Below are 60,948 nucleotides of genomic sequence, written 5' to 3'. Positions count from 1 at the left end.
GCTATGTTTCTCAAGACAACAGACCAATGCTCTGTCTCTTTGCTTTATTTGTTTGATAATTAAATTATCTTTATTTTATATGTGTTTAGGAGCTATTGTCTGCTTAGGAGTCACTTCTAGGTAGTACTGTGAAAATCATGTGGAGTCAGAAATGGAATCTATACCTGAATACATACATGCATGCATGGCATGTGCTGATTTACATTCAGCTCTCTCTCTTGGCCCTCCTCTTCCTTTTATTTTATTTTGTTGATTGATTTGTGTTTTGTGGGCCATGTCTGGTGGTGTTCATAGGCTGCTCCTGGCTCTACTCAGAAGTGGGTTAGGGAAACTATACGAGATATCAGGAATGAAACCTGAGTCCATTGCATTAAAGATAAGTAACTTACCTACTATACTGTTTCTCTCTCTCAACTGCCTCTTTCGTTAGGCTTCCTGCTACAAACAAGTTCCTTTTTCATAGTTACTAGTGCACAATTTTTATATTCCTGTGCTTTGTGTAGAGGTTGAAGAAATAGGATAGTGGATAGGGAACCTTGCATGCAGCAAACCGGGTTTAATCTGGCATCCTAAGCCCTGCCAGAAATGATTGCTGAGTGCAAACAAACAAAACATCAAACCAAAAAACCAAACTCCCTAAAATTCTGTGCTTTGTGTAGATGACCTAGATTAAATGATTTTCAATTATGTTGTTGATGTTCTGTCCTGTGTTCTCAGAGCCACCAAGCAACTAGCCATGATGTATGTGTCTTTAGGGGAAAATGCATCTACTGATATACTTTCTTCCATTTTCAATAATATTGACTTCATGTTCCAAATCAGTGATACCAAATCACAGTATATTCTAAGCAAGGCGTTTTAAATGGAAGCACACATAAAAGAAGCTTATGTGTGGGTTGGTTAATGAAACATTCAAAATCAGAGTTTCAAAGGAATATAACCTTATATTTCCTCAGTGCAGGTAAGTGTTTGCTAATACAAGGATAATGGTGATTTCAGAAATTATCATGAATATTCAGAGTAACATTTATCCACTGTAGATATAGATTTTATTTTTTAGTTTTTGGGTTACACCCAGCAGTGCTCAGGGATTACTCCTGGCTCTACGCTCAGAAATGCTCCTGGCAGGCATCATATGGGACGCGGGGATTTGAACCACCATCATGCATGCAAGGCAAATGCCTTACCTTCATACTATCTCTCCGGCTTCAGATATAGATTCTTGATTCCAGTCTCCAAACAATTCCTAGTGACAAACTACATGGAACAGGGTTCTCCTTGACCTATTAATGTATTTCTTTAGGTTTGCAGTCAAGAGTTACAGAAATCTATTCTGATTCAGTTTTTCCCCTATATAAAATAGATAATATACTTGTGGCAATAGTCATAGAACTATAGAATAACAGTAGCCGCCAGACCTTTATATCTCTAAGCCCTGCTCTTTTTTTTATGAAAAAGCAATTTTGGGTGCAGAGAATGGACGGATAGTAATGGTCTGCAATGCTCTTCATCTTGCTGCCTTAAATTTAATAAAAATGAAAGGAGAGGATAATAATAGCAATGCATGAAACCCTATCTAAAAAATCAACACAGTACAAATCAATTCTGTATCATCAGTGTTGAGTGCACTTTTATGACGGCTATAAAAAATTGGTTTCTCAGATGATTTAGAACCCTATCATTGCGGGCTCAGGTCCGAACTGATGGATTGTGTCAGACGGTGGAGAAATCTGTTGACAAGACTGCCCTATCACCTTATGTCTATGTGAAGGAAAACACTGCATTTCTGAGGAGTTATTAGATAGATACCTTGTAGCTATAGTAGCACATGGAGGGTGGGATATGAACAAAGCTTACTCTTTGTTGACCAGAGTTCAGTGGACTAGCATGAGCATCTAACAAGTTCTTCCTGGTCAAGAGAGAGGATACAGGAACTAAAGTGATGGCTAAAGCACTTCCATGTGACTAACACCAGATAATCATCAGCACTACATAAACCCTGAACACAGCTGGTATAGTCCATATATTCCTTTTCTCTCCCAGAGTTTTTACTGATCTTTAGAAGTTATTTGATTGTTTTTGGGACACTTGTAGTAGTACTAAGAACTTACTCCTATAAGGAGCACTCCTGTTGCTGCTTAAAGGACCAACCATGTGGAGTGTTGGGGTTTGAATTCACATAGGCCACATGCAAGGAAAGTGCTTGCATAGTACCCATATGCAGTCAAGCCCCTGACATTTTTATTTTGTTTTGGCATACAATTTTACATTGCATTCTGAAAATGATTCTTAATATTTCATGTGTCTTAAAATCAATGCATTAAATTTTATGATATATTATATATGCTATAATGAGTGATAATTATCTTTGGTGTTGAGAGAAGGAGACTACAGTCTGAAGAGCACCCTAAGATTCTGGAATTCTTACCCACTGTCACACTAGTCAGACATCAAGATGCTGTGCTGGTTGATCTTGTCAGTCTGACTCAAGCTCAGAACTGCTTTTCTGCCTAATCAATAACATTTCTCTCAGATCTTGACAATTTACTATATAAAATTGAAGAGGGAAGAAGCAGGTCTTTTAATCAGAGTTCTGTCACTCAAAGATGTGCACTCCGGGGCTTGAAGGCATTGTATTGTTTCTTTTGTGTGTATATATTCTTAGCAGACTCAGAAATTCGTGGTGCTTTTATGGTCAAACAAATAAATAGCAATATGCTTCATTGACATTTACATATCATGGGTTTTCCCTATAGCACAAAATATTTTTCATATGCCACTAGAGTTATAAAGAAAAGCTCACATTTTGGACATGAAAGTTCTTTTTTATCCCTTGTAAAAAAAAATCTCTCAATAAATGCCTTTGTCTATTTTGTGTATATTATTGATTGCTTCCTTTGCATAAATCCTATAATTACTGGACCTGAGGAAATTTTCCTCATTCTTTCTGAGGTTTCCTGGCCCCATAACAATGGTAGAAGTATTGACTACAGGTTTACTCTCTGGGGTAAATAGAGCTTTGATAGAACTCTCTCTCTCTCTCTCTCTCTCTCTCTCTCTCTCTCTCTTTCTCTCTCCCTCCTCTCCCTCTCCTCCTCTCTGTTTTTGAGTCATATCCAGCAGCCCTCAGGTGTAACTCCTGGCTATGTACTCAGAGATCACTCCTGGCAGGCTCAGGAGGATTATATAGGATGCCAACCCAGGTCAGCTGATTGCAGGCAAATGCCTTACCCTCTGTTCTATTTCTTGGACCCTCAATACTCTTTTTAACCACTTCTGTTTCTATTTCCTGGAGAACCTATAGCTAAAAAATGTTTTTTAAAAAATTAACTCTGGGGTTGGGAGAGATTGTATAGGGTGCTTTCCTTACACATTGTTGAGTGGGGTTTTATACCCAGCAACCCAGATGAACACCACCAGGAGTAATTCCTGATGACAGAGCCAAGAATAAGCCCTATTCATCTCTGGGTGTCACTCTCCACACCCCGAAATATTTAACTCTGTAAATCATGAGTGTTTATAAATAAGCTGAAAGATTGATTTTTCAAAAAAAAAATGATAGTGTTGAACAAAAAAAAAACTTGGAATATTTTTCATTTATTTTATATTTTTAATATCTTTATTTAAACACCTTGATTACAAACATGATTGTGGTTAGGTTTCAGTCATATAAAGAACATCCCTCTTAACCAGCGCAACATTCCCACAACCAATGTCCCAAATCTCCCTCCACCTCACCCCACACCCACCTGTACTCGAGACAGGCTTTCAACTTCCCTCATTCATTCACATGGAAGGTCCAGCTCACAATATGAAGCTCATCACAAAGAGTGGTGAGTGCAGTTAGAGAAATAACTACACCGAGAACTATCAAAACTTGGGAATTTTTAAAACAAGAATATATACACTTTTGAGATTTTGTTTTTGGAAATTTTCTCAAAGTCAAAAAATTTAAGCCCAAAAGGAGACCACAGGTTCTGTTTATGTCCTCACTGCATTTATTTATTGTCTTGTCTTAACATTCTTTGTAATTTGAGGAACCCTGATTTACAGTACTGTTAACGATTGGGTTTCAGGCATACAATATTTCGGTTTTACATCCTCCACCAGTCTCCATCCTCCCCCACAATGTCTCAGTGTTTCCTCCATTCTACTCCTCTTTCTTTGACCACATTTAAAGAAAGGGGGGGGTGCACTTGCCTTGTAGTACAATGAATTACTGTTTTTCTCATAATTCTGCGCAAAATCCTGAACAAATATTAAGAGGGAGAAGAGATTGTTTTTCCCTCTGTATGTTTCAAATGAGTCTGTCACAAATATCTGACTGTGATTTTGGGCTTAAAAGTCTCCCCATGGCCTAAAGAATAATAAAAATGATTAGGATTGGTGGGAAATCAGAAGAGGTTCTTGACATTATCTAATTTTCTTCCCAAAAATGTCCTTTCTCAGTATTTGCCAGACAGGGAAGATAAGACTCTCTGAAGACTAGGATTTCCCCCCCCCCCCAATCTGACATTTTGTAATGTTTCTGTCTTTTTTCACTATAATATGCTGCCTGGGTGGCCGGAGAGATAGCATGGAGGTAGGGCATTTGCCTTGCATGCAGAAGGTCAGTGGTTTGAATCCCGGCATCCCATCTGGTCCCCTGAGCCTGCCAGGAGCGATATTTGAGCATAGAGCCAGGAGTAACCCCTGAGCGCTGCTGAGTGTGACCCAGAAACCAAAAAAAAAAAAAAAAACAAAGAACAAAAAACAAAAAACAAAATATGCTGCCTGGGGGGAAGGTAGATGTTTTGATTATGTTTTATTATTATTTCTTATTACAAATAAAGTAATTTTTCTGCATACCTTCCCTAATGACTGTCATAAATGTCTCCCCACCCCCCATTAGTATCATTAGAGACGCATCTTGTGTGAAAGCCTCACAATTGCTGGAAATAGAATATGGACTGGATTGTCCTTGATGCTTTGGGGCAAAGGTGGAAATGAGCAGCATGGTGGGTTGTGAAAGTAAGGAAGAAAAATTGTGAAATATTGTGGAGTATCTCACCCAAATAGTGGGCTCAGTGATCTGGAGGGCTGATATTTTTTTTTTCCTCCAACATTCTCCCAGAGTCAAGTGCTTTGTTTCCTGTGGTCACGTATTCAGAAACATTCCTATGTAGCTCCCTGACATTCAAATATCCTAAAGTGATCTATAATTTCAAACTGAGATTGGACATATTTTATGTATGTTTATTATAGAATCAAATATTTATAAGTTAGTTGATTACCAATTGCATCAATCAATAAATAAGTCACTTAAAAGATTTACAAAATGTGTTTTAGGTTATGCATTATTTTCTGATCTGCCTGCCAATAGAGAATTGAATAGCTGCTCAACAAATGACACCAGACTCATTGGAATAGAAGTTTCAAAGGAATGATAATGATAGAACAATGAGTTCTTCACTTAGGTAGTAAATAAATGCCAAACAATGGTAGAGACAATAGGTGCCAAGGGACATCAGAGACAATGGAGAGGGCTCTGGGAGCTGTGATCAAGAGTCAGTTATGGACAGATTTGGACTACCAGGGTCACAGTTGAGGTTACTCCTCTATCCCTCTTCCTGTAACTTTGAAAATGTCAAACTGGATTGAACAGGTATTATTATCAGGTTCTCAGAACCCTTGGATTTGAGAGGCTAGACCACCCCACTAGTTACTACATCAAGATTGGCACGAGTGAGGGTCAGGAACAAGGAACTTCTGGATGACTCAGTAAAGGAAGAAGAGAGTGAATGTTGTTCACCAGAGTTAAGTTCCCTCTACTGTCTCCTCCCAAGAGGAGGCCCACAGGAACTGGAAGGTGCTGAGTCCTGAAGCAGGCTCTCCAAAGTATCATCTCTCTATGGGACAAGAAAAAATGTGTCAGTCAGAGATATGCAATGTGTTGCTTTTTGTCCCTACATTTTTGGGCACTGAGGGTTTGAGATTCTGGTCCTAACGGAGACTGCCAGTGAGTTGTTTGACCTCTGGACTCTTGCTTGCTATCATTAGGCAATTGGAGTTCAATGTGTTCAGGACTCAGTAGCTGAGAAGATTCTTCACTCAATTACTTTTTAGAACTGATCTGCCAAGGAGCAAGGATGTTGTCAGGAGACACAGAGATGAAGGCAGTGAAGAACCTGTGGGACTATCATCACCTGGGTACCTCCAGAAGCACCTGAATTCCAGGATCCTTATTTGCTTGTTTCCACTATCCTCCCTGGAAGGCATTTTAGAAAAGCTTTTCCTATGATTCTGCAGACAGATGGTGTTGTGAACAGTTGAGTAAATCTCTGTTCTTATTCCATTTCCTGTTCATGATAATTCTAGAATAAGTGTAGGAGGTTGACAATAAGTACTATTGTTTATAAACAGGAATTGAGATAACCCTACACTTTAGATCACAAGAAGTGATCCAAGTGTTTAATTTAACTGGGAAGCTATGGAGAACATATATATACATGGCAAATAAAAGCAGAAAAAGGTCTGGAAATTTTCGTTTTCCTCTACCAAATGGGTTTGATTTTTTTAAATATTTCTTCTCAGAATTGTACTTAAGAAAATATCTATTTTTTTTATTGTGATAAACTCAACTTCCATCTCTCTTTTCAGAAATGTATCCACGTTCTATTTTTTCAGACACTGACTTCTAAATTTAAAAGATAGCTCTATTTTTTCCACTTTTAAATTTTGGGACACTTATGGCAAGACTCAGAGCTTACATTTGGTTCTGAACTCAGTGATCACTATTGCTGGGTTTAGGGGATCATATGGGATGTTGGGAATTGAACCAAGATTGGCTGCATGCAGAGAAAGTACTTTTTAGATGTTCTATATCTTTGGCCTCTAAAATAACTTTATTGAGATTGCATCTCACTTGTGAGAGAGATTTCCATATGTATGTAAACATTCATTTATTTTAATTGATTTTTACTGAGACCATTGTGAATTACAAGTTCTTCATTGTTGTATTTCAGGCATATAGTGACAGTGAATTAGGACCATTCCCACTATCTGTGTTGACCTCCTTTCAACAAAGTTCCCAGCATGTATCCCATACCTCCACCCTTAGCTCTCTGGCCTACCAGAGTGTAACAGGTCCATTTTAAGTTTAGATGGTTATAGTTTGGGTATCTTGATTCTATTGCCATTGACTTTGGCTTGGGTATTTAATCTGACCTTTCTGTTTCTCCACCATTGTATCTGAGACCACTTGGTCCTTGGGCCCCTTCAACATTTTTTCTCTTTTCTCAAATTCGTAGAAAGACACAGAAATATGAGGTAAAACAAAGTAATTAATGTTCCAAGATTTTATGAAAAAGGTGATGTCCCTATCTAGAAGACACAAATAGAATAAAAAATATAAGGGTGTGTGTGTGTGTCTTTTTCTTTTTTTATGCAAAGGCACAGCAAACATTGGGGAAATTAGAAAGGGAATACCCTTGGCCTAAAAAAACAGGGTATCTCTACCCATGAAGCATACTATCATAAGACTGACTATAGGCTCCAGACATACTAATTGTCAAACCCCAAGGTCTTTCTTCAGGGTCCCAGAAAAAATTCTACTCAATTGTGTTTGTTGCAGTCAGGCTTCTATAATTAGAGATCTTTGTCTTTGCACAAATCCTATGTGGAAGCTGGGGTGTCACAGAGCATCTTCTGATTTCATCTTACTGTTAGGTGACGAGGCAGGGAGACCTGCCCTTAAAGCAAGTTCTTGTTGTTTCCTGGCCATCATTGTCATATGAATCTACCCTGGAGCAAATAGGTGCCATGGAGGCATTAAGGCCTCCCGCAGTGGAAGTTTGATTCCTGGTGCTGGTGCAGACAACTGTGTTGGTTCCAAAGATGGGATCCAAGGTTTGGGCTTGGATGGTTGATATCCAATCAATTGAGGCCTAAGTAGAGTCACTATAATAAATGTTCAGGGTGAAAGATTCCCCTGCACTATAAAATTTGTGAGTTTCTATCCCTATTAAATAAGAATTTCTTTCTATATGTAAGATATCCCCATTTTAATGTGCCTATGCAAAAAGGAACAATGCCTCATGATACTACTGGTGCATATGGGAGTGAAAAAGAACTAAATAATCTCTATAATCTGGTTCTAATCTGAATTCAAATCCCAAGAGAGATTTTTCTACTAAAATTTTCTACTAAGCAGGTCCAAAAAGGAATGGGAAAAGCTACTTGTACATAAGAAATTATACACTAAGAATTATAATTATTAAGGAAATGAGTCTACAGAAATATACAAAAAATGTAGAGATCCTCTTTAAGTCTTTTGAGATAGTCTGGGAGGGAGGGATAAAATCCAGAACACAGTTCCATCCTGCAGCATGGTCTTGTGGAGTCTGAGAAATGGTTCCTAGAAGTCAGGGATCAGGTAGTGTCCTTGAACTGAGGGTCTCTCTGAATCCAAACTCAGTAGCAAGCAACAGTCTAAAGTGAGGGCAAGTGGGAGAAAAGGGGTTCTATAGGATTAATCAACAGGAGTGGTGGCAGCAGCTTCTTCTCAGACCGAGACAAGGCAGGCTGGAAGGTTGTCCTTTTGCTTTGGGAACCAGCTGGCAGCTTGCTGGGGTGGGGGAAGTTTCCAGTTCCTGTGGGGTTAAGAATTGAGGGTTAAGAGGATTAAATAGGGAGAGGGATAACAGATCAGGGTTGAGAGGATGAGAGATTAAAAGAGGATTTTTAAGGTGGTAAGCAGGGAAGGGGGAAAAGGAGAGGTTATATGTAACAGAGACTATATACAACATAGACAGGCATTATGTACAATACAGATTGGGAAGACATAGAGGTGTCCACCACATACATACTCAGACCCACGCACATAGACAGACATTGGAGATCAACTTTTAAGTTGCAGTTAACTGACCCTTGTGGAATGAGTCAGAGTGCTTAAAACAATATGAGGCTGGAAAATCATGGGGAAGGTATTCCAGTTTCTAGGCAAATCATCATTGGTGAGGGTAATCTTTGCTAAATAAAAGCTTTTGGGGTTAGATTGTGCATAAAGCATTCTTAGAACAATCATAATTTTCATGTTTAAAGTACTAAGCAATATGGAAGTGAGCACTATAAAAGGAGTCTACCGGGGCCGGAGAGGTAGCATGGAGGTAAGGCGTTTGCCTTTCATGCAGAAGGTCATTGGTTCGAATCCCGGCGTCCCATATGGTCCCCCGTGCCTGCCAGGAGCAATTTCTGAGCATGAAGCCAGGAGTAACCCCTGAGCACTGCCGGGTGTGACCCCCCCCCAAAAAAAAAAAAAAAAAAAAGGAGTCTACCCCATGAAGTATTGTCTACCAGGTCTCAAACATCCAGATTCCTTTCCTGAAAGCAAACTGACAACATGGGCATTATGATATAATAGCTTGAATAAACTAGTTTGAATTGAAAAAAATAAATTGCAAAAAACATACTCAATGAACGGGAACTGTAAAAGAAAACCTATGGTGTGCAGTTGCATATTTCAGTGGTGTCTGTGGACATAAATATTAGATTGTAATAGCAGATGTTATCAAATGGAAAATGGATAAATTAGAGTATTTTGTCAAAACATTACTATGTTGACAGCTGTATTTGAAGTCTAATATGACATAGCATTGAAACTAAATGTAAAATGTGAAACCTATATTTCTAAGAACCACTGTGGACAAAGAAATTAAGGAGTTATTATAGACATATTAAAATTAAGACACTAAAACATTTTAATAGTGAACACTCTAGTGGAGTCCATGGCTTCCAGATGCATTCTGCACCTCTTTCTGTGAACAAAAACATTAAGACATTATTATAGAACTTTATAATGAACAGTTGATTAAACACCTGTTCTGTCTAAACAGATGTATCGGTTGCTGCAGTTTTCTTTGAAGTAAAAAAGAGAATTAAGGCTTTTATATTTCTCCTCTTTCTCTGAATTTGTTTCCTTCTCATTATACCTGGCTCCTATGGTGTTAGAGATACCAATGTGTTTCTTCGTACATACGTTCTAAATACCATATCTAAGTTACATCATTCTGTATTTATCCTTATTCTTCTGGCTTACTTCATTTAACAAAATATCTTCTAGTTCCATCATATTGCTGTAAATTGCATGATTGTATCATTTTGTACCGCTATATAGTATTGCATTGTGTATATGTACCACATCTTCATGATCCACTCATCTGTTGTTGGACATATAGGTTGATTCCAAGTTTTAGCTATTGTCATGAGTACTTCAATGAATATTGGTGTGCATACATTCTTTTGGATGGATGTTTTCTGACCTTGGGATAGATACCCCAGAGAGAAATTGCTGGGTTATATGGCAGCTCAATTTTGAGTTTACTGAGAAGCTTATATATTGGTAAACATTCATTTCACATGAAGATTCTATATTTTCCTTTTCTCTTTTAAAAGAGAGTTGATTTTAGCCCTTTACTTCTTCTTCAACTATACTCTAATTTCTGGATTCTTGGCTTGTAAATAAGATTGATCTAGAGTAAGAAAATTGAAATAGAGACCCCCTGAAACTCTTAATCTTCAGAGCAAAAATAGTATGCTTTATAGGTGAATGAAACATGTGGCACAGTCCTTAAGGATTATTATTTTGTTGCTCATCATAAATAAAAGTTCCAAATATATTTAAGATATACTAGAAGTTATAGAAGATAGCAAGCAAGGTAAAGTATTTTTCCTAGAACAGGTTGAGATCTCAAAAATATGGCATGCAGTCATTGGTAAAAAAAAAAACATTTGTTTGTTACCCAATTGGAAAAGGAGACCATAAACAATTTTTCATTCAAATGGAAGAGATAAGAATAATACATTAATAGTGTATGCTCAGGGCAATATTAATCCTCTTTATGTCTGTCATAATATAGTCAGAAGAACTCGGCTCTACTCTCCCATCCAGTCAGAGTATTATTAGTCTATGCATGCTCTCAAAACTTGTATGTGGAAAAAGATACTGTGCAGGTATGATGAAGCTAAAATTCAAGAAATGAGGAGTGGACAAAGAGATAGTACAGCAGGAAAGGTGTTTGCCTTACATGTGTCCAATCTGAGTGCAATCTCTAGCACCACATATGATCCCCCCCAGCCTTGCCAGGATTGATCCCTAGTGCAGTCAGGAATAAGCCCTTAGCACCACAGATTGTAACCCTCAAACAAGTAAAAAATATTGTGAAATTGGAAAAATCAGTCTTAATTTTCTGTGAGTTGAGCGCAATGCAAGCATCCTATTATAAGGGTAACAAGAAGAAAGAAAAGTCAAATAAAAAAAGGAAATAAAATAATAGAAGCAGATGGGATGGGGGAAGGGGTGTAAAGGGAAATGGTTGACAACACTATGCTAGAAGCTCTGAAGAGATGGTTGGGCCACGAGGCAAAGAATGGGGACAATTTCTTGAAGTTGCAAAAAACAAAGAAATGTATTTTCTACTAGAGGCCCCAGAAGTACCACATTTTTGAACACCTTGATTTTGGGATTCCTGCGTTCCAGTATTATCATATTTGTATAGTTTTTAGCTACTAAATCTGTGGGCAACTTTTAGAGCAATTATAGATAACTAGTAAAAATTTCTAGGACAGCATCACAGAGATGCTGACACATATGATGTGGTGTCAGAGGTTGGTGAAATTAATAGCTTCAGGACATGGCCAGGGTCCAAGGCCCTCAAAGAAATTTTTTTGTGAAAACTTCGTGTGGTTTTGCTTTCATTTTCAAGCTAATCACCTCATGGTGAAATGTCACTATTTTCGTGCTAAGAATATTACATATTGTTATTCAGCCAAGAAAGGAGACTATCTTTGTGCTATTTTTTTCTGAGGAACTTACATATAACATTAGAATACTTTTTGACCTCATGTGCACAAATTTTTTTTTTGTACTGACTTTCAAGTCAGAACAGTGAAAAGTAATTACTGCAAGGAGTTATTTGGATGATGACATCTGATATTGAAGAAATTAGTCCTTGGAGTCTCTAAACTCCTAGGTCAAGACTGATATGGATGAGAAGTCAGTTTGCAGCAAGTCTGCCTCCACTGGAATATTCCTGGAGAATATGTATAGTTAATGAAATTCAGAAATGCTGTTAACGAAGCTACTTGCACGGTGTATCACAAGATTCCAAACAAATGCAATTCAGTCTAAATGCAGGAATATCAGTAAAAAATGTCCATTACCTTAAAGGCCTGCAGACCTCTCTTGAAAGCCCTGAATGCAGACATCTTTCTCAAATGACCAAAATGGACTTATTTGCCTATAACAAAAGCTTTTGCAGAGTGATTTCTGCTTTAAAAATAGATTTCAACGACCTATTCCTCTCTTTAGCATATTCAGGCCATTATATCCCATTTTGTACAGAAGTCCTGCTGAGCAGGAGAATGATGTCACTACTCTTTGGCAGTGGGTCGTGTATGCAGAACTTTGGTTGGAAATCTTCAGGACGGGAGCCGCATCTCCATCAAGGTTTCCTCTTAAGCTTAGCAGTTCTGTCACTGACAGGCCCAATGGAGAGGAATCAAATACTGAGAAAAAAGCTCAGAGTTCATGGTAAACTTTTGAAGCTTTTCTTCAAAGAAAAGAAACTCTAAGTGCTACATTTCAAACAGTAGATGGATGATATAATATTTCTTCTGGGAAAGAACTTCAGGGCATGTTCAGCCTTATTGACTGCATCCATCCTCTGTAGCCACTGAACAGTGACAAGAGGGTCGAATTCATTCAGGCAGAAGTCTGGTGCTGGGAGCAGGGAATTGTGCCATGAGCGAGAGACCCAGTTTCTAAATAGAACCTGAAATAACTCCCTCTGCTGGGACTAGGGATGAGAATGAGTTCTCTATTTTAGCTTCACCTTGGCAAAGATCAAGTGTTGCATCATCTATTGCAACTGCTATTGTGTCTGAAATTGTACTTCTATTTCTCGAGTACTTACTGGATGTTCTGTAGCAGGTGCTTATATAATTGAGCTCATGAAATCTTCACGTGTCAAAGGCTATCATTATATTTCCATTTTATGGTTAGGGGAACTGATGCTTAAAACTACTCTCTAATTTTGCCTATAATCACGGGATATGTTGGAATTAGAGCTCAGTGCTGTCTGATTTCAAGGCCTGTGCACGTCCTTGTTCAAGATCAATGATGACTATGATTGGTCTTATCCAGTCCTCACCTGCATGAATGATTTTCAACCTTGCTTGAACATTATAATCACTGGGGGAAAGCTTACTGACGCCAAGTTCCATGCCAGGAATACTGATATAATTTGTCTAGAGTAAATGGGTTTGAATTTACTTTCTGATTTATTGTACTTTGCAACCAGATTGAGAAATTCTGCTTGACATACAGTTTTAAGGACTAGAGAATGATGGGTGGGAGGGCTGACACAGTTTTCAATTTTGCAGCTTCAGTTTTCTAATATGTGGCCTTTTCTGGAACGGAAATTTAAAGGCATTCTTTTTTTTTTTTTTTTTTTGGGTCACACCCGGCAACGCTCAGGGGTTACTCCTGGCTCCATGCTCAGAAATCGCTCCTGGCAAGCACCGGGGACCATATGGGATGCCGGGATTCGAACCACTGTCCTTCTCCATGCAAGGCAAATGCCTTACCTCCATGCTATTTCTCCAGCCCCTTAAAGGAATTCTTTTTTTTTTTTTTTTTTTTTTTTTTTTTTGGTTTTTGGGCCACACCCGGTAACGCTCAGGGGTTACTCCTGGCTATGCGCTCAGAAGTTGCTCCTGGCTTGGGGGACCATATGGGACGCCGGGAGATCGAACCTCGGTCCATCCTAGGCTAGCGCTGGCAAGGCAGACACCTTACCTCTATCGCCACCATGCCAGCCCCTAAAAGAATTTTTAAAATGTTAAATTCTTGGTTTTGGCTGAGCTTCACTGTAGCTATCCATCCATATATTGAGCACTCAACTAGAGGAAGGAGAAGGACTATTGGAATATAGGAGATATTTGATGCTTGGTGAGTTTCTGTTTTGAGAGGAAGTTGTTTCAATGTATGGTGATGGTATAGCATGTCCTCATAGGACAATATAGATCAGACCATGATTAAAGATAATGACAGAAAAAGAAAGGTCACAATTTTGGTGGGCAATAAAAATCTACATTACAGTTGAAATGATACAGTTCGAAAGGGAGTAATTACTTCTTGGATGCCCACTAGTGGCCAAAGAATTTTCTGCTCCTAAATTATGCATTTACTCTCACTGCTCTTGGACATTGAATGTTTGTAATAGAGAATGGGAGTTCCTGGACAAAAATGGCAATTCAAATAAGGATTTCTAGGGTGGCTGTTGGAACATTGTATGAATGAAACTCAACTATCAATAACTTTTTAACTCTATCTCTAAGTGATTTAATTAAAAAAATTGGAATTCTAGTTTGTGATGTCTTGATGTTTTTGTGAGTAAAAATTTTTTTCTTACTTAGGAAAATGTTTTTGCTTCATGGGAAGCATTGAACATGATCTTTCAGACACAAAAGCAGTTGCAAAAGATTATCTTTCGATCAGAAGTGAGTTCTTGGTCTAAAGTATTTCTATGTGAATTGAGACTTCTCAGGCAAAAGGGAAAGGAAGGAGAATGGATCTGTGGTTGGGAATTAATGCTTCGTATGAATAAATAGCATTTTGACTGATAATTATTACTTCCTAAACAGGAGAGCTGTTTCCATTTTTTGAAATGCTTTTGACAAATTTGGGTGTATCTATGGTCTTTATAAAACAGTATTTAGCAGACGGCAGAATAAATTTATTTAATCATTACTAAGGATAAACTTTTAACTGGTGCTCAGATTCAGACATTTTATTTTTATTTTTTTATTTTTATTTTTTATTTTTTTGGTTTTTCAGGCCACGCCGTTTGATGCTCAGAGGTTACTCCTGGCTAAGCGCTCAGAAATTGCCCCTGGCTTGGGGGGGGGGGGATGGCATATGGGACGCCGGAGGATCGAACCGTGGTCGCGATCTTTCCTTGGCTAGCGCTTGCAAGGCAGACACCTTACCTTTAGCGCCACCTCACCGGCCCCAGATTCAGACATTTTAAATGTAAGAATTTTAGGTGATTTCAGGAAGAGAAAAAAAAGAAAACATTTCCTGATTGTAAAACAGGTGACACCTTTTTTAAATAATCTGGAAAGGAACAAACTTATTCTCTACAAGCTCAGGATTGGTTTTTCTTTTGGGGGACACACCCAGCAGTGCTCAGGAGTAATTTTAGGCTCTGCACCAAGAAATACTCCTGGCAAGCCCTATGGAATATGGCCCATATCCCAGCCATATGGGATACTGGTGATAAAACCTCTGGTCGGCTGTGTGAAAGGCCCCGAGAACTGTGTTTTAAGTAAAACACTTCAGGGTAGTTTTAATCATGTCAGATATTAAATATATACATAAAAGAATGAATTAACTCAGAATTTCTTTCTTGTAGAAAGTTAATTGCAAGCAGATTTTGGCAATCATGAAATATTTTGACTATTTTATGGTTCTGATAAAGGCAGAGATCACAAAAAAAAAACAAAAGCTACATGCTTTTTATTTATTACTTTATGAGAATTAAAGACTATTCTCTGACTGTATACGTTTCTAAATTGCAGCTTGAATGAATACATATTTCCCTACCTCAATACTTAAGAATGAAATAATGTTGTAGGCAGCAGAACTTCTCTGTCTCTTAAGAAAAAAATATAGTTGAACATTATTGCTAAAAGTAACTATATAAATCACAAGGATATATATTTATTTATTTATTTATTTATTTAAACATCTTTTCTTTGGGGAGGAGGTCACACCCGGCAGCGCTCAGAGCTTCCTCTTGGCTCTACACTCAAAAATCGCTCTTGGCAGGCTCAGGGAATCCATATGGGATGCCGGGATTTGAACCAACGACCTTCTGCATGAAAGGCAAATGCCTTACCTCCATGCTATCTCTTTGGCCCCTATTTAAACATCCTGATTACAAATATGATTGTGATTAGGTTTCAGTCATGTAAAGAACACCCCCATCACCAGTGCAACATTCCCACCACCAATGTCCCAAATCTCCCTCCATTCCACCCCACCCCCACCTGTACTCTAGACAGGCTTTCCAGTTCCCTCATTCATTCATATGATTATGGTAGTTCTCAGTGTAGTTGTTTCTATAACTGCACTCACCACTCTTTGTGGTGAGGTTCATGAAGTGAGCTGGAAGTTCTAGCCCTCCTCTCATTGTCTCTAAGGATTGTTACAAAAATGACTTTTATTTTTCTTAAAACCCATAGATGAGTGAGACTATTCTGCATCTCTCTCTCCCTCTGACTTATTTCACTCAGCATGATAGACTCCATGTACATCCATGTATAGGAAAATTTCATGACTTAATCTCTTCTGACGGCTGCATAATATTCCATTGTATATATGTACCACAGTTTCTTTAGCCATTAGTCTGTTGAAGAGCATCTTGGTTGTTTCCAGAGCCTGGCTATTGTGAATAGTACTGCAATTAATATAGGTGTGAGGAAGGGGTTTTTGTATTGTATTCGTGTGTTCCTAGGGTATATCCCTAGGAGTGGAATAGCTGGGTCAAATGGAAGCTCAATCACCAGGATATTTCATTATCTTTTAATTTCTATGAATATTGTCTTTTATAACCATACAATAGGTATGACTGTATTTTGCTTTATATTTTGGTGACAATAAAGATCATGTTCAATGTTTGTGCATTCTAGGAATTTGAGAAGTTCATAAGATTTATAGAGGATATTTCTGGATAATAAATTAGAATTTGGATCAAGGAGTAATATAGACTTTGCAATGTACCACACTCTTGCTGTAAAACAGCTCTGTCTGGTTATTCTATTCTACATTCCAAGTTTAGGGATTAGAAATAGCCCAAGGTGGGGGCCGGAGAGATAGCATGGAGGTAGAGCTTTTGCCTTGCATGCAGAAGGATGGTGGTTCAAATCCCAGCATTCCACATGGTCCCCTGAGCCTGCCAGGAGCAATTTTTGAGCATAGAGCCAGGAGTAACACCTGAGCACTGCCAGGTGTGATCCAAAAACAAAACAAAACAAAACAAAAACAAACAAACAAAAGCCCAAGGCAATGGGAGGAGACAAATTAGAGAGTTAGAAAAACTGTACATATCATTTCAGACTTCTTTTTTTAAATCTAATTATATTTGTTAAAGAAAGTTTTCTGAAGACCTTACTGATGATAAAAAAGATGTTTGCTGAGGGCCTTTAATTTTCTCTTATAGAAATATGATTGTACCATTGCTGTGGTATTGGTGACTTGCAATTTTATTCTGGGGATGCTTTCATCTTCCTTCCTCTTTTTTTCTCTTATTTTTAATAGATAAAGAACACTGTACACTAGGGAAATATCTTGTCCATCTGTTGGTTGATGACTCATCAACTTAACCAGGAGAAAATTGAAGCTAGAAGAAAAGAGAAGTTTAAAATTTCATTTGCGGGGCCAGAGAGATAGCATGGAGGTAAGGCGTTTGCCTTTCATGCAGAAGGTCATCAGTTCTAATCCCGCCATCCCATATGGTCCCCCGTGCTTGCCAGGAGCAATTTCTGAGCATGGAGCCAGGAGTAATCCCTGAGCACTGCTGAGTGAGATCCAAAAATCACAAAAAAATAAAATTAAAAAAATAAAATTTCATTTGCACATTGCACCGCAGAGACTGGCACACATCACGAAGAACAAGAACAATCAGCTCTGGCAGGGATGTGGAGAGAATGAAACTCTTATTCACTGCTGGTGTGAATGCTGTCTAGCCCAGACTTTCTATAAAACAACATGGAGATTCCTAAAAAAAAAAAAATGGAAATTGGGCTCCCATATCATCCAGATATACCACTCCTAGGGATAGACCCTAGGAACACAAAAATGCAATTCAAAAATCCCTTCCTCACACTAATATTCATTGCAGCGCTGTTTACAATAGTCAGACTCTGGAAACAACCAAGATGCCCTTCAGCAGATGAATGGCTAAAGAAATGGTGATACACATACACAATGGAATATTATGCAGCCATCAGGAGAGATGAAGTCATGAAATTTTCCTATACATGGATGTACACAGAGTCTATCAAGCTGAGTGAAATAAGTCAGAGGGAGAGAGATAGCTACAGAATAGTCTTGCTTATGAAAAATTAAAGACATTATTATAATAATGCCCAGAGACATTAGAGATGAGGGCTAGAAGGACTGGAACAAAATATGAAGTTCACTACAAAGTGGTGAGTGCAGTTAGGGAAATAACCACACTAACAACTAGAATGACAATCTTAATGAGTGAGAGAAGTAGAATGTCTCAAATATAGGCAGGGGTGGGGAAGGAGAATGGGATGGACTTTGGTGGTGGGAATGTGGCACTGGTGAAGGGAGGTATTCTGTTTATGACTGAAACCCATCTACAATCATGCTTGTAATCATGATGCCTAAATAAAGATTTTATAAAAGTAAAAGGGGGGCAGAGTGATAGCATAGTGGTAGGGTGCTTGCCTTGCATGTGGCTCACCCAGGACGAATCTCGGTTTGATCTCCAGTGTCCCATATGGTCCCCCGAGCCAGGAGTGATTTCTGAGCACATTGCCAGGTGTAACTCCTGAGCATCACTGGGTGTGGCCAAAAATAAAACAAAACAAACAAACAAACAAAAGAAATGAGTTTGCTTAGTGTGTGCATGTGGTGGGGGTGATGGGTAATCTGGACACAGTGATGGTGGCACCCTGCTTGTGGATATGGTAAAGTACCACTGTACTCCTGAAACAATAGTAATGGTATTATAAATCATAGTGCCTGAATTTTTAAATGATTACCAATAAAATAAAAAAATTAAAAATAAAAAGTAACTACTTTATTTAAACACTGTGGTTACAAAATTGTTCATGAAAGAGTTTCAGTTATACAATGTACACTGCCCTTCACCAGTGCACATTTACATCACCAATGTCCCCAGTTTTCCTTGCATCTTCTCCTCTGGCTGCCTCTTTGGCAGGCTTTTTATTCTCTTTGTCTCTTTATTTACTTTTAGACACTGGTTTGCACTATTATTAGTGAAGGGGTGTTGAAAAACATATTAATTTTTGAGTCCTGGATGGAGGTGGATGATGGTGAGACGGAGGGATGGTGATAGGCCTTTCTCTGCTTGCCTGGGCCATGTGCCTGCAACCCCCTTCCAGCTAGTGGGTCTCAGGGTGGTGGTGAAAAAATGATCCACAGGCAGTCAGGTTTCAGGAGACATCATCTTTATTAAGGCCATAGCCATCACGTGTGGCTCCTAAACTTTTAAACCTTTTAAGCCTGCTCCATAAACAGCCCTGCATTTAAACCTGTCTCTTCTCTTTCAATCCTGCTTCTCCTTGCCTCTTGCTGAACAAAGGGACACCATGAATATCATTTTATCTTCATTCAGCACCCAGTTCTTGTCCAGAGTAATCAGTTCCAGGATGAGATAGCATATCTAAATAGACCCATCACTACTGAGGAAATTAAAAGTGTAATCAGAAGTCTTCCCAGAAACAAAAGCCCAGGCCCAGATGGATTCACTAACAAATTCTTTCAAACCTTTCTAGAGGAACTACTCCCAATTTTTTTCAGATTCTTTTGTGAAATTAATAAATCAGGAACACTCCCAAATAGTTTTTAGGAAGCTGACATCACACTGATACCAAAACCACACTGATACCAAAGCCAGACAGAGATGTTGCAAGAAGAGAAAACAACAGACCAATATCTCCGATGAACACATATGCAAAGATCCTCAACAAAATTCTGGCAAATAGGATCCAATGCCTCATCAAGAAGGTCATACACCACGACTAAGTAGGATTCATTCCAGGAATGAAAGGATGGTTTAACATACATAAATCAATCAACATAATACACCATATCAATCAAAAAATCATATGGTCATATCAATAGATGCAGAGAAAGCATTTGATAGGTCCAAACCCATTCTTGATAAAAACTCTCATCAATATGCAAATTGAAGGAACTTTTCTCAATATAGTCAAGGCCATCTACCACAAGACAATGGCAAATATTCCCAATGTGATAAAATAAAAGCCTTTCCTCTAAAACCTGGTACAAGACAAGACTGCCCTCTCTCACCACTCATATTCACCATAGTTCTGGAAGCTCTTGCTATAGCGATTAGGCAAGAAAAAGATATCAAAGGCATCCATATAGGAAAGAAAGAAGTCAAGCTCTCACTTTTTTGCAGATGACATGATACTATATTTAGAAAACCCTAAAGACTCCACCAAAAAGTTTCTAAAAAACAATAGATTTATATACCAATAATGATAGAGAAGAAATGGATATTAGAAAAACAACCCATTCACATTAGTGTCACACAAAAACAAATATTTTGGAATCAACTTAACTAAAGACATGAAGGACCTATACAAAGAAAAGTACAAAATCTTGCTTCAAGAAATAAAAGCGGACACAAGGAAATGGAGATTCATACCCTGCTCATGGATTGGCCCAAGATTAACATAATTAAAATGGCAATACTCCCCAAAGCATTGTGCAGATTTAATGCAATGTCTCTAAGGATATCCATGACATTCTTAAAAAAAAAGTGGATCAAATACTCCTGAAATTCATCTGGAAAAATAGACACCCACGAATAGCTAAACAACCCTTGGGAATAGGAGTACAGAAGGCATCACGTTCCCAAACTTTAAATTGTATCACAAAGCTATAGTCATTAAAACAGCATAGTACTGGAATAAAGACAGACCCTCAGATCAGTGGAATAGACTTGAGTATTCAGAGAATATACCCCAGGTACACAATCAATTAATTTTTGATAAAGGGGCAAGAAATGAAAAATGGAGCAAGAAAAGCCTCTTCAACAGGTGGTGTTGGAGCAACTGGTCAGCTGCTTGCAAAACAGTGAACTCAGACCTCCATCTAAAAACCATACATAAAGGTCAAATACAAATGGATTAAAGACCTTGATACCAGACCTGAAACCATAAGGTATATTGAACAACACGTAGGTAAAACCCTCCATAACATTGAGACTAAAGGCATCTTTAAGGCAGAAACAGTGCTCCCATACAAGTGGAAATAGATATAAACAGATGGGACTATATTAAGCTGAGAAGCTTCTGCACCAGAGCCCAGAGTTGGTCTTATGCCAGAAAACTTCAGGTGTAAGGTCTCCTTGTATTTAGGCCAAGGCTTCCCCCCCAACCCCCTTTTTATGGGCCTATACAAACAACAACAAATGCCTGTCTCAAATTCAGGCAGGGAATGGGAATGAGGGAGGTGGCATTGGTGGTGGGAATATTGCACTGGTGAAGGGGGTGTTCTGTTGACTGAAACCCAACTACAATCATGTTTGTAATCATGGTGCTTAAATAAAGAACTTATATTTAAAAAAAAAGAAAAGAAAAAGTTGCCTCCCTAGTTGAAGTTGCCCTCCAGAACAGGCAGGGACTGGACTTACTCTCCCTGAAGGAAGGAGGGCTGTATATGACTCTTTGGAACCAATATTATTTCTACATTGTTTCTATGCTAACAAGTCAGGGATATTCTGTGAGACAATGCAGCAGGCTAAGACTAGTTTGGAGAGCTGGAAAGGTGACAGAAAGATTCTGCCACCTGGAAAACATCTCTGATTAAGATCCTTCTACTAAGATCCCAGTATGTGTCCATAGTAGGGACAAGGACTAGGAATCTCAATGAGAGTCAAATATTTGACTTAGGTCCATTAGAACAGGAGGGAATGTGGAGTCCTGGGTTCTAAACAAGGAGAGACGCCATTTTGTAAAGGCCACATGACAGACTTAGATTCTGAACAGGGAGGGATGCCATTTTGTAAGGACCACATGGTGTAAACTACATGCTAGGTTTCCTCAAGTCTATTTCCATTAATACCTCCCGGAAATACCTGGCCATACCAAGTAGCCTATCAGGGAAGGACATAAGGGAGCAATAGGAAGGTACCCTTACAATAGCCAATCATTTTAAATATCATCAAAAACTAGAACCTCCCTAAATCCCTTCTTTATATAATTCTCTTCATGATCTTGGGTAGGGTTCATCTTTTTGTAGAGATGACCCTGACTGGTCAGTTTTCGGGTTGTTGGCAGATGGATTAAAGTTTTGTCAGCTTAAAAAAATTACTACTGGCAGTACTCTGGGTAGTCTATATGAAAGCACGAGTTGAATCCAGAAAATGCAAGGCAAAGTCCTTTCCTACTGTACTATCTCTCTAAACTATCTACTCAGCTTTTATTTACTTTAATTCTTTTGGTGGTTACACCCTGTAATACTTAGATAACTCCTGGATCTGTACTCAGGTATAATTCTTGGAAATGCTTGGGGGACCTTATGGGATGCCAAGGGGATCACACCTGGGTTGGCCATATGCAAGGGAAGTGACCTACCTGCTATACTCTCTTTCTCTAGCTCCTTTCCTTTCTTCCTTCCTTCCTTCCTTCCTTCCTTCCTTCCTTCCTTCCTTCCTTCCTTCCTTCCTTCCTTCCTTCCTTCCTTCCTTCCTTCCTTCCTTCCTTCCTTCCTCCTTCCTTCCTTTCTTTCTTCCTTTCTTTCTTTCTTTCTTTCTTTCTTTCTTTCTTTCTTTCTTTCTTTCTTTCTTTCTTTCTTTCTTTCTTTCTTTCTTTCTTTCTTTCTTTCTTTCTTTCTTTCTTTCTTTCTTTCTTTCTTCTTTCTTTCTCTCTTTCTCTCTCCCTCCCTCCCTTTCTCTCTTTCTTCCTTTCTCTCTTTCTTCCTTTCTCTCTTTCTTTCTTTCTTTCTTTCTTTCTTTCTTTCTTTCTTTCTTTCTTTCTTTCTTTCTTTCTTTCTTTCTTTCTTTCTTTCTTTCTTTCTTTCTTTCTTCCTTTCTTTCTTTCTTTCTTTCTTTCTTTCTTTCTTTCTTTCTTTCTTTCTTTCTTTCTTTCTTTCTTTCTTTCTTTCTTTCTTTCTTTCTTTCTTTCTTTCTTTCTTTCTTCCTTCCTTCCTTCCTTCCTTCCTTCCTTTCTTTCTTTCTTTCTTTCTTTCTTTCCTTCTTTCTTTCTTTCTTTCTTTCTTTCTTTCTTTCTTTCTTTCTTTCTTTCTTTCTCTCTCTCTTTCTTTCTTTCTCTCTCTCTTTCTTTCTCTCTCTCTCTCTTTCTTTCTCTCTCTCTCTTTCTTTCTCTCTTTCTTTCTTTCTTTCTGTCTTTCTTTCTTTCTTTGTTTCTTTCTTCTGTCTGTGTTTCTTTATTTATGTCTTTCTTTCTTTCTTTCTTTCTTTCTTTCTTTCTTTCTTTCTTTCTTTCTTTCTTTCTTTCTTTCTTTCTTTCTTTCTTTCTTTCTTTCTTTCTTCTTTCTTCTTTCTTTCTTTCTTCCTTTCTTTCCTTTCTTCCTTTCTTCCTTTCCTTCCTTCCTTCCTTCCTTCCTTCCTTCCTTCCTTCCTTCCTTCCTTCCTTCCTTCCTTCCTTCCTTCCTTCCTTCCTTCCTTCCTTCCTACCTTCATTCCTTCCTTCCTTCATTCCTTCCTTCCTTCTTTCTTTCTTTCTTTCTTTCTTTCTTTCTTTCTTTCTTTCTTTCTTTCTTTCTTTCTTTCTTTCTTTCTTTCTTTCTTTCTTTCTTTCTTTCTTTCTTTCTTTCTTTCTTTCTTTCTTTTCTTAATATATTTGTTTTAGAATAAGATTGCAGTAAACCAGGAAGAAATTATGTTCTCTTAACTAGAAGTTCAGGAGCTGAGGGAGTTTGGATTTCCAGTTTCTAAGAAATATAAGAAATAATCATCTGAACATTCTCCCCTGCCTCAATAAGGTTTAGTGGCTTTGCTGTTAGCCAACCATCATTACTATGAGCCCTTGGTGGATGCTCTGGTAGTCAGCTTCCTGTGTGTTTACATCTTTATGAAGCGGGATACTAAAAACCAAATGAGTTGGTATTAGTGAAATGTGAGCAACAATGAACTTTAAAGATAATACCCATTGCTTCTTTTGCTATTGAGTAAAAACTTTAAAAAAGTTTTGTTATCATTTTATCTGGAAAGCCAATTCTAATGTGAATTGCAACAATTCTCTATGGCACAGCTTGGAGACAGAAAATTTATATATACTTCCATGGAATGAATTCCTTTTAATTGTTTTTAAGCAGCAAAAAAAGACCACAATAGGCACTGCACACATATCTAGGTTGAAATTCAACACAAAATAAAGTAATTGCTTCCATTTCTGGGCTAAGATAATTGACAAGTCCTGTTTGACCACTAATGAAGCTATTGATCCAATGTTGAGTATTTCGTGTGTCATATGAAACACGTTGTTAGAGCTCTTCTCTACAGAAGGAGACACTGTCTTTTGTGTTCTTATCACTCGGGTTTTAACTCTTCCTTAACTTTCTCCACCTCACATATTCTATTCTGTAATGGTGCTTAACTGATTTGTGGTTGGATTTGGTGAGTATTCCAAAGAATCTGAAGTTTTGGAATATGCAGGAGTATCCTGGGGTAACAGGAAACTGACAGTTTTTATCTTGTCTCTGAAGAAAGAAGAATAAAGAGAAGTTAAATAGACTTTTTAGTGAGCATTTATACAAAACATTTACTCTTTTTCCTAGTCACCCAAATATTGCCCAAGTGTTAAAAGCTAATTTAAAATAAATCATAATGTTTTGGGTCAGTTGTTCAACAAAATATGCAATAATGTACATTAAAGTTGATCTTTTAATTAAGCCTAGTGAATCGTGCTGATGAAACGAAAATTTAAAATGATTGAGGGAAGCTCTGTATATCTGGGGAATATGAGTTTGATGAATAATGTCATCCTGTCTCAGATCTTTTCACATCAAAGCCCTTCAGTTGAAATGAAGCAGACATGTGAGGCAATTATTTTATAATCCAGATTGGTCTTTAGGAACTGAATATCCTTCACGCCTGCCCAATAAAAGAGGAGAGGAATGAGTGCAGCAAGGCATCAAGAAGGATTATAGCTCTTCATCTCTCACACCTCTTGTAATATTACTGTGATTTTCTCCATAGACCAGGGTAAAACTGTTGGCAATAGTAAAAGTCTAAAGAATGGCGTTTAAATGGCATCATTTTGCTGGCTGACACCTAGGGGACTGTCGGGGAATAAACCTGATCCCTGCTTTCATGGAAGGTCAGTGGGTCTATACATGGGATCAGTGAAATAGGAACCATGCTACTTGTAAGCGCTTTATCTATCTAACTCACAACTTCACACAATGGAAAGAATCACTATTATGACCCCTTTAATCTAAAGAAAAAAATGACACAAACAATAACTCTTCTGTGGTTACTTAGTTTATAAATGATATAGCTGGGATTTTACTTATTGAATTTCAGCAGCTGCCTGCTTAACCACTTTGCTAAAAAAAAAAAAAAAGAAAGAAAGAAAATGTATATTAATATATCTGGCTTCTCCTAATGGTAAAATGAATAAAATAGCAGTTTTAATTTTCTAATTTAATCTGGAATTCATATTTTTTTAGCAAATGAATGTTTTTATCAGTGTTACGTCCATTACAACCTGTCCTCCACATATAGTTTATGCAGTTATAATAGAATTACACATATTTGATCATATCTTGCTTTTTTCCGATTATTTGTACAGTACATTTTCCACATTATCAAAAGCTTTGCAGGGCATGCCTTGGGAAAGATATTCTTTTTGGTATAAAATAATTAAAGATTATTATAGAAAATTTATGAAAATAGAAGGATAAAAAGAAAGTAAAACCATTCATCTTTCACCACCCAGAAATGATTCCTCTTGATATTCTGCTGTATTCCATTTTAAAGTTTTCCATGTACTTCCTCCCATGAAGTCTTAATCATGAAGTAGATATTTTTATGTTTTTATTTTGCCTTTATTAAGTTTAAAAATGTATTCATTTTGGTTTGGGAGCCTTACAAAATAGTGTTTGCGTAATGACTGACTTGATGCTAAGTTCATATATATTTTTTTTGTTTTTTTGGGGGCCACACCTGGCATTGCTCAGGGGTTACTCCTGGCTGTCTGCTCAGAAATAGCTCCTGGCAGGCATGGGGGACCATATGGGACACCGGGATTCGAACCAACCACCTTTAGTCTTGGATTGGCTGCTTGCAAGGCAAACGCCATTGTGCTATCTCTCTGGGCCCAGAAGTTCATATTTTTAACAGCTCAAGATTACTGTTTTTTTTTATTTTTACTTAAAATAATTTTATTGTTTTTAAGTTGAGGCATCATGATTTATAATATTATTTATAAGGTTCTATGGAAAAAAAGTTCTAGTACCACATCCTCCACTAGTGTCTACCCTCCTTCACCCTGTCTCACTCTTCCCCACCCTTCCTATTCCCTAGTTTTCCTTTAGCATAGGAGAATAAGATTGTACTTTTGGGGCTGGAGTGGTAGCACAGTGGTAAGGCATTTGCCTTGCTCACGAGTGACCCAGGACAGACCCGGGTTCAATCTCTGGCATCCCATATGCCTCCCAAGCCAGGAACAATTTCTGAGTGCAGAGCCAGGGGTAACCACTGAGCATTGTGGTCCAAAAACAGAATCAAAACAAAAGTTTGTACTTATATATAAAAATTAAGAAAAAATCAAAATTTTCTCTTAGTTTGTAGAAAGCAATTGTTCTGAGAGATGTTGAACTTGGCTTTATATCTGTAAAATAAATTCTGGGGTAAATAAGGGACAAGTTCACAACATATTGACGCTGATGTTTGATTAAGTCAAACACCAGGTCAAAGATTTAAAAAAAATTCAGTACATACCTGTAAAATTCTTTGAAAGCTATTATTTGCCCTAATATTAGAGGAAAAGAATGTAGGAATATGGGGCTGGCGAGGTGGTGCTAGAGGTAAGGTGTCTGCCTTGCAAGCGCTAGCCAAGGAAAGTTTGCGACCGTGGTTCGATCCTCCGGTGTCCCATATGTCCCCCCCAAGCCAGGGGCTAAGCTGAGCGCTTAGCCAGAAGTAACCCCTGAGCATCAAACGGGTGTGGCCCGAAAAACCAAAAAAAAAAAAAAAAAAAAAGAATGTAGTAATATGTCATTTTACTAGCTAATTCCTGTGAAACTTGGATTAAAAAAAAAGACTATGAAAATTAAATACACTTTTACTCACTAAGCACCAGCTCTCTGTTATCTATTGGACTTAAGCCAACCCAGCTGTTAATTTTAAATTTGTACTGACACTTTAGCTTTCACACATTCTTATAATCTTGGCTCAGAGTTTCACATTAAAGTATATTTAAAATTAGAAATGGATTGTGGTCTAAATATTTCATTTGTTGGCAGTTTGGTCATTGGAAAACATTTCGTTTTTGAAAAATAACACAGTTTAAACATAGGCTAGGTTTCCAAATTGTCACAGGAAAATATAAATTACAAAGGAATATTAATAAGGTTATTTTCTCATTAACATTATAGATCTACAAAACCATCACACAAAAATAAGAGCTATTCTTTGAAGTTGTTATCTATTTATTTATTTTAGGCATCATGGTTTACAAAACTGTTAATGGCAGGTTTCCTATAAAAGCATTCCCTCACCCTAGCCTCCACCAGTGTCTGCTTTCCTTCATAGTCGAGAGTTTTCTCCTTACCCTCTCACCTCAATTGCTTCCCTCTCATCTATCCCCTATGGTAAATTTCTTTCTAAAGACTAGTTCTGTTTCAATATTATTTGGATTTTTGTTATTCCCCTACCATGTTTCTTTATGTCCTCCCATGAGAGAGAACATTCTGGGTCAGCCTTTCTACTTCTGATTAACTTCACTCTCCATGATGCTCTCCAGATCTATCTAGGTAGCAGAAAATTGCACAATTTTATATTTCTAACAGCTAGATAGCATTCCATTGTGTAGGTGCCCCGATTTCTATATCCAGTCATCCATTCTTGGACACTTGAGCTATTTCCAGATTACACATTTTGATTATTGTGATAAGTGCTGCATTGAATATAAGAGCGTGGATGTCTTCTCTAAGTAGAATTTTGATACCATTAGAAATTGCTGGATCTACATGACTGTAAATATAATCATGTTTGTAATCACAGTGTTTAAATAAAGATTAAAAAATAAGCAATTTTGTAAATAAATTTTTCTAAAATCTAAAAATAAATAAAATAAAATATATAGATTAAAATCTAGAATAGAGTATATTAGTTAATATTTACATCAATTTATTCATAGTATATGTATATGTATTGTATGACTATAGTTAGTTGTAGTTAATTTTGCTAAAGTTAATTGAGTGTAAAAGTATCTACAGAACTAATAGTTTTTGTATAATATTAAACTGATGACATCTTATATACAAAAATATTAATCTAATTCTTAAATGGTAGATGTATCTGATATGTTTAATAGTATACATGAGAATAAAAATGTAAAAAAGTGATAACAGGTATATGAAAAATATCTTAAATATTAATTTTTCTTTATATTATTTTTCAATTATGTATTAAAAGCTTCAGCTGCTAAAGAAAAAAAAAGAAATTGCTGGATCATTGGGGCTGGAGCGGTGGCGCAAGACTGACCTATGACAGAGTGTGGTTCCATCCCCCAGAATCCCATATGGTCCCCAAACCAGGCGCAATTTCTGAGCACATAGCCAGTAATAATCACTGAGCATCTAAACAAACAAAAACTAACCAACCAACCAAACAAACAAACAAAAAGAAATTGCTGGTTCATATCAAAGTTCAAGTTCTAGTTTTCTGAGAAGTGTTCATTTTATTTTCCACAAAGGTTGGACCAGTTGACTTTCCTACCAGCTATGAATGAGCTTTCCTTTTCCCCTACATCCAAGGCAACACTAGTCATTTTTTTTCTTTTTTAAAAAAAATTTTATTGAGACCAATATGAATTACAAGTCTTTCACAGCTATATTTAAGGAACTTAGTGACAGTGAATTAGGGCAATTCCCACCACCAGTGTTGACTTACCTCTGCCACTGTTTCCAGCGTGCACCCTATACTTCCACACTTAGCCTCCTGAACAGGTTCCTTTTGTGTATAACTTGTAGTTTGGCTCTCTAGATTTTGTTGTTGTTAACTTTGGGTTGGGTATGTAGATCTGATTATTTTTATTCCACTCAATACTCATGAGACCACTTTGCCTCTGGTACCATCCACATTTATTATCATTTTTTTTGAGGAAGCCATAGAAACATCAGTCTCATTAGCGTGAAATGATGTCTCGTTGTTTTGGTGTGAATTTTCCTGATGGTAAAGACCATTTTTTTCTTATACCCTTTGTCCATCTGCTCATCTCTCCCCCCATTTTATTATAGGGTTGTTTGTTTCTATCTTATGAGGTTCTACCAGTGATTTATGTATTAGGATATCAATTTTTAATCAGATGAGTGGTGGACAAATATTCTTTCCTAGTCTGTATCATTTTATATTGGTCATCATTTCTTGAGCTGCAGAAACTCTTTATTATCCTTTTTTTTTTAAACTCTTTGTTTCCATTTGCTTGGCCTATGGTAATTAATCATTGATGATATCTCTAGGTTTATATTAAGAAATGTCTAGCTAGATTTTTTTCAATATAATCTAGGTACTCAATATATAAGTTTCTTTAATCCATTTCTATTTGTCTTTTGTGCATGGTGTAAGAAGACTTATTCTAACATATGCATCTGTAGAATTTCAAAATTAGTAGATTTAAGCCTGAAAAGTCTCCTTCAAAATCGAAGTAAAGATTAGTTAAGTAGTGGGATTATAAATGTTTTTCTTCTTTAGATCTTTTACTTTGTTTATTGCATTTATAACTTGTAATTTGAAATGATTTTTGAAATGGCCATTTGGTACTTTCATATAATTGGATATATAATCATATGTACATAGAGCTATATGCCCTTTGCTTAAAAGTGATATACACGTAAAATGTGTGTACATAATTTATATTAACTTTTATTTTATTTTCCTTCTCTCTTTTTGTTGCTGACTTGTTGTTCGGACAACTTGGGGCTGCACACACACTCACCTGATGTTGTACTCTTTTGTTTACTTTTGTTTTTGTGTCACACTCAGCTTTAATCAAGACTTGCTCCTGGTTCTGTATTCAAGGATTACTCCTGGCAGAGGTTGGGGAAATATATGTAAGTTCTGGGAATGGAACCTGGCCCAGTTTCATGCAAGACACATGCCCTCCCCTCTATACTATCTTTATGACCCTAGAGTTTTATTCCTTAGTAAATTGATTACACATGTGCTTGCACTTCTAAACATGGGTATAGCACATATTTTTAGTTGTTTTATTTTTCGGGAGGCACAACTGAGGTGTTCAGAACCTACTACTTGGTCAGTTGTTCCAGAGGTTCCTTCTGGTGGCTCCTATGGGACTCTGTGGTATTGGACATCTAACAGCTGCATGTACCTTGACCCCAGTACTGTCTAGCCACCCATATGGTCCTATGTGTTATAAGTATATTTTAGAATTTAGAATTTTAGAATAGAATTTAGAATAAAATATAGAATTTTAGAATAGAATTTAGAATTTTAGAATAAAATATAGAATTTTAGAATAGAATTTAGAATTTTAGAATATAATTGAGAATTTTAGAAATTTAGAATTTAGAACTTTAGAATAGAATTAGAATTTTAGAATTTAAAATTTAGAATTTTAGAATAGAATTTAGAATTTAAAAATTAAAATTTTAGAATAGAATGGAGAATTTTAGAAATTTAGAATTTTAGAATTTAGAACTTAGAATTTTAGAATTCTAGAATAGAATTTAGAATTTTATAATTTAGAATTTTAGAATAGAATTTAGAATTCTAGGAATTTATAATTTAAAATTTAGAATTTTAGTATTTTAGAACAGAATTTAGAATTTTAGAATAGAATCAAAAATTTTAGAAATTTAGAATTTTAGAAGTATAGAATTTTAGAAATTTAGAATTTAAGAAATTAGAAATTTATAATTTTATTTATTTATTTATTTATTTATTTTATGAAATCTTTATTTAAGCATCATGATTACAAAGCATGATTGTAGTTGGGGTTCAGTCATAAACAGAACACAGAACACCCCCCTTCACCAGTGCAACATTCTCACCACCAATGAATGCCCCATCTCTCCTTCCCAACACTTGCCTGTATTTGAGACAGGCATTCTACTTCTCTCACTTATTAAGATTGTCATGATAGTTGTTAGTGTAGTTATTTCCCTAACTGCACCACTATTCTTTGTGGTGAGCTTCATATTTTGAGGTGGTCTTCTGGCCCTCATCTCTAAGGATTATTACAATAATGTCCTTAATTTTCCTTAAAACCCATAGATGAGTGAGACTATTCTGTGTCTATCTCTCTCTGACTTATTTCACTCAGCATAATATTTTCCATGTATATTCACATATAGGAAAATTTCATGACTTCATCTCTCCTGATGCTGCATAATATTCTTTTGTGTATATGTACCACAGTTTCTTTAGCCATTCATCTGTTGAAGGGTATCTTGGTTATTTCCAGAGTTTGGCTATTGTAAATAGCACTGCAATAAATAAAGGTGTGAGGAAGGGATTTTTGAATTTTTTTGTGTTATAATTTTTATTTATTATTATTTTCTTTTAAAATTTGGGGTATACCTGGGCTTACTCCTAGATATGTGTTCAGGTATTAGTACTTGTGGTGCTCAAGGGAACATATTTAATGCCAGAGATCAAACTTTGGTCATGTGCAAGACAAGCCCATTACCTGAGAGTCACACTGAGTGTGGCCCCAAACCAAACCAAACCAAACCAAACCAAACCAAACCAAACCAAACCAAACCAACAAACCAAATCCATATGGAAAGGATGAAAAATGGGCTCATGATTACCCTTAAGAGGAGCTAGAGAGAGGGGCAGGAGTGGTGCAAGCGGTAAGGCACCTGCCTTGCCCTCGCTAGCCTAGGACGGATCACTGTTTGATCCCCAGGCGTTCTATATGGTCCTCCAAGCCAGGAGCGATTTCTGAGCACATAGCTAGGAATAACCCCTGAGTGTCACCGGGTGTGGGCCCCAAAACAAAACAAACAAAACAAAAAAGAGGAGCTAGAGAGAAAGGAACTTTCTCTTCATTAATAACTATTTTTACCCACAATTATAATTTTACTAATCCTCATATATAAACTATATATATAGTCATATGTTGCAAGTCAGCCCTTGAAGAGGTTGACTGATGGAGGGATGGAGGATGAGGCCTTTCTCTTCCAGTTCGGAGCACGCGTCTGCCACCCTGTCTAGCCAAAGGTTCTGAGGTGAAACGGCGGGTAAACAGCTCGCAGTCAGGCTTGTGGAAATATTAGCTTTATTCGGTGGACAAGACTGAAGTCCAAAGACTCAGCCTCAGTTCTAGCCAAAAGCCTCTTGCCTTCCACAGACCCTTGTTTTTATTCCCCAGAATCATGTACCACCCAATGGTGGGATCAGATACCAACCAATGGTGAAAGCAGAATCAGGTACTACCCTAGGGTGGGAACAGAATGCCAGGTCACACCCTAGGGTAGGGCACAATCACTAATGAGGTTAGGGTCAGTAACATACTAATCCCCTAAAATATTTACATACACAACAGTCACATATATATATATATATATATATATATATATATATAGTTCAATATATATAAAGAAAATGTCAACATTCTCGCATATAGTTTGTTATTTAAATGTTGTTATGTAAATAACATTAATTAATGTTAATTAATGCAAACATTAATGTTACTTGTTATTTAAATTGTTTATTTGAATCATTTATTTGAATTGTTTATTTAAATTGTAATTTCTGAAGACTTTCATATTTCCCCCTTCACATTCCTTTGTTTTCTTTGTTGGAATCCTTGTTCACAAACATATCACTTTGGATCAGTATGGCAATGCTGTCAGAATTGCTCTGGGGAAGGTAGATTCAGAATTTCAACTTGAGGTAGAATGCTTGCCACCTCGCTCTCCTCACTACTTTCAATTTCTGCTGAAATTCGAGTTTGGTATGCCTGGTCTTTTTTTCTTCTTGTTTTTACCTTATCCTTTTTTTCTTGCCTGATTTGATCTAGCTACCCTTCAGGACTCAAATTATTCTCTGTCCCTATAATAGAACTTCCTACAAAGAAACTGCAGTTTCTATGCCCTGTAAAATTGAAATAGAATGAATGTAACCTTTGTAGCCCACAATTTGAGGGAAGTGCACCATTCTTTCTAATAATTATGAGAATTACTTCAGTCTCTTGCTTTGATTTCTAGATTTTATTTTTTGTCATTGCTGAATCATTGCGCTTTGATAAGCCAACCATGAAACCTAGGCTCTTTTTACTTGTTTTTACTCCTTCTATTCACATAAAACAAATGTGCTGAAACTTACTGAAGAATTATATCTAAAAGGATGGAAATTAGAAATAGTGTATGGGGTTGGGAAAGGTAACATTTGAACAAAACAGGAATAATATTTCTCTAAAATATTCCTTGGGATCTCTACAACAGTAGCTACTAACAACTACTTTTTAGGCTATTGGCCCACAATTACAGTAATTTTATTTTATTTTCTATTCGGCAATGAAGGGTGCATCCAGTGGTGTTTGGCAGTGCTGTGTATAATATGTGCTTTCTCCCTCATTCTATCTCTCTGGCTCATAACAGCTTTCTTAAAGACCCCAACCTGTATCTCAAATGTTTTCAGTATCTCCTATTCTCAGACTACTCACAACTTCCACACCAATTCATGTGTTTCGTAGAACAAGTTAATTTTCTCTGTCTCTTGGTACTTTTGGAGTCCTTTTCTATAAGTAAAGACTAAAGAAGTTTTCCACTTATTAGAAACATCTGCTAAGGAGTACCATTGGATTGCAAATTAATTTGTTCCTTGGTCTCTGCTTATGGACATAAATGAGATGGAAACATTTTATATACAAATATGCTAAATAAATAGATCCAAAAGCTCATTGTTTTTGTTTTCTCCACTAGATAAGACCTTGCTTTTCTATAAGAATGTCTTGGTATCATCAGAAAGTGTGCCTATAATCAGATTATGATATAGTGTACTTACCTGTGCTCAGATGAGGGTCTTTGGCTAGTTAAATAATCTGCTACAAACATATTTTCTTCTTTTTCTTGTTTCTTAATTGAAGAACATACCAGGGATTTCACTGTTCCTTGAGATCCTAGAGTTCCATACTTTAGATACCTTTTTACAGTTTCCCAGGGATCATTTTTGGCAAATGAATGAGTTGATGAGGAAATACAATAGCGTCTAACAATCATGACATTGTCTGGAGAGGAGACAAAAAATGCAGGCTTAGATATTCTACCTTTAATGCATATAGCCACAAATAGAAAAATATTGTAATGACATTTTCTTGAAACAGACTAAAAAAATAGCATCTATGATATATATTCATTGATCTGCTTCATAAATATTGAGTGTTAACTGGATGCCTGGCACTTTTTAAAGAGTTTGGGTTCTTTAAGGTCTTGCCTGCACTAAGCTTATGTTCTTGTGTGGTAATTAGGCTATAGACAAGGAATAAATGATTGAACTTAGCTTTAAGTTAGAGGATCTTCAATAAGGTTGATGAGAGTGAGGGCACAGAGATGAATGAGGAATTTGGGAACTTCATGCTAGGGTGGTTAGGATCTTTCTGAGAACTTAGTATTTGAAAGATATTAATATGATTAGAAAAAATAAAAGAAGACTTTAAAATTAAATAACAATCTCAATAAATGAAATGTTTTCTCCTAATCTGTTTCCAAAAATACTAAAGTTGCACATTCCTGATCCTTTGGATGAATGAAGAGACAGCTGCTAACTGGCCTATTATTGTGTGTATTGACTTTAGTTGACATGGTCTTGATGATGAGGTATTGAAAGGTAGGTAGATAGAAAAAAAAGGTACACTGAAAGAAAAAATATATTTAGATGGTAGAAAAATGGGGTATTAGAGAGAGTTGTAATGATACATGAGTCTATTTTTGGGGGGTTTCCCAATGAATTTCTGTTTTTACATGCTTTCCACTGAGCTTTTTTCTTAGGTAAATCATGAGTCTTCACGTCTTAGTACCTAAAGCACCTTGATGGAAAGATTTTAGTTTTATGAATTCCTGGCTTGTCTGAAATACAGCTCTAAACTACACATAAACTTTGTGACTTGGGACTTAACCTCATCCAAGGCACTGTATTACAACCCAGATGGCTGACAACTCTGATCTCACACGTTGGCTTTCATTTCCTGGTGGACTCAATGAATGCTTGTTGTATATGAATTCTTTCTCATCACAGCCTTGTCACTAACATTCTTAAAAGATTAAGAAAGCCTATGCTCTTTTTAGGTCTTGGTGAAGAGAGATTTCTTTCTATAAACAGAGAGAGTTTTTTCTTTTTCTTTTTGTTTGCTTTTGAGCCATAACTGGTGGTGCGCAATGGTTATACTCCTGGCTCTGCACTAGGAATCAACTCTTGGTGGACTCAGGAGACCATATGGAGTGCCAGGAATTGAACCCAGGTCAGCGTACATTCACGATGCCCTACTCACTGTACTATTGCTCCAGCCTGAAATTTTTGTTTATCTGAGTTTGTAGCCTACATCTTTAGATGGCAGAGAACGAATTTTGAATCACACAATGTGGGTTGTCTTAGATTTTTATAGTTCATAATAATTGAAGACTCAGTTTTAGGTAGCATTCAGAAGGGAGTAGTAATAAGAGTTTAAGTTAAATTCTGTCAGACATGATTAATTATAAACATTATTCACAAATAATCTCTTTAAGTACTTACTATATCCATAATATATAGTCATCACAATTGTCTTATAGTAGATTATGCAGATTGAAAACAAAAATTTCTGTTTAAAAGCCTTCTGAAATAGCTTCTTTATAGGAATGGTTGGAAAACAGGTAGAGCAAATTATGAGTATAGAAAAATTAAATTTGTTCTTATTTGGGACCTGGTCCAGCTTGAGTGATTAACTTTATCTCCCAGATAACAAATAGTTTATATCTTTTAGTTTCTTTCTTCTTTCTTTTTGTTTCCCTGCTTAAACTTATATTCAGTGATTCATTAATTAATTTTCTTGCACAGAAAGTAAAATTTTTAAGTTTTAGGTTTTCATTGTTATCACGAAGGTGTCAATCCTTCCATCACTGCCTATTCATTCTGCCCACTTTTCCCTCTTATTAGCAAACAAGAAGGGGTATTCAACTCAGCAGCAAAGGGTCTTTAGTTCAATTGCTGCCAATTGAACAGAAATAGTTTTTCTTCTAGCAAAAAAAATAAGTAAATTGAAGGCAGTTAAAGTTTAACAGTGTTTGTGTTTCCTATAAATAATAATTTCTTCTTATTTTCTTCTTATTTCTCATTACTATTATTTTCAGGAGAGAGAGAGAGAGAGAGAGAGAGAGAGAGAGAGAGAGAGAGAGAGAGAGAGAGAGAGAGAGAGAGAGAGAGAGAGAGAGAGAGAAATAGTATAGTGGTTGTGGCACTTTCCCTCCACATGACCACACCTGGCTTCATCCCTACCACCACATGCTAAGAGTCACGAATGAGTACAGAGCCACACAGAGTCAGTTTCGAGCACTGCCAGATGTGGCTTAAAAATCTAAAGAAAAAAAAAAAAAAGAAATTCTCAGTTCAGGGCTTATTTCTTGCTCTGTGCTAAATTTACTCCTGATGGGCTCAGGGGACCATATGTGGTGCCAGAGATTCCTGCTGAGTTTATCTGCATGCAAGGCCAATAAATGCTTTAAGTATATGCTTTAAGTATATGCATACTTTTCCTTTGGCCCAAGTCTAATTTCTTTTTTCTTCCTTGCAGCAAAGAATCTCTTCTCTATGTGTACCAGGCTGAGGCACATAGGGAAGGAGGTGTAAGTGCAGCATGTCTTAAAATAATGTTTGGGTCTCTCATTACCAAATACATCAACATTAACATAGTTGTTTCCAAAAGATTTATCCAACTAAAGTTCATCTGAGCAGTGGTCTATATTCTTATTATAAACATGTCTCTATATCATCATGCATCTGTATCTGAACCACAACAAAGCTTTGTGTTCTCAGGTAAGTCAGCAGGTTTTTCTACACACACAAAAAGATCTTGTTCTTGGATCTTTTTCTACTGGAGAAATCCTTGCTTTCTCTCGTTATTTTTCACATTTTCTCTCATTTTTCTAATAAAAATAATTTTACTTCTCTAAACTACATTTTCTATATTTTTTACTTACTGTACATATCCAGAACAAACAGAACTTTTATTTCTAAGTGACTTGCTTCCATATATTTAGCTGTTCATTTTCTTAAGGTGATATTTCACTTCTGATTTAATATTATTCCTTCAAAAATAGGTTTACATTAAGTTAAGAAAGATTTGGACCAATTTCTTAATCCTCTAGGTCTAGGTTGAATATTTAGCTGTGATGTAAGAGATGGTTTATAAATATTACCTGAGTAGAAAATTGTATGAATCAATGTAGAAAATTTTTGATTGATGCTAGCAATATAATATTTAAGCTTTTAATAAAATCTTACAATTAAGGCAAATAATACTTTTCTGAAACGATGATATTGAACACTGCTACCATGTATTAATGTTGAGTCTGACTTGCATTATTTCTTTTAATTCTCTTGATAACATTAAGATATTCCATCAGTATAACTATTTTGCATATGAAGAATGACAATAAAAGCATGTTATTTTATAGAATCACAACAAGGTATCTAATCCAATCTATATATTTTTCATGAGGACATAACTATCAAGATTTGATGTGACTCCCAGCATTGACTAACTTTTACAAAACAGTTGACCCCATCTCTCCTTTCATGTTCAGGACAATATTTTCAGCATTGACTAACTTTTACAAAACAATTGATCCCATCTCTCCTTTCATGTTCAGGACAATATTTTTTATACATACCTCTTAGTTTCAAAGTGAAATATTATACAATATATAGCAAATAAAAATAAACATTTTAAAACCAACTCAGCAAGGCCTCCAGCAAAAATTCTTTTTCTTTTTTGTGTTTATTTGTGCAAATGGCAGGAATTTCCAAAATTTCATCAAGTTTTTTTTTACCGATTATTTTCAGATAAAATATTAATATTTTTTCTTTCTTTTCTTTTTTTTTTATTTTGGTTTTTGGCCTACACAGTTGGCACTCAGATCTCACTCCTAATTCAGTGCTTAGAAATCACTCTTGCAGACTTGGGGGACCATATGGAATACTAAGCAATGAACTTGGGTTAGGCACATTCAAGACAATCACTTGTTCTATTACTCCTGCCCCTAAATGTTAATATAAAAAAATTGATTGCCTTACTTAAGCATTGTGGTTATAAAATTGTTCATCATTAGGTTTCAGTCATACAAAGTATCCCATCCTTCACAGTGCAGCCTTCCAGCCACCAAATACCTCTTTTTTCTCCCATCCCATCCCGCCCCGTCTGTCTCTAGGGCAGGCAATTTGCTTCTCTCTCCCTTTCCCTTTTGACACTGGGGTCTATACTATTGCTAATAGAGGGGTGTCTTACATGTCATGTCACTTTCCCCCTATTCTCCTTTCTGCACTGAGTTTTTGTCCAGAGCAATCAGTTACAACTATCATTGTCCTAATAGATAATTTTCTACTCAAACTGCACTCACTGCTTTTTGGGAAGAGCTTCCTACCCTGGATTGGACATCTTGACCCTTAATTCTATTGTCTTTGATATTGTTACCGTACTATCTCTTGTTTTTCATATATCCCCAAAATGTCTATCTCTTTCCTTTGGCAAATTTCACTCAGCATATTAATCTCCATGTCCATCCATGTATAAGCACACTTCATGACTTTATTTTCTTTACAGCTGTGTAGTATTTTATTGTGTAAATATACCACAGTATCTTTAGCCACTCATCTGTCAACACCACCAAAATAAGATGTTCAAGGAGTGTGATATAAACTGTATGTTTAATTATTATTACTAATATAAATTCTTCTAAACTTGATAATATGCAGGTAGGTACTGAGAGTTTCAAATAATACTCTGCTCTTTGAATATATTAATATTTTAGAAATGCACATGATACCCAACTTACTTGGTTTATTGTTTTTATTCTGGACCACAACTAGTGATGCTCAGAGATTACTTCTGGATTTGTGATCAGGGATCACACTTGGTGGGCCTCAGGGGTGTAGTGTGGGGAAAAAACTGGGTCAGCTTCTGCAAGGAAAGTACTTTACTCAATGTATCTGAGCAGCACCTCAGTTTAAATTTCTTTCTTTTAAAAAATAATTAACTTTTTATTGAATTACTATGGATCAGAAAGCTACAAAGTTGTGATTGGATTTCAGGTGTACAAATATTCCAACATCAATTCTTTCACTAGTGGCTACCATCCTCCAACAATGTCCTCAGTTTCCCTCTCATCTTTCAACCTGACTCTGTGACAGGCATATTAGGTTAAACATCACAGAAAATAAATTCAGAGTGTAGTTTATCTTTGTAACAAGTTGTTGCTTCCTAATTTTTTTTGGGGGGGGCATTTTGTCCTCTGGGACATTTGAAATGTCTGAAGACATTTGCGATGGTCATGGCAGGAAGGAATGGGGAGGTACTGCTGTTGTCTCTTAGAGGTCAGAAAATTTCATTCACTGTGAGAATATTATATGATCTAATCTCCATAGAAAGCAGGATGGAAGATTCTCAGTAAAGTCAATTGAGCTGCCATATGTCCCAGAAGTCACACTTTTGGGGATCTATCCCTAAAACAGAAAAACACTCAATTCAAAAGGTTTTATTTATTGCAGAACTCAGCACAAGTAAAATTAGAAATTAACTTAGATGTCAAACAACAGGAATAAATCATAAAGATTTAGTTTATATACATACTGAACTACTACAGAGCTCTAATGAACAATGAAATTATGCAATTTTATGCAACATGGATGGGATAGGAAGATATCATGTTAATTAAAGTAAGCCAGAAGGATACTTAATACTGGATAATATTACATATATGTGGTAATTAAATAATTTGGTGAATGAATGCAATGACTTAAAGGGGAAATATCTCAATTATCCTTGGCCCTATATGGAGGAAAAAGAAAGAAATAGAGTGGAAGATAGTGAAAGAAAGACAGATGAGAACTAATGGGGGTTAGGAGTCAAGGAGTCACAATTAAATTGGTAGAAATGACAGACTTTAACAAAACTCAAACCATAGAGTCAAACACACACACAAACATATATACTCACACACTAAAATCATGAGACCCAACAAACTTAATAGGGTGCTTGCCAATCTCAGCAAGATTTGGGATAAGTCCCCATTATACTGAAGCCATGCCAGTTGTACCCACCACCCAAAGCCTCTACCTCACCACTAGCCCAGTTTCACCACTTAACCACTGCTCTTTGCAAAAATGTCAAACCAACCAACACTTCAGGTATGCAAGTTTTTGGGCTGACATCACCAGAATTTTTTTTGAATGACTGTTGGCACTTTCCCCTCACCATTTCATACTTTCAGAAGCCCTTGCAACTAAAACTATGCCCCACAAAAGCTACAATATTGGACATAAAGCTTGACCTTACTGACTACTCAGCCACATATGAAGGTAGGGTGTTGACTTGCTTGGGACTGACCCTAGTTTGAGCCCTGACATCTTATATGGTACACTGAACCTGCTGGCAGTGATTTCTGAGAGCAAGAGTAAACCCTGAGTACTGCCAGATGTGACCAAATCCCCCAACTTTTTTTTAAAGGTATCTGTCAAGGTAGTTAGTTGACTGGTGTGTGTGTGTGTGTGTGTGTGTGTGTGTGTGTGTGTGTGTGTGTGTGTGTATGGAGGGAACTTGGTAACATTGATGGAGAGAAGTTGACACTGGTAGTGAGATTGTTGCTGAAACCATTGTATGTCTAAAACACAACTATGAATAGCTTGTAAATTGTGCAGCTTTAATAATTTTTTTTCAAAATGAGAAAAATAAGTGAAAATAAAAAAAGAAAGACCAACACAAAAGACCAACTCAAAGCAAAACATCAGGGGAGCATATTCTGAGAAAACCTGAATAGGTGTATAATACAAAAATTTCTATCTTTTTGTCCTCACCGGGACAAAAAGATCTCCGTCTTGCTTACTCTTGAGAGCTAGATTTGTACTTTACTAAAAAAGGAACAAATTCTTACTGGAACCTTTCTCCCCCTTTGAAATTTGGTATTGAAAAGCAAAGTTAGATCTCTCAAACAGAATAAGCCAACTGGTAAATATGACAAACTATCAAATTATTAAGAATTTCTAACTGATTTTGCCTGAAGCCTTTGAGAGAGGACATTAAGTACTCTGAGTAATTATTTTTCCAATTATATTTGACTATTCTATGTGTAGGCACAATCTGACAATTTAAATGTACAACATATCTTTAATTATGTATTATTATATTTAATATTTAAATGTAGACCACATATTTAATTCCGCTGATTTCTTGCATACTCTCACCAGTCAAAATTATTTCAAAAGGTCTGAGATTTTATTTTTATTTTTAGAATATATCAAACATTACCCCCATGTCTTGAAATCTTAGTCTGTATAGAAATCTGACTCTGAAAGCTAGACACAGAACTATTGTAAATATGATGCTAGAATAATAAGCCAATGTGTCATTTAACATAGACTCATTGGTGTTCTCTTTTGTATTGCTTTAATATTTGAAGTCAAGAGAAAAGAAGCATTCAGAAAAAATGGTTTATAGGAACATGTCTTTCTAATCTTTCCATGCATAGATGGAAGTAGCTAAAATGTAGAAAAAAATAGATTTCTTATAGCTAAAAAAAAAAAGAATTCTTTTTTTTTTTTTTTTTTTTTTACCCAGAGATAATAGAACTAACATACTAGGAGAAAAAAACCAAAAGGATGACATTATTAGAATGCAACTATGTACAGGCAAATTAAATCTATAGTTTAGGAAGTATTTGTGAAAAATGAGCACCATCTGGAAGAGCTATCCATATTCAGTACCTGGGTATTCCTGCACAGCTATCACTTCATCACTGGAGACACTGTCAGTTTGGGTTGCTGGAGATTGTTCAGGCACATTTTCTAGTTTACTATAGTTTGTGGCTTCCTCTTCCTTTTCACTTTCAGGATCTCCCTCTGAACCTGAAAGTCTCTTACTGCTTGCACTCAGCTTCATCCGGAGGGCATGATTCTCTGTCTCCAGTTTGTTGATCTCTGCCTGCATTTCCTGGATAACTTCCATGAGCTGGTTAGTCATTGCCATCGCCTCTTCTCCAGTAACTGGTTTACTGCCCCAACAGGCCAGCTTTTGCTCATGAAGGAGAAGCACGATATACTAGTTTGGGTTGGATGATCCTGCCCATGAACCTAGCGAATAAGAAGATTACTCTTCCTTGGCCCCACCTTTCAACACCTGGGGAGTTAGGTTGTCAGTAGAGGTAAGAGGGCACCATAATTTATTCATTCTGGGTTTTCATTTTCAAGACAGAGTTTTTCTTTGTCTCTTTTATTTCATCTCAATCCACACTTTAGAATATTGCTTTGTGTCTGATGAGACCGCTCCAAATATTTCCATTGAGAGTGAGTTTCTTGTTTCTGTCATGAACTCACTCTCGGATCAGTCATTCTTGGTACCTTGCAGATGAAATGCTTTATAGGATCACTAATTGCTGGTCACAAGTATATCACAATTCACATGTAAGAACCATGCTTTTGTTTATTTTTTATAAAGCATGTAATATTTCTGTACTTTTTAATAAATATTAATTTTGACACTTATCAATTAAAAGCAAGATCCATCATGGGGGAATCACCTGGTATTTAAATAGGATATTGATCAGTAACACCCAAATATCCCAAAATAAGGAAAGGATTAAATCCACACTTCTCAATAGACTCCTAAGTATTTGGCCATTATTTGAGCTTAGCATGTTTGCTTGTGCAAAGGCCATCCAAGGCTATTTTGGGAACATCATTAGACACAGGTTGAGCTTGAATATTAAATGATAAATATATTCAACAATTAACAGCTTTAATTATCTATTTCCTGAAGAGGTTTCTTTGTTGAAAATGAAAATTATTAATCTTAAGCAGCATAATCTCTGACAGCAGTAGCTATTACCAAGTCAATTAATAGTTAACTCTAAGTGCTTTTCTGTGCAGTAGGTAAAATGATTAGTATCTTTTTCCTGGTGATTATTTTCCATGCATGCTCATTGCCTTCCATTTCTGTTATATAATTTTATTTGCCTATGATAGTAAATATTTAATGATTAAGCCAAGGCTGTATATGAAGTTATTGGAGAAGATATTTATTTTTTATTAAACTAAATTGATTTTGTATATTTAAAGTTTTGATTGTGTTTTCTAAAAGATCAGTCAGAAATAAGGAGGATCTTTTGATATGCTGCACTATTTTTATTTAAATGCATTCCACTAAATATTTATGTCTGACACTAGAAGCAATAGAAGTTGGTTGTGGAAATGAGAAATAAATGGTCATCTAGACAAACATTTTTGGATATAGGTCTCTTCCAACACTGTTTTCTTCCTGTAGAAATTTATGTTCTACTGGTTGTGTCACTAGCTTTGTGGTGTGGACTCCATTTATACAATTTCACCCGTGGTTCCCTTCAACTATCATGGAAGCCTATAGTGGGACCTGTTTAAGAATTGCTGCTTTAGGATAAAGATGTCTTGTGCAATAATTCAGGCCAGATTGAAAGAGATGCTATGAGAACTGACTTGGTTTATGGAGTAGATAGGGTATTAGTCCTATGAGAAGGAGGGAGGAGTAGTGAGTGGAGTTGGTGGAAGAACAGGGTATATGCTAAAATGTCTGTAGTGAAAATAAGTTATCTGAAAATTACAGTGCTGGCCATAATGCAGGCAAGAATGTGGTTTGGGGATCCAACCCAAAGGATAGCAGGACTGGTAACTTTTGGCTGTGAAAGAGTTATGGTGATTGGCAGGTTGACTTTAGTGAGACTTTGAACTTTTCTTGAACTAGCAAAATCAAGTATGTGTATCCTGTTTTTTGAGCAGACTTCAAATTCCTCAGCATCATATGTAAGTGCTTGCCTAAAATGCAGGTTTACTTCTTATACCACTTCTTGATATCTAGCCCCTAAATAGGAAAACTTCTATTTGAAAGAGTATATCATACCTATGTTCATTACACTTAGTATTATTGCCAACATGTGAAAATAGTCCAAATGCTCAACTATAGAAGAATGGATTGAGAAATTGTGATATACATACAATGTAATACTATGCAGCTCCAAGAAAGAACAAAGTCATGAAATTTGTAGCAACATTGATGGAATTAGAGGATATTATGCTTAATGATGTAATCAAAATAAAAGTGATAGACATATAATGATCTCTCTCATACATGGGACTTAACAATTCACAGGTAGCAACAAAGGTCCAAAACCAGCACAACGGGGAAATCCACAAATTGACTTGGCTGAGGGGGATTGCATGACAGGCATTCTGAGCTCCTTGGGAAAAAGAGGGTTACTCAGATGGTGAGTTTGTTGTTGTTGTTGGAATTAGGTGTATGAGAAACCATTTTTAATACCATTGTAAATATAGAATCTCAATAAAATAAAATACAGGTATAATAATGGCCCAATTCTTTTTTATTTTTATTTGACTACTTTTATTTTATTTTATTAAAAAAGTAATAAAATCCACATTATTGTCAATTTCCAAAAAAAATGGCAATGTAACATCACTAACTTGACTAAAAGGCAGCACTTGTACTGCTACTTCTCCACTGGAAGGACCACAAAGAGTGATGAGTTCAGTTAGAGAAATAACTACATTGAAAACTATCATGACTATGGCAGTGAGTGAGAGAAATAGAATGTCCTTTTCAAAGACAGGCAGGAAGTGGGGGGAGGAGGGAGATGGTGGGTTTGGTGATGGGCAGGTTGCACTGGTGAAGGGGACTGGTTTTGGGTCACACCCGGCAGCGCTCAGGGGTTACTTCTGGCTTTATGCTCAGAAATTGCTCCTGGGAGACTCAGGGGACCATATGGGATGCCAGGATTCGAATCACAGACCTTTTTCAAGAAAGGCAAATGCCTTACCTCCATGCTATCTCTCCGGCCCCGGGACTGTTCTTTTTTATGACTGAAACCCAACTATAAACATGTTTGTAATCATGGTTCTTAAATAAAAATATTATTTTAAAAGAAAAAAAAGCAAACTGAAATATTTGAGTACAATTTTTAATATATTTTTCTCATCAACTAACCAACTAACAATAAAAATAATGGCTCAATTCTAAAATTATGGAGGATTTTCAAGTAGGATATTTGAAACTTTTCTTTGTAAGACTCTCGCTCAATTATTTTTAAAACCATTGTTGTAGAGCAGGGGTCTCAAACTCGCGGCCCGCAGGCCATTTGCAGCCCTCTATACAACATTTTGTGGCCTGTGGCCAGCCTTCAAATATCGCAGTATTTGCGATTATTTGCTTACCAAATAATTGCAATAAAAATCGCCTTAGTAAGAAAAAATCGCATTAAACATTCGCATACCCCGAGCAGTTCTGTTCAGGGTATGCAAATGTTTAATGCAATATTTTGCGATTTTTTTCTTACTAATGCTATATTTTATTGTGAATATTTGGTAAGCGAATAATCGCGAATACTTTGTGCCTAGCACAGACGTCATTACCGCTGCTCCTGCCCCCTGTCCCTTGAATTATCGGAGGCCTAAGGGAGAGAAGGGAGAGAAGTTTATTACAGAATTAGATTTTGTCATACCTTCATCATGACTTCATCAAAGCCTGCAGTGAAGAGAAAGATTGATGACGAGCACAGACAATTTCAGGAAAAGTGGGAGACGCAGTATTTCTTTGTTGAGCACAGGGGCATTCCCACATGTCTTATTTGCTCAGAGAAAGTTGCAGTGCACAAGGAATACAACTTGAAACGCCATTATACAACTAAACATGCTGAGGAATGTGCAAAATATCAAGGAAATGAGAGAGCCAAGCGGGTTGCCAGTCTTAAAGCATGTCTAATGAGGCAACAAGATTTCTTCAAGAAAGCAACCAAAGAGAATGTTGCATCAGTCAAAGCTAGTTACATGGTTAGTGAGATGATTGCTAAGGCAGGGAAACCATTCACAGAAGGAGAGTTTGTTAAAAAAAAAATGCATGTTACAGGCTACAAGTATTATCTGTCCGGACAAGAAAGGTCAGTTTAGCAAAATCAGCCTTTCTGCCAACACCATGGCAGAGCGCATTTCTGACATGTCAAGTGACATTTATCATCAACTGTGTGAGAAAGCCAAAGGTTTTGATGCATACTCAGTTAGTTGCTCTTGATGAGGGCACAGATATAACAGAGGCACAGATATAACAGATACTGCACAGCTCACAATTTATGTCCGTGGTGTTGATTGCAATTATGAATTGACAGAGGATCTGCTCCCAATAATTCCAATGCATGGTCAGACCACGGCTAATGAGATATTTCGGCATCTGTGTGATGCCATTGAGAATGCAGGTTTGCCAAGGAAGAGGTTTGTTGGAATAATAACCAATGGAGCACCATCGATGACAGGGAGGAAAAATGGACTGGTGGCACTTGTTCAAAAAAAACTTGAAGAGGAGGGTGTAGAGAAGGCCATTGCTCTTCACTGCATTATCCATCAGCAGGCCCTTTGCAGTAAATGCCTGCCGTATGACAATGTGATGTCTGTTGTTGTGAAATGCATCAACCAAATCAGATGCAGGGGCTTAAAAGCACCGGAGGTTCCGTGCTTTTTTAGAGAAAATGGAGTCAGAATATGGAGATGTGCTCTATTTCACCGAGGTACGTTGGCTCAGCAGGGGGAATGTCCTAAAAAGATTTTTTGAGTTGAGAGAAGAAGTGAAAGCCTTCATGGAGAAGGATGGGAATGCTGTTTCTGAGTTGAGTGATCACAAATGGCTCATGGACTTAGCTTTTCTTGTTGACATCACACATAAGCTGAATGTACTAAACAAGATGTTACAAGGCCCGGGGCAGCTTTTCAGTGCTGCCTATGACAACGTGAGAGCATTCTCCACAAAACTTGTGTTATGGAAATCCTATTTCTCTCAGACAAACCTTTGCCATTTCCCAGCATGCAAGGAACTTGTGGATGCAGGCATACCATTCAGTGGTGAGAAATATGTTGATGCTATTTTTAAGCTAGAGAAGGAATTTGATCACAGATTTGCAGACTTCAAAAAGCACAGAGCCACTTTCCAAATTTTTGTGGACCCCTTTTCCTTTGATGTGCAAGATGGCTCTCCTGTGCTTCAAATGGAGCTCATTGACCTGCAATGCAACTCTGATCTCAGAGCCAAGTTCAGGGAGATTAGTGGAAAAGGAGACATGCATGGGCAATTTTTGAGAGAATTGCCCCCCAGCTTCCCTGAGTTTTCCCGAATGTTCAAGTGCACCATGTGCCTTTTTGGGAGCACATATTTGTGTGAAAAGTTATTCTCCACATTGAACTTCAATAAGTCAAAGTACAGGTCTAGACTTAATGATGATCATCTTCATGCCATACTGAGGGTCTCAACTGCTTCCTCTCTAAAGCCAAATGTGGTTCAGATTTGTGAGAAGAAGCGCTGTCAAGTCTCTGGCAACAAGGAATAGGCAAAATATGCCATGTTCAGAAGAACTGTTCAAGATCTTCACTCAATGTTCTATTCATGTTCAGAAGAAATAATTAAAACTGTTAATAATGACATTTGAGAACTCTTTTGTGTGAAATTCCTTATGCGGCCCTGCCTCCCTCTGACTTTGCCTCCTGCGGCCCCCAGGTAAATTGAGTTTGAGACTCCTGTTGTAGAGTGATATAAATCAAAGAAAATGTAATGCAAGTCACATATGCAAGTAGAAATGCGGGTGTCCTGTAAGCCCCCGAAGGGGCCCGGCCAGCGGAGAGTGGACGAGAGGCTCACGAACAACCGCACCTTTATTTTGCAAAGCTCAGATCACACAACCACACCTTGAAAAAATCTAAGAGAGGTTAATAACAAGGCCCAAGACAGAATTTCTGTTCAAAGGCGTTTTAATGTGACCCTGCATTTTCTTATATAGACAAAGTAAATAGGGGCAGGCATAGGTAGTGTCAATCACTCTTTTTGGCGCACAGACCATCTCATTATTCCAAATAAGGTATAAACACAGGACAGGTAGGGTGGAACAAGGAACATAACATCATTCCCCAAATATGGAAAGTGGGCAGTGGAGCAGGGGGCAGTCATGCTAGATAAGCAGTTTCCTGGGTAGAGTCTGTTTGACCACATTCCCAGGCTCTTAACAAATTTATGGTGGGGCAAAGTTCTTAAGGAATAGCTTTGTAAAAACCCAATGTTGCACAAAACAATAAAGAGTACCTTGTTAACTTCAAGAATGTGGGCTAGGGGAGTCTAGCTTCATTCCTGTGAGTGGTATCAGGCTGTGTTCCTCTCCCCTGGGCTAAGAAATTATTTATTACTTTTGTGGCTGCTTATTTCCTGCTGGCCCAGGGGCTTTGTAGCAAACAGCACGTAGGACTAAAAAATGGCAGAGAGGTTTTTGCAAAAGTGGCCACTGTCAGGTCACGGTAGCCAACATAGAAAATGTTAGTAGTCACATTTAAAATGTCAAAGAAACAGGTTAATTTAATGTTTTATTTAATTAATTTAATGTTTTATTTAATACAGCCAATCCAGAATATTTTTCATTTCAATGCCTAAATATTTTCCTTTGATGTTTGATTTTATTTTTAGATAAATAAATTCTTTAATTCAATCACCATGAGATAAACAGTTATAAAGTTGTTCACGATTGAGTTTCAGTCACACAATGTACACTAACTTTCACCAGTTTATATTTCCTTCTATCAGTGTTCTCAGTTTCCTTCCTACCCTCTCAACTGCCCTTTTCCTTGCTGACCTCTATGGAAAATATTTTTCTCCTATCTTCCTTTTTTTTTACCTTTTAGATATGTACTTTGCAATATTGTATATGAAGGAAGATCATTTTTATATTCTTTCAGTACCCAATTCTTGTCCAGAGTGAATATTTCCAATTATCATTGTCATAGTGGACCCTTCTCTGCCTTCTCTGCACTCCCCCCTTTTTATGACAAGCTTCCTACAATGAACTGTTTCTCCTGGTCCTTATCTCTATTGTTTTTCACTATTAGTAGAATAATAACTATTTTTTAAAACCCACAAATGAGCGCAGTCATACTGTGTCTATCCCTCTCCCTCTAACTCATTTCACTCAGTATACTAATCTCCATGTCCATTCATGAATAAGCATATTTTATGACTTGATTTTCCTAACAGCCATATAGTACTCAATTGCATAAATGTACAACAATTTCTTTATCCTTTCATCTGCTTTTGGGCATTTGGATTGTTTTTAGATTCTGGCTATTGTGAATTGTGAACATAAGGAGTGCAAAGAGCTTTTCTGCATTCTGTTTTTGGGCCCTAGGGTATATTCCTAGAGGAATATTTCTGGGTCACATGGAATCTCACTTTCTAGTTTTTTTGAGGAATCTCCATGTTGTTTTCCAGAAAGGCTGGACTAGATGGCATTCCCATCAGCAGTAAATTAGAGTCCCTTTCTTCCTGCATCCAACTCAGCACTAATTGTTCTTGTCCTTTTTGATGTGTGCCAATCTCTGTGATGTGAGACTATATTTTATTGTTTTTATTTGTATCTTCATGGTGATTATTTGGAGCATTTTTTCATGTGCTTTTTTGGCTATCTGTATTTTTTCTTTGAGAAATTTTCTGTTCATCTCTTCTTCCCAGATTTGAATGGGTTAAATGATTTTTTTCTTGTTAAACTGTACCACTGACTTCTATATTTTAGATATTAACTGCTAGATGAATATTATATGATGGATATTATATGAATAGTTTCACCCATTCTGTGGACAATCTTTGTGTTCTAGTCATTGTTTCTTTTAAAGTGCAGAAACTACTTAGTTTAATGTAGTCCCATTTGTTTATTGTTGCTTCCACTTGCTTGGTGAGTGGTATTTCATCCTTGAAGATACCTTTAAGTTCAATGTCACGGAGAGTTTTGCCTACATTTTTCATATGCCTTATGGTTTTAGTCCCAATATAAATGTCTTTAATCTATTCTGATTTGAATTTTATGCATGGCATTAAAGAGAGGTCTGAATTCACTTTTTGACAAGTTTTCTAAACACCACTTGTTGAAGATTATTTCCTTGTCCCATTTCTTATTTTTTGCCTCTTTGTCAAAGATTAATTGAACTTACCTTATGAACAATCTTAGAATATTCAAGTCTATTCCATTGATCAGAAGGGCTTATCTGTATTCCTATATCATATTGTTTTAATGGCTACTGCTTTATAGTAATGTTTGAAGTTGGGAAAAGGAATAATTCTTTCCCCAAAACTTGTTTTAGCTATTTTGGACATTTATTGTTCCATAAAAATTTCAGAAGTGCGTTATCTCTTTCTTTAAAAAAATGTCAAGGGTATCCTCATAAAAATTGTATTAAATATCTGTGATGCTTTGGGAAGTATTGCAATTTTAATGATATTAATCAATCTATGAGCAGAGTATGTATTTGTATTTTTTAGGTCCTCTTATTTCTTAGAGTATTGTCTTTTAGTATTTTTTGTATAGGTCTTTCACATTTTTAGTTAAGTTGATTCTAAGTTACTGGAATTTTTGAAACACAATTGTAAATGGAATTTTTTAATGTCTCTTCTTTTTCATAATTTCTATACTGAAAAGTCATAAATTTTTGGTATTAATTTTGTAGCCTGAAATTAAAAATCCATTATTTCTAGATGCTTTTTTGTAGGGTCTTTAGGATTTTCTAATAGAATGCCATTTAATCTGCAAACAGTGAGAACTTGACTTCTTCCTTTCTTTTGTGGATACCCTTGACATATTTTTCTTGACTAATTGCTATGGCCAGAACATTCAATACTATATTGAAGTGTCAAGAAATGTACCAGATCTTTGAGGAAAGGTTTTAGTTTTTACCGATTGAGTATAATATTTTCTATTGGTTCATGGTACATGGAATTGACTCTATCGAGGAAAGTTTCATTAGTTTCCATCTTGTTGACAGTTTTTGTAATGAATGGATGCTGAACCTTGCCAAATGCTTTATCTGCATTTAATAATATGATTATATAAGTTTTATTTTTTATTTTTCAATGTCTATATTAAGTTTATATGAAAATTGCTAGTGTAATGTGCATATTAATCTTATTTCATTGATTTTTTTTTTTGCTGATGTATTGAGCCCCGATCTTTTTATGCTTAAGCTCTGTGCCCTACAATCTCCTCTGACTCCCTCCACAGTATATATTTGACACAGAACCTGTCCCAACTCACAAACAAAATTTTCATTGGAAACACTTGAACTGCATTTTTATTTTATGAAGTCAACAGATTGTACAACAGTGTATTTGTATACAGAGGTTGTCTTAAACATATTTAAGTGCACTCGGGTATTCTCTACTCAGCGGCTTCCAGGAATTCTCCTGCTCAATAGGCCTCAATAGCAAGTCTGCACAGTGACCTTCAAGGTCTTCTATGTATAGTAAAACTTGAAAAATTAGGTCTAGATAAACAATGTGTTGAAATTTCAGTTCATCATAAGATGTTAGTAGACTTTGAGGGGCCCAGGAGTTTCTGTGCATTTAGGTTCCAGTCCCTGACTTAAAAGCTGCATATCCACCTCTAAAGTAAATCTCTGCTAATAGTTTTGTCTCTGAGTTTGCATCTCCTTACGCCTTTGCATTTATGAGAGACATAAATTTACCCTTAAAATAGGTTATTTCTATCTTGAAAACTGACAGGCATCTTGAAACCACATGAATATCAGAATCTACCCCTTTGTGGTGATGTGAGAAAAACAACTGATCAACTGATCAATTTTTCTCTGGGTTTGTTCTGCTTCCCCTGGGAACTTCTTAAATCTTGACTCTGGTTAAATTTCTTCCTCCCCTCCATATAGTGGTTATTATTACTGTCATTATTATTGCTGTTCTATTGTGCTATACATGGTGCTCGGTCTTTGGTAGTGACCCAGAATCACTCATGAAGGTGCAAGAACACCTTCAGGTTCTAGGGGATCTAGGGAATCAACCTGGGAGTTTCCACATGAAATTTTTTATTCTAGTTATTTAAATTATCTTTCAAGTCATAGTGATTAATTTGAATTAATATCTATAAGCCTGAAGTTGATGCTGATAAGAGTGCTATTTGCTACCCATTCCTTACTCTATCACCTTACTCTTACTTCCTCACATAACCTTTTTGTTTGAGTAAACATTCTAGATTACTCTTACTTTGACAACAATTTACGTTGTTGTTTCTATGTCTGAAAGTGTTTTTCCCTAGGATACCTACATAGTGAGTCCATTCATTTCACCCTTCAGCTGGTAAATCTCATGCCTCAACCTCTAGCAAGGGTTGGAATATTGTGAACAGTGGCATTTCGGGGCTCTTATCAGCCTTAGGGAAAAGTTCTGAAATAGGAGAGGTGCCACATTTGAATAACTGAATTGGCACCCAGTTTCTCTTTTGGGACATAAAGCTATGCTTACTAGGATATGGTGTGTTGGCTTTCCCTTTTTTAGTCAGTGAGAGCACTAGTCAGGTCAGAATTGAACTTAGCCATTTGACTTCCTCACTACCTCTCAAATTTGGGTTCTTTTGTGTGGAGGTAACCAATACCTTATGTTTAGGACATAATAGAAAAATGTTACTAATGCCAAATCTCATGTCTCACTTTCTAAATATGTGTTGACATCATGATATTATAAATTGTTTAAGCAGCTGCTGGGAAATTCTACTCTTGCAAGAATTTGCTGAGAATTCATGTTGACCTTGAACTTGATATGTAGCTTTTGCTAGGATGATTTCCCAGGTGACCTGAAGCATCTGCTATTGCAATGATCACAGACTCTGACACGGATTTGACAATCTGCCATATTGCCATCATTTTGACATCTGAGTTCCACACAATGAAAGAGCAATCATGTGGAAAGGCAAGAAGAAATGAAAAGGTATCGATGGGCACCGCCGAATCCATGCAATGATTGTAAGTTGAAGAGAGGGATGTTTAAGGATGAACAGAATAAACTTTTTAAAAATAATTATCTTTATTTAAACACCGTGATTATAAATATAATTGTAGTTGTATGATTACAGTCATGTAAAGTACACCCCCCTTCACCAGTGCAGGATTCCCACCACCAATTTCCAAGATCTACCTACTCCCCACCCCACCCACACCTGTACTCAAGACAGGCTTTCTTTTTCCCTCATTCATTCACATTGTTATGATAGTTTTCAGTGTAGTTATTTCTCTAACTGCACTTATCAGTCTATGTGGTGAGCTTCATGTCATTAGCTGCACCTACATGGGAGGATGGGGGGAAGTAAGGGTTGGGACTGAGGCAGTAAAATATTAGAAATGAGCTTTGTAGGGCAGTATCAAGGTCCCAATACAAGATGGATATTATGGATATATAGAATATATGCACACAATAATATCAATATGAAAACAAAGAGAAAAAATTTCCACTGACTGTCCCAATATAAACCAGTGCTAGGACAGCCTGCCCTCCTCCCAGAGCGCATTCTCATTAGTGTAGGGAGAGATAGGGGGAAAGCCTGTTGACCCCTATAGAGTCCACCTAGACCAGTGTCCAGGGAAAGACTGAAGTCCAGAGGAGAAAAACCCTATACCTGGCAAGAGCTGGTCTCCAGAATCAAGGACAAAATTGGAAGCCAGATGTCTGCCCGCCCTCCTCCCTATGCACCTCCCCCCTGAAGTACGTAGGGAGGGGGGAACCTGAGGACCACTAAGAGTCCACCTGAACGCACTTCTGGCCATCTGAGCTGGCACCCAGGGAAGGCCTGGAGTCAGGGGAAAAAGACAAGGAGGCTGGGGGCCTGCCAAGCCTCCCAGCACTTCCCAGGCTAGGGAGAAAAGCTCTGGTATGGGGCCTACAGAGTAAACTTTTAAGAAAAGGATTGACTGAAGTTAGATGAGAGATGATCCTGGCTTGCTCTAGCTTTATGTTATAAATCAGCATTCATAGAGAGAATTTCTTGAAAATGAGAATAAAAACTAAGAAAAGTATCTGGCTAAAGAATGGCAAGCATCTTTGGTTTTGAAAAGGACAAAACTCATGGTGGGTAGGATTGGTGCTGGAACATTGAATGCTAGAAATAACTATATTTTGAGCAACTTTTAACTATGGTGTGTAAAGAAATTTATTAAAATTTAAAAATTTGGGCCCGGAGAGACAGCACAGCGGTGTTTGCCTTGCAAGCAGCCGATCCAGGACCTAAGGTGGTTGGTTCGAATCCCGATGTCCCATATGATCCCCCGTGCCTGCCAGGAGCTAAACTATTTCTGAGCAGACAGCCAGAAGTAACCCCTGAACACCGCCGGGAGTGGCCCAAAAACAAAAACAAATTAAAAATTAACATTAAAAAACATTAATATCTAAATAAAGTATAATATATTTACTGTTAGAATCCTTACAATGAAAACTCTAGAGTTCTTAGAACAGTTAATTTAACAAAACTGCTTTCTTTTCATTTTTAACTTTATTTAAGGAAAGTACATTATATAGTTCACATAGTTTACCATAATACATTTGTTTCCAGATAAGTGAAAACAAAGTTATTAAGAATATAAAAAATGAAAAAGGAAGAAAGGAGAGTTTAGAAAAAGAAAGAAAAAATAAAGAGTACAGTAGCCAGCATATTTGTAAAAATTATTGTATCTCTAATGAAGTCATTAATATAATGGCTCTTGTTAGCTGTCCATTCTGTTAAATTGGTGTGTTCCTATCCTATGTTAATGATAGCATCAAACAAATAAAGTTGTCCAGAAATTCAAAGCACTATTACTGATACAGGGACTTTTGGGGTCATCTACTAGGCTGCCAGGCATTCTGAAAGAAGGAAGATATGGGGTGAGGGTGCCTGCATCCATTCCAAAAATCTGGTGATATCAGTCCCAAACGAGTAAACTTAAAGTTTGGTCAGATTGGTGTCCCTGAAGGGAATTGTAGAGGGGTGATAAGGCGGGGCTATTAGGAAAATGGTGATTTTGGGTGATGGAGGCAGCAGGTCAGAAGAGACAGGGCCTGGCCTGCCCTCCCCTTCAGAGATGGCTAGTTTTCTGCTACATGGGCCAGTGAACCCATGATTTTTTCATGGCTTGGTTTACATCTCTTTTGAGAAAAGAGTGAGTCTATGGAGCTGGCCCAGTTTGAACATGGTAACTACATTTGTGGGAATGATTATGGCTCCAAAACTGCCAGGTATGGTCCAGGAGAAAACTTACCTTTTACATGTAGCAATAAATGCTTAAAGTAAAGGAGAATCAATTATCGAATCAACCAAGATGCCCTTCAACAGATGAATGGCTAAAGAAACTGTGGTACATATACATAATGGAATATTATGCAGATATAAGGAAAGATGAAATCATGAAATTTTCCTATACATGATATACATGATATCTATGATGCTGAGTGAAATAAGTCAGAGGGAGAGAGATAGACACAGAATAGTCTCACTAATCTATGGGTTTTAAGAAAAATTAAAGACATCACTGTAATAAGGCCCAGAGTCAATAGAGTTAAGGGCTGGAAGGGCCAGAAGGACCAGCTCACAATTTGAAGCTCACAAAGAGTGGTGAATGCTGTTAGGGAAATAACTACACTAAAAACTAGCATGACAATGTTAAAAAATGAGAAGTAGAATACTTGTCGCAAATACACGCAGGGGCAGGGGAGAAAAGAGGGCATTGGTGGTGGGAATGTTGCACTGGTGAAGCAGGTATTCTATTTAGGATTGAAATCCAACTACAAACATGATTGTAATCACGATGCTTAAATAAAGATATATATATATATATATACACACATACATACATACAAATAAAAATGAAAAAATAAATTAAAAATGGAAAACAATAACAGTTTTTCTATAGTCAAGTTCAGTTATTTATGATAAAATATTGTAAGAATAATCAATTGATAAGTTACTGTTTGTTTTTCAATTAAGAAAAAATATAGATCTTGATTATTCCATATAACTCTGTAAGAACATGAAGTTGCAAGTTTGTTAAAAATGTAAACGTGGAACTGGATAAGAGAAATAGGTTGCACATTTTCTAAACTACTGCAGGTAATAATCTATAATACCACTACATAATACTTATGAATGAATAGAAAATGAACTAGGAAATAATATTTATTTGAATTGTTTTAGTGAAGCAAAGAAGTTTTTATTGAAAAAATTTTACTTAGAGATGTGTGGAGAGAGAAAGTGAGGAATATGTGTTCATGAAAGAACACAGGCTCAGAAAAACAAAACATTTAATCCTATCATTATTACTCTCTGGAGGGTTTCCTTTCAGAATCATAATTATATGGGCATACAAAATAATATGATGGGTGCTCTAATTTAGCTCAGCAGACAAAATACTTGTTGAATTTTCCCTCTTTACTTCTCCACTAAAAAGCAGAGAGGTATGCCCTGCAAAGACAGACAAAGAAAAGTAAAGATAGTTATTTAATTTCTGAAGTCAACAATAGGGCAAAAAAGTGATGAGTGACTCAGCCAACCAGAGAAAGCAGAAATGTGAGCCACAGCAAAAACCTTGCAAATGCAGATTTATTGTAGTGTAGAAACACCCCCCCCCAAGCACTTGGAAATATTAGCTCTCTATACATGTGCAGATACAGAAAGCTTCAAAATAAGAAGGAATGGATGAAATACATTTCCACTTTACCAAGTATTAGTGCCAAACTGGAGATTAAGAGTCTAGAAGGGATGAATCAAAGAAACTCTGAACTGGACATCCAATTATAATGGTTAAGTGAACATCTGTCACCAAATAATAATATAAAAACTATCTTTTTTTAAGCAAAAAGACTTGTAGTCCTTATTTAATTTTCTCTGATTGTAGACACATTAAATAGCCATCTCAGACAGATCTATCAAGGCTTGGAGAGATAGCTCTCCAGGACTGAAAACATGATTTGAATGCAGTAGTCCATCATGAGGCCACCCAATTACTGCTGGGAGTGACTCCTAACCCTGTCATCTGGCCCCAAAACATTAAAAACAACAATTATAGTTGGTTGGTGGAATGGTGTCATTTTCTGTGTATTGCCCTCCCCCTTGTCTTTCACACAAACACACACATCACACACATACTGAGGTAAAAATTAGCTCTTTGCATATGAATAATTCATTCATCATTAACAATCCAGAAGTTATTTAACATGAAAGACAATGACCAAGATGGAGTAGAGGTACTAGTGTTAAGCATAGAAATAAGTAAGAAGCAAATTCAAATATATAATTAAAATTAAAAAAAATTTTTTTGGGTCACACCTGGTGGTGCTCAGGACTCTGTGCTCAGAAGTCACTCCTGGCAAGCTCGAGGGACCATATAGGATGCAGGGATTCGAACTGGGATCTGTCCTGTGTTGGCCGGGTGCAAGGCAAATGCCTTACAGCTGTGCTATCGTTCTGGCCTCTAAAATGAATATTTTTAAAAAATTAAGTAAAGAGTATTTCTAAAGTATAATATATCAATTTTTATTATTATTACTTTAAATTTTTTCTCTCTATATTATCCTTCAGGAATATGCCTCTTAAATTTTTTTCTCTAAAGCGTCTCCCTTTTTGTCATTGTTTGGTTTAGTGTAGTTCTGCTAATGCCCTCTTTTATATATAAGCTAATGGAATATATAGTAATTTAGCATATTAAAAACATCCTTAAAGTCATTGATAGGACAAGAGCTTAGAAAAATATTTTCGGTTTTTAGATCATAAACTTCTATGATCAGAGATATTTTTCCTTGTTCTATGCTCAGAGGTAACCCCTGGAGATGGTTGAGGGATCATATGTAGTGCTGGGTTGGCTGTATGTTTTTCCCCTCCTACCAGTCTCAGTGTGTAATTTTTAAAGAGTTTTTTTATTTAGAAAACAATATTTAGAGACTCTAAAATAAGAGCAGAGCATCCAACATAAAACCCCCATACATATGGTCAACTTAGTTTTGACAAGGACCTGAGAGCATCATTTGAAATAAACAGACATTTCAACAAATGGTGTTAGGACAATTAGATAAACACTTGTAATAAATTCAGTCTGGACTCATACCTCAAATTAAATTAAATACTAAATTAAGTAAATTAAGTAAGTGATATATCATCTTACACCAGTGAAAATGTCACATATAAAAAATATCAGGGAACAATCTGTGCTAGTGGGGATGTGGTAAGAAGAAACTTTCATTCACTATTAGGGAGAATGTTGCCTGGATCAACCCCCATGGAAAACAGGATGGAGTGTTCTCAGTAAAGTCAGAATGGAGCATCAATATGACCCAGAAATCACACCTTTGTGTATCTAGTTCCAGGACAAAAAAACAACCATTCAAAAGGATGTATGCATATCATTATTTACTGCAGCACTTAGTACAGTAATTAACATTTAGAAGCAACCTAATTAGATGTCTAATCACAGATGAGTCAATCATGAAGATGTGCGAGATATACATAGGGAATATAACACATTGTAAGTAACAAATGATAAAATTATGTAATCTGCTGTAACATGGATGAAACTTAGAAATATGCCAAAGTAAGCCAGATGAAGGGTAAACACATTTATGGTATTCAGAATAACTGAATTAAGAAATGCAATAGTTAAAGGGGGGGATACCTAGATTACCTTTAACATCACAACATAGAAAGAAGGAAAGAAATAGGGTAGAGGAGGAGGAAAACAGATGAGATATAACAAGTGTTAGGACGTCTAAAGTACCAGTGAATAAATTGAGAAGAATTTGATGCTGAGACTAATTCCCCTAATAAGAGGTACTAAAATTACATAAAAGCAAGAACAATTTAATAAAGAAGCATCAAATCTCAAATTCTTCAAGGTAGACACTTTTTTAGAAAAAGGACAACAATTAGAATGTTTGAGGAGTTAGTAGGCTTGGTCACATGGGTGCGAGGTTTGAATATTTGGACACTATCACGATTACTCCTGGGGTAGTTAGACCGTCATGCAATGATTGGAATTAATGTTGAGGTTCCTCATACAACTGCACCAGATCTTTGAGATATGTCCCAATCTCAAAGAATGCTTTTATCTAATAATGAAATTATGAACATAATCATACAGAAGTTTTTAATTTCCTCATTCCCCTATATTAACTGAGAATTTATACTACTTATTTTTAACCTTAGGGCAATTGAAGAAATTTTAATTTTTATGAATAAAATTTGAATTAAACACAATTTATGTAAAAAATAATTTAGTGTATATAAAGTTGTTATTTTAGGGGTGTTCCTAGGTGGTGCCCAGGGAATTCTTGAATTCAGGAATTCTTGATCAAGCAGATTGGAGGTTCAATACAAATATGCATTGTTGTCTGGGCTCTACTCTGCTGGGACAATAGAATCCACTTCAGTGGATTTTGGGGATCTATAGATGTGAATATGTTAATGTTCAGGGGACCATATGGTCTGGGCATTACACCTGGGTAGAGTGCATGCTAGGCATGTATTGTTTCCCAATTTGAAAAAATTAAATTTTTTAATAATAGTATAGTAAAAGTTATATGAATAAGGCATTTTGGCTTGACATGTGATTTTAACACATTTATCTAAAAACCATACATTAATCTTATAAGTGTCATGCATGTCAATGCTAACATACAAAAATGCATTAGTTACTCCAGGCTATGCTCTCAGAAATCGCTCCTGGCTTGGGAAGACCATATGGAATGCCCGAGGTCCTTCCTAGGCTAGCGCTTGCAAGACAGACTCTTACCTCTAGTGCCACTGCTCCAGCCCCTGTTTTTACTCCCTTCCCCACTATTAAATCTTACCTTCCTAGGACATAGTATTAGGAAGTCAAGTCTTTAGAACTCTGTGTTATTGAGGCTCTAATTTGGATTTGGGCTCATATAAGAGAGACTCAGGGAGCTAACTCATATCTTCCACCATGTGTGGTCCCAGCAGGAAGGTCTCAATGAAGTCAAGAAGTGAGTAAGTGAGCTGTTAACAGACACTGAATCACTGAATCATCTGCGGTGAAGGTCTTGAACTCTCAGTTTCCAGTACTGTAAAAATAAATTTTTGAGGCTAGAGGAGCCTGAGGCTCTCTGGTACATGGTATCTAGCAAGCAAATGCATTTATAAATCAATCACAGAGCAAAAAGTAATTTGATGTTCTATATCATGCCAAGAAGTGATCGATTCTGGGAGATTAGTATGCAGGTTAAAGGAATAAACAGAAATAAGAGCAAGAATACCTCTTGGGCTATGTTTTAGCCTGACATTCAAGGAGATATCCTATGAGAAGGTAACATGTGACAAGGACTTGAAATAGGGAGTTAAGCATAGAGCTGTCTGGCAAAGATCTAAGAGGGCAAGAGGACTATGAAATGCAAACAGCTAGGGTTTGCAATACATTTGCAACATGTGAGAACCAGAAAACTAATGTGAGTACAGCAGAGTAGACTGGGTGGGGTATTAAAAGGGGACAACACAAAAAATATCAGTCAGGTCCTCCAACTTTGCTTTTGCAGTAGCCCATAGCAAGAGTTCCAGTTCTATTCCAAGTGCACTTGCTCCAATGAAAGGCTTGATTAGAGCAGCATGATCTGACTGCATTTCCAGAGCTATTGTTTATTATTACAGATAAAGAACTAGAAGCAGTTCTATGGATCCTAGAAGTCCAATGTGTTGTCTTCAAACACTAGAGTGCTCATTCTGTATATTTTTGGAGGATTGAGAGGGTCAGGTACTGTTTAGGGCTTACTCCTGACTTTATTCTGAAAGATGACTCTTTTTTACATTTTTTTAAAATTAAATAGATATGAGTTGTTTACAAAGTCACAAAGTTTTTCCTGATTGCATTTTATTAATAAAATGGACCATACCTTTCT

The 60,948-nt window shown here is 36.6% G+C and overlaps 1 protein-coding gene across 1 annotated transcript; it reads right to left on the bottom strand.

Annotated features, from left to right (window-relative positions):
* Positions 1-24,384: 24,384 nt before the first annotated feature.
* On the bottom strand, positions 24,385-42,216 carry CCDC195 (coiled-coil domain containing 195). The gene is made up of 3 exons (XM_049768925.1): positions 41,955-42,216; positions 34,011-34,233; positions 24,385-24,508 (listed from the first exon to the last, which is right to left on the bottom strand). Exons 1-3 carry the CDS (start codon positions 42,214-42,216, stop codon positions 24,385-24,387), a joined length of 609 nt encoding a protein of 202 aa, XP_049624882.1.
* Positions 42,217-60,948: the final 18,732 nt, after the last annotated feature.

Source organism: Suncus etruscus, chromosome 2, assembly GCF_024139225.1.
Source record: "Suncus etruscus isolate mSunEtr1 chromosome 2, mSunEtr1.pri.cur, whole genome shotgun sequence".
NCBI classification, from domain to species: Eukaryota; Metazoa; Chordata; class Mammalia; order Eulipotyphla; family Soricidae; genus Suncus; species Suncus etruscus.
The sequence above is the reverse complement of the archived record's forward strand: the minus strand, read 5'-3'. Positions and strand labels throughout refer to the sequence as shown.

Bases quoted from the DNA above. Each gene is read 5' to 3' on its own strand.
- CCDC195 (XM_049768925.1), bottom strand. From the start codon at position 42,216: ATGGCAATGACTAACCAGCTCATGGAAGTTATCCAGGAAATGCAGGCA. The intron at 34,234-41,954 runs GTACTGAATATG...TCTCCTCTCCAG, and splicing joins AGCTGTGCAGGAATACCCAG to ACAATGTCATGATTGTTAGA. The intron at 24,509-34,010 runs GTAAGTACACTA...TTCTTTCTTCAG, and splicing joins AGACCCTCATCTGAGCACAG to AGACAAGATAAAAACTGTCA.